At 30.6% G+C, this 72,089-nt stretch overlaps 6 protein-coding genes, 1 long non-coding RNA gene, 2 other non-coding genes and 1 pseudogene across 10 annotated transcripts in view; 8 read left to right on the top strand and 2 right to left on the bottom strand.

Annotated features, from left to right (window-relative positions):
- LOC101207594 (BON1-associated protein 2) overlaps positions 1-2,024 on the bottom strand; it is a 3,787-nt gene extending 1,763 nt beyond the window's left edge. The window contains exon 1 of the mRNA XM_004144315.3: positions 1,926-2,024. Within this exon, the coding sequence (XP_004144363.3) occupies positions 1,926-2,024 (99 nt within the window). The remainder of the gene's footprint in view (positions 1-1,925) is intronic.
- Positions 2,025-4,893: 2,869 nt separating this feature from the next.
- Positions 4,894-9,246, top strand: LOC101207345 (3-oxoacyl-[acyl-carrier-protein] reductase FabG). The gene is made up of 3 exons (XM_011655550.2): positions 4,894-5,332; positions 7,649-7,878; positions 8,844-9,246. Exons 1-3 carry the CDS (start codon positions 4,948-4,950, stop codon positions 9,120-9,122), a joined length of 894 nt encoding a protein of 297 aa, XP_011653852.2. The 5' UTR covers positions 4,894-4,947; the 3' UTR covers positions 9,123-9,246.
- Positions 9,247-17,302: 8,056 nt separating this feature from the next.
- Positions 17,303-19,395, top strand: LOC116403279. The gene is made up of 4 exons (XM_031883886.1): positions 17,303-17,412; positions 17,858-17,874; positions 17,968-17,997; positions 18,744-19,395. Exons 1-4 carry the CDS (start codon positions 17,379-17,381, stop codon positions 18,963-18,965), a joined length of 303 nt encoding a protein of 100 aa, XP_031739746.1. The 5' UTR covers positions 17,303-17,378; the 3' UTR covers positions 18,966-19,395.
- A 6,089-nt stretch (positions 19,396-25,484) lies between these two features.
- LOC101207105 (3-oxoacyl-[acyl-carrier-protein] reductase FabG) lies at positions 25,485-29,166 on the top strand. The gene is made up of 3 exons (XM_031884715.1): positions 25,485-25,914; positions 27,819-28,048; positions 28,774-29,166. The coding sequence occupies exons 1-3, from the start codon at positions 25,530-25,532 to the stop codon at positions 29,050-29,052; spliced, it is 894 nt and encodes a 297-aa protein (XP_031740575.1). The 5' UTR covers positions 25,485-25,529; the 3' UTR covers positions 29,053-29,166.
- A 6,307-nt stretch (positions 29,167-35,473) lies between these two features.
- On the top strand, positions 35,474-37,363 carry LOC101217913 (3-oxoacyl-[acyl-carrier-protein] reductase FabG). Its single transcript, XM_004144278.3, has 3 exons — positions 35,474-35,904; positions 36,156-36,385; positions 36,848-37,363. Exons 1-3 carry the CDS (start codon positions 35,553-35,555, stop codon positions 37,124-37,126), a joined length of 861 nt encoding a protein of 286 aa, XP_004144326.1. The 5' UTR covers positions 35,474-35,552; the 3' UTR covers positions 37,127-37,363.
- A 3,209-nt stretch (positions 37,364-40,572) lies between these two features.
- Positions 40,573-42,951, top strand: LOC101218150 (protein P21). Of its 2 annotated transcripts, XM_031883816.1 has the most exons (2): positions 40,573-41,742; positions 42,143-42,951. In XM_031883816.1, exons 1-2 carry the CDS (start codon positions 40,933-40,935, stop codon positions 42,206-42,208), a joined length of 876 nt encoding a protein of 291 aa, XP_031739676.1. In that variant the 5' UTR covers positions 40,573-40,932; the 3' UTR covers positions 42,209-42,951. The 2 variants fall into 2 exon arrangements, with proteins under 2 accessions (XP_031739676.1, XP_004144327.2); XM_004144279.3 differs by lacking the exon at positions 42,143-42,951 and having other exon boundaries at positions 40,576-42,117.
- LOC116403579 lies at positions 41,959-42,067 on the bottom strand (annotated as a pseudogene).
- On the top strand, positions 42,848-42,950 carry LOC116403576. The gene has a single exon (XR_004216382.1). It is a non-coding gene; the product is annotated as a U6 spliceosomal RNA (small nuclear RNA).
- A 5,956-nt stretch (positions 42,952-48,907) lies between the features above and the next one.
- Positions 48,908-49,010, top strand: LOC116403575. The gene has a single exon (XR_004216381.1). It is a non-coding gene; the product is annotated as a U6 spliceosomal RNA (small nuclear RNA).
- Positions 49,011-72,083: 23,073 nt separating this feature from the next.
- LOC116403242 overlaps positions 72,084-72,089 on the top strand; it is a 2,788-nt gene continuing 2,782 nt past the window's right edge. The window contains exon 1 of the long non-coding RNA XR_004215898.1: positions 72,084-72,089. This exon is cut by the window's right edge and continues 1,334 nt beyond it. This is a non-coding gene — a long non-coding RNA (uncharacterized LOC116403242).

Here is a 72,089-nt window from a genome sequence, read left to right as displayed (position 1 = left end):
ATCACATCTAATCTAATTAGAAATTACATGATTGAACTCTCTAATTTATAAAAAAAAATAGGGTTTATAGAATCATACCTTCGAAGCTCTAGATTGCTCATAGTAGTCCTCACACGAACTTGAATTGAACAACCACTAGTGTTAACCCGCTATTCTCTAGACTCAAAATCGGGTTGTGAAACTCGATGAAGGTAGGATTGAAAAGAGAGATATAAAAATGGAGAACTATGAAGCTTCTAAACAGGTTGGAAAAAATCTACCAAAAAATTAAATTGCCAAAAAGTTTTTTTTTTTTTTTTAATGATTAATATCAAAAGCATTTTATAATAATTTTAGTGTGTCTTTGCTTCACCATGGCTCGACACCTCACAAAACATTATCTCTAGTGGGCCTGGGGTCATCATCTCATGGAACTACATAGCTCACTAGAGTTAGTGGGATTATCCAACAAAATCTACTACTACAATTTTGGTTTTTTTATACACGCAAATTTTGATTTCTTGATGGTCATCAAGAAAAATATTTTTCTTGATACACTGTTTATCTTAACGGTCATGTACGTAAGAAAAGTCTCCTTATCTTGACGTTTGTGGACCATCAACAAAACTATTTCTCGATAGACAATAAACATCAATGATAATATATTAGTAGACTGACAATGCTCATCAAGTTAATTAGGTTTTCTTGATGGATGAAACTCACCAACGGACGAATTTTCTTGATTTGTAATGGGCATAATCGAAAAAAATTAATATATTTATTTTTTATTTCTTGATGGGTTTAGAATTTCATTGATGGATCGGGGTTTCTTGATGGACAAAGACATAAAAAAAAAATCATGAGCAAGGTCCATCAAGAAAAAAATTTACAATTTTGGGTTTATGCTAAGATCATGGGCAAGACTCATCAAGAAAAATGATATGCCCATCAAGAAAATACTATTTTTCACAAAACATGAAATTTGGACCCTCGTTAACGGGCTAAAAGAATGATTATTAATCAATAATATTCTTAAATCTATACTATTTTTTTTTTAATTTTTACTTTCTATTCATCAATAATATAATATTACTTTTTTAAAAGTTAACTGTTGTAGTTATAATTACATTGAAATAAGTGACTTTATCAAAATTAAATTAGTTAGTGTGTTCAACTTTAACGAGTTGAATTGAAAATTTGTAATTTAGAATTTTTAAAACTTGTAGAAGCTATAGAAGCTGGCCTATGGACAAGAGGTCTCGGGTTCAAATCCCCACCCCTATTTTGACCATCAAGAAATCTTGATGTTCTGCACATTAAAGAAGACCAAATTTGTAGCAGTGTTCTTGATTTTTTCCACTGACTCTTGTCAAAAGTCAACATTTTGTCCTCCTAGACTAATTTCGACCTCCTGAGCATGAAGTCATATTTATTTTTCTCGAAATTCAATCACGTTTGAATATAAAGACGATGTGACTTTTCAACATGTCGTCCAAATGGATATCGAACGTGTAACACTTCATCCAAAATACCGTAGAAATTTTTGTCGACATCGCTCTCCCCCCAATCTCAAGTTCAATAAACAAACACCCTAAATTCAATATAACCTCATGAATTTCAAGAACCATAAATTTAATAATATTCCAAAATACTTAACATCAATCTTAAACCCTCAAGTAAATTCAAATTTAATACTAAAATCTTAAATTGCTACAAAATTATATCATATACATTCATTATATTAATGCTTATTATATTCAAAATTTAAATACGTACATTATATCAAAACATAATATCAATACATACATACATTTTTCCAATATGTAATAAATATACATTTGAATCATTTTTCTAATATATTTAACAAACATACATTTGAATCTACATCTTAAAAACCAAAATTATATTATATACATTCAATTTTCTAATTTTTAAAAAGTAACAACCTTGATTAGAGCAGTGGTAGTGGTGGTGAATGACAATGGAGGATGGTGGACAGTGGAAATGACGATGACAGCGACAACAGACAGAGGGAACGACGACATCGACGATGGATGACAAGCTCTCTCTATAGTCTATTTTCGACCCTCTTTTCTTTTCTCTTTGTGTGTTCGGTTCTATGTTGATGAAGAAAGAAATAGACCTAACCTTCTCTGACTTTTTTGAAGACGTCGGGGTAACATACCATCTCCAACGTCGTACACGCAAATGTCGAGGAACCCTAAACCCTTCTCTGACATGGACAACACAACGTTAGTCAAAGGGGCTTGGATATCGAAGTGCCTCTACCACATGTCGAAAAAAGTTAATGTATTTAATAATTGTGTTCTACTTTCCCCGACGTGTGTCAGGTACACGTCTGGAAAAAGCAAAACAATTATTTATTGTTTCCATTTTACCCGACGTTTCTCTGTCATACGTAGGAAAAGTGGTCGTATTAAATAATTGTCCCCATCTTCTTCGACGTGTGTCTCTTGCATGCCAGAAAAAGTGGGCCAATAAAATAATGCTTCCCACTTTTCTCGATATTCCTCTCATACACTAGGGGAAAGTGGCCCAATAAAATAATTTTCCCACTTTCCTCGACGTGTATTTTTTGACATGTCGGGGAACATCCTCAAAGCCGACGCAAAATTGATGTGTAGTGATTCATGTTTATGTCTCTACATAAAATTCAAGTCCACATAAGATAGCTTCGAGACCTTACACTACAACAAGTCAGGGGTTTTTCGACGCATGATAGCATCGGGGAAGGTTACAAACAACGTTGGTAAATGGTCTCCCACCATCATTTCCCACGTCGAGATGAATGTCGAGGAACCCATGTCGAAAGACCCTTTTCCCAATGAAACATACAACACATGTTGGGTTTGCCGTTCTCCTGACCCTCATTGTGCCGACAACGTAATCGTGTCGAAAAACAAAGATGACTAGTCTAATATTGAATGCTACGTCGGATGAACAATTTTCTCGACCTTATGTCACAAAAAATTTCTCCGACGACATTATGTCTCTGTCGAAGAAGGCTTATTTCATGATGCTTTATTTGCATTAAGAATTGTTTAAGGTAGTATTTTTATTGTTATAAATTTCTTCTTTTCAATCGTGCACTATTCTACTGAATCTCAATTCAATTTAAATTTAATAAAATTTATAAAAACTAAAAAACCAAATTAGTAAATAATTATATAAAATGCCAAATCAAAATTATATTATAATTAAACAGATGTTACATTGTTTAACCCTTTCTAACTTGTTTTTAAAAAATTACATAGAAAAAATTAACATAATTTGGCCGCGAACGTCATAATTCCACAGGTCCATACCTACAATGACAAAAAATTAAATTTAGATATATATAATGCATTATATCACTAATAATGCAAAGTAAACGACGGTAAAGTTTAAAAATACGTACCACAAGTGCTCGATTCACGATCCTCTTTGTGCCCGAGTCACTTCTTTAAGCAACTTCTTCATTTCTTCCATTTCCTTGGCCTGTAGCTTGGATATCATTCCATGCTCTTTAATCATGCATTTAGCTTCTTTAAGCTCGAGTCTTTGCTCCTTAATCAAGACTACATTAGCTTGTTCGACCGTCGTACTATGCGAACATGTCGTCAAAAAAGTGCTAGCACAACTCTTGCGCGACTTGAGCATGGGTCCCCAACCAAAATCTTTTGAGTAGCCTGGACATCTACAAAAAATGATCTCGCAAATATTGTCCTCAGAGAGTGGTTGAGAACCCCCTAGAGTAGGTTGATACTGAAGTTCCAACATTTGACTCTATAGCAAATGAAAATTTATGTAATTAAGTTATGAATGTAGAAGTATAAGTACAAAACAAGACAAAATCAAGTTGAACTTACATGCGCATCTGCAGCCTATTATATTTTATGGGTATATTAAATTATATATTGTTAATTTAAAAAATATATAAAGTGATAATAAGTAGGTAAGAATTTTATAGTTTACTACTGTTTTAATGATATTTACTAAATAAACATATATTTAAAGTCAATTTCGAAAGAAATTAGTAGTTTATAAGAATGAAAAATAAAAAATCTTATTTTATACAATTATACCATTATAATTAATTAGTATATTATTCCAGAAAAAATCTTACTTTATACTTAATTAAAAAAATACTTTTAATTTATTTATATAATAAAGGTACACATGTAAATAAAGAAGTTAAAGAAAATCATAATAAATTGGATGTAATGTGAATAAGAAAATAATTTAAATTTAATTTAGAATATTATATATAATTAATAATGATGATAACGTTGTAATTGTCAAAAAAAAAAAATTCCGAATTTCTATTTAAAAAAATAAATTTTAGTTCAAGACATTTACAAAATTTCTTAGTTAATCAACGTGTTTGTCTAAATCTTTCTAAAATCAATTATGATTTCAAATATTGTAATCTAACCTTTAAAAAATTTCATTTCGAATTTGGAATACGTATTGAAATTTGAATTTGAAATACGTATTTAAAGTATGAGTTTTTTTTTTTTATTTTTTTTATTTTTTTTTATTTTGGAAGTTTTGTAATTTTGACTAAAATACTCATACATTTTTTCATCAACACCATTATGATATTTAAAAGAAAAAATTCTCAACTTAACTTAACCAAACAATAATTCAGTTGCTATATAATTAGTCCATTATTGTAGATTTATATTTGAAAATTTGCCAAAACTTTAAATAACCTGATGTCAATGCCATATATTTCAAATAACATAATAAATAAATAAAGAAATTATAATATACGTGTAAAATTGCTAAAAACATTTATAAAATATAACAAAATTTTAGATTTTATCAACATTAGTAGATATCCATAAATTTTTATCAACGTCTATTTATGGACATTGATCGATAGATAAATTTTAGATTTTCCATTTCCTTTTTCTCTCCCTAATTTAGGTTCAAAACTTAATTTCCCATAAACAAGTAAAGAAAATGGCAATCCAGGAACATTCACCTCTTAAGCTGGAACCATGGAATGACTTGAATGGCAAAGTGGTGATGGTCACCGGAGCATCCGCAGGGCTTGGTCGTGAGTTCTGTCTCGATCTCGCTAGAGCTGGATGCAAAATCATTGCTGCAGCACGCCGAACCAGTAGACTCCAATCTCTTTGCGATGAAATTAATGAACTTGACTTTTCAGTCTTGTCATCGGCACTCGCCTCCCCGATCTCCCCTACGGGTGCAGTAGAGAGCCGCCGAGCCGTGGCTGTGGAGCTTGATGTTTGTGGCAATGGAAAGAGTATTGAGGAGAGTGTAAGAAAAGCTTGGGATTATTTTGGATTCATTGACACGTTGGTTAACAATGCTGGTTTCAGAGGTAAGTGTGTTAATTATTGTTTTACCATGTTGAATTCTAATGCATTTATTTAGAGATGAAGAAGGGGACCTTAGAACTTTTCTTTTCCCTTTTAATTATAATATATCTGGGAGTAATACAAATTATTAGACACATATGTTACGGGTTTGAGTCTATTATTAAAAAAACCAATTTGCTTTAAACACATTTTTGGGTTAAACAATATTTTTTTATTTGAAAAGAATGTAAACAATTTAACTAATTAAATATATACCCTAAATTAGGAAACTAGTTAAAAATATTTGATAATATGCTCACTAATTAATTAGTTAAGTAAACAAGTTATTTGTATTTATAAAATAAAATAAAATTAATATTTTAATAAAAAAATGTTTTAAAGGGTAAAATTATTGAAAATGTTTTTAAATATATCAAAATATTATAGAATATCAAATGATACATATTTGATAGTAGGCTTTCCATATTTATCAATATATAGAGAAGCATCTTATTATATTTGCAAAATTTTAGTTCATATTGGTCTATTTAAAAACACCTCTAGTGTATTCTTAGGTAAAGTATTGAAAAAGTGTAATAAATATTTATACTTAAAGTAATATTGTCGATAATCGCAAATTATTTAAGTCTAAAATCAATCAAAGGAAAGTAATTTTGTTATAATTTCTCGTTTAAAAATAAATGAAAATCATTTTTTTTTATGAAATTTGAACAAAGATACTAATTTTAAATGATAAAGTTGTTAAAATTTCATATATAGCAAAAATGTCATTAATAGTTGTCGTCCAAGAATGATAGAAATGAATTTTTGTATTACTATTATATCAATCATATTTTACTATATTTAAAAATATTTTGGTTCCTTTTGTTACATTTGAAAACAACCTTTTAAACAACGTATCAATTTGGTTTTTAAATTTTAAAATCGTAATATTTCTCTCAAACCCACCCATTGCTCCTACGACAAGTGGGTAGACACGGGTGCCTCTCTTGTAAGCACACTAACAAGAAAGGACTCTATCCACGAGGATATTTAATATAAAAAATTAGATATTTCGTTCGACATAATTTTTAGTACACTAATTGTGAGTGGGGATCGAACCTCCCACCTACTCACTAGGATGGAAGATCATGCTAATGATCATTATGTTTAACCTTACTTTGGTGCTTTGTTAGAAATTTTGAGCCAATTGTTGGCCACTAATATGCATGCAATGTTTTAGTAGTTAATCTATGATTATTCTCTGATTTTAATCAAGAACATAACAACACTCTAAACTTAATTAGATAAGTATGTCAATCTTAACATGGGACAAACACTGCAATTTTAACCGTAAATAAGCATTCTCAGTTCAAATATCTTTGAAAAACGTTTCTAAATTACACCTTTAAGAATTTATAAAATATATAAAATATGCGTATAAGATATACGATTAATAAAATTTTAGGGAAAAGAAAATGACATGCACAATTATTCACTTGTTAACTTGTACTGCATCGGTCAAACTTATTTTATTGAAGGAAATAATTGTGAGTTTACACAAATTTGAGTTAAATCACTTATTGACCTCAAAACATAAGATAGATACATAGCAGTAAATTTAGTTATATAAATATTTCAACAATTTTTATCATTTGTGACAAAATTAATGAACAAATTAGTAAAATTACAACCTTAATTAAATTAAGCGTCCAATTTCACGAATAAAAGTTTAGGGTTAAAATTAAAACAACCTTCCAAAAACAATAATCGAATAATATACTTATTTGGATTTATTTTCTCTAAACCTTAGGTGGATTATAGATGACATGAGTTTTCAATGGAAGGGAAAGCTTCTTAATGTATGGCATATTTCATTAGCTTGTTGGATTTTTCATCCATCTTGGTGTTTGATTTTATATTATATTTGTTAGGAATGATTTGATCTGAGTTTTTTTTCTTTTTGAAAAATTAATTCTATTTTTATTATTATTTTAGTAGAACCACCCCAAAATGGAATCGATCATTTAATTTTCAAAGAGAAAGGTAATGATAAATATTTTTAAACTAAACTCACTCTGATAAAAAGAAAATCTACATTGAAACATTTGAAAGTTGGCTTACTACTTAGGTATTACACTTATTTCTTAGGGTAACATTGAATTATTTACATTGGTGTTAAAATAATCTGTGTGGATAGTCATTGTCCATCTAGTAGGTACAATTCAAACTATTTAACTTCGAGAACATGTCAAAAGTCAAAGTCAAAGTCACGTTCTCGACAAATAAAATTATATTATTCCGTTGACCATTTTGTTATATAACATTATTGGTTGCAGGGAGTGTAAAGTCTCCAGTTGAATTGAGTGAGGAAGAATGGGATTATACCATGGGAACAAATCTTAAAGGACAATGGTTGGTATCAAAATATGTATGCATACTCATGAACAAAGCCAATAGAGGTGGGTCTATTATCAATATTTCTTCCATTAGTGGTCTCAATAGAGCACTACAAAGGGGAGCACTTGCTTATATTACTTCCAAGGCTGCCTTAAACACTTTGACTAAGGTAAACTCATTTTCACAAATATGAACTTTCTTCATATGTAGATTTATCTTCTTTATTTTTTTGGTAATGACTGCAAGTGTATGTATCATTTATGGTTTTTTTTGAATGCTTAAGTATCTAGGCCAATTTACGTATGTCTAACTAATCTTACGGGACAATCTATTTAACCCTACAATATTTGAGTGTCAAGCAAATTTATCTCATATATAATGCAATCAAACGATGATCTAAGTTAAATTATATTTGACCTATGTTCTTTACTGCTCTAACCCTATGATCTAAGTAAGTTCGGTGCTATACAAGCTCTTTAACCTTAAAGATAATGTTGTTCTTTAAAGGAAGTAATTAACACGGTGTTATTGAACCATGTAAAAAATTCTACAATTATAGTAGTACTAATCTTTTTTCGATTATTATTTGTCGTGTTGTTAAATGATTTATTAGTTTACAATTATTTATCGCTACTATTGTGACAAGCAATAAACAGAGGAGTGTGAAAGTTTTCAATTCTTCTGTGATACTAGAATTTTCTCGAGTATGCGACCCCAAGAAGTTTGTGAGATAGGGAAAGACAAACACGAAGAAGAAAAAAAAGAGAAACAAAATTTCACACGAGAACTTGAGAGGAATTAAAAATGCAGTTTGAAATTTGAGGACGAAGATTTAGATTTTTTTTAGTTGAAAAAAGATAATTGGATCAATTTAGTTTTATATTGAAACATGTTAATACTTTTAATCATTATTTAGTCTAATTTCAATGTATATTTTTTATATTTTAAAATGTCACAATTTTATTCTTTGCAATTTAGTCCAGATTTATAGTTTTAATAACAAATGCTCATTTTCATTTTCTATTGTTGTTAATGTTAAACTCTATTAATTAATTAATTAAAAATAACGATTGATTGTAATTATGTTAAGCTTGAAATAATTATAATTATTTAAAATAATATATATTGTGACAGGTTATGGCGATGGAATTAGGAGCACACAAAATTAGAGTGAATAGTATATGTCCTGGACTATTTAAATCTGAAATTACAAAAGATCTTATGGAAAAAGATTGGATTAAGAATGTAGCAAAGAGAATGATCCCTTTGAGAACATTTGGAACTTCAAATCCAGCATTAACGACAACTGTTCGATACTTGGTGCACGAGTCTTCTAAATACGTTTCGGGTAACATTTTTATAGTCGATGCAGGCAACTCATTACTCGGTGTTCCAATCTTCTCATCCCTTTAATGAATTTATCTTTGCTTTCAGTTTGATAATTTGTGTATGACCATACTTACTTGAAATTATAATTTTAATGACCTTTAAATAATTTCATAATCTAAAGTGGAACTTTGATTTTGTTATTATTTTATTTATCTTTTAGCCTTTGAATCCACGGAAGAAGACAAGAGTATCAATGATTTTTTTGGTCCCTCAATTATGATAATATGTGTTTGGAGTTAGAGTTATTATTGATAGTGTTATGATAATATGTGCTTGGGGAAGAGTTATAAGTGTAGTATTATGATAAGATGAAGTAGAAAAACTTATAGGATTATGAGAAGATGAAGTAGGGAAATTTGTAGGACGATGAAAAGTTGAAGTATGATAGTTTTTAGGATTATTCTCCAGAATGAAAACTGTTGGCCAACCCTTTTCCAAATCCCCTAAATCCCCACCCCCCAAACACAAGTTTTCAAGCTGTGATTTTAGTTCTGATATGTCCTCTCTCTATCGGTTCTCTCTCTGTGTATTGTCTCTCATCCCATCTCTACAGATTAAATGAGATTAACAATTCGAACCCAATAGAACAAAATCAGTACTCTTCCGTTAGAAGATTTAATGAGATAATATATTCTTGAATGTAAGGTAAGGGAATTCGTTAGTGAAGAAAATGAGAGGGTGGGTGAATGAATTAGAAAACTTTGGAGAGAAAATAGGAGCCAAGTAATGGTCGAATGTCGGTCGAGGTGGTTGTCGGAAGTTGGCTAGTGAGAGATAGCTTAAGGTGGTGACCCGAATGTTTCATACAAATTAAAGAGATTAACCACTAAACACTCAAAATTCATTTTTCTAGAAGTTAGTTCTAAGTTGTGTTTAATCCTACGACACATTATTTATAAATTAATTTTTCTCAAAATCCATTTTAGGTAGTTGCCAAATTTTAAAAAATAGTTTTTAAAAAGGTTGTATCTAATAAAGATGGAAATCATGGTAAGACATGTTGAGAAAAAATGTTTAATTTTTTTTTTTTTAAAAAAAACAAAATGGTTACCAAACTAGAGTTAAGTATTTATTAACTTTTAATTTCTAGATATAAGGTTGGTAAACTTTTTTGCATATTAACTATATATATATACACACATCTAAATTAAAAATGATTGTTTAAACAAATGTATAGGATTACCAATGATAGACTATGTTACAAATATTAGTCTATCAATGATGTGTTTGGGGATAGGATTGAGACTAAACCACAAACCCTATTTGGGCCTAGGTGGGGATTAGGGTTATCCTAATCTCCAAAATCCTTCTCATTTTCCTATCTTCAGCCTGCACAACGCTTTGTACAATCCTACTCGGCAAAATAGGCACAAGGAAAGAGCAATAGACCGGACCAACCTACAAAAACGAAACGGTCCCTCCGTAACCAGTCATCCATAATATCGAATAAATCATTTTCGTCTTTGGTAAATTTACCAACGACTATAGTCATAGTGATCCTCCTATTCAACTAACTTCAACCATTTTCGAACACCTCATTGCATTTTCAGGGCCTTCAAATCTAGCATTTCTGTATGATTTCTACTGTCCCTTCTTTCTAATGGGTTTCGAATATAAAAATCATTTTTTGATTGATCCAATCCATAACCTGACCTAGATCAATATTATAAACCCTAGAGAAATCCAAACATAATCCTCCCATATTCCTTTGTAATATGTCCGATTTTCTTCCATTTTCTTCAATTTCCTCCTCATTTTCTGTTCTATTTTCCTTTTCTCCTCTATTGTCTATCGATTTTCTTCCTCATTCTTCGAATTCCTTCCCCATTCTTCGATTTCTTCCTTATTTCTTTCTCATCTTCAATTTTCTTTCGTTTTTTTCCTCTTCAATGGACACCCATATTGTACTATTTTCGTCTTCCTTTGTCAACATGTTTTTCGTTGCTGATTTACTTTTCCCACCATTTAAACCCTTTTGCGTTTTGAGGAGAGTTGCGTTTTAACGTTGCCTACAAAACGAATCTCTTCCTCTTCTCGATTGGTTTTGTTGACCAGTTGTCGCTTACACGCGTTACATCTTAAACTTCTCACCTTTCTCTCAATCTTTACATTCATGGCTTTGTTGTAACAATCGCTGCGTCGATATACCTTTGTCGCTCCCCCAAACCCTTGCCACTCCGAGTTGAGCTTTGTCACACTTTCATTTCTACTGAAAGGCCTTTTAAGTGACAGATGATACACGTAATTGAACGAAAGATTAGTAGGGGCCCGACGGTCAACATCGAAGGTTTGGGTAGTCGATGATGAGTCGTATGGTGGTCACTCTCTCTTATTCAGTTTGGTTTCCTTTTTTGTTTCAATATATTGCGTTCTTGTTTGAACCCCCAACCACTTTAACTTTTTTCTTTTCACATGTATGTTTTCGATGTTGGTATCAATTGGTTTCATTAAATTTTTTCCAATCACATTCCATACAATCGTCTTAGTGCCTATTTATTTTTTTCTTTATTCGTTTTTCATTACCTGATTATGGTTTGAAGATCTGTTTGTATTATGTTTTTATCAAGTTCTTTGGTTCTGCAATGATACCTGTAGCCACCTATTTTTATCCCACACATATATATTTTTTTAAAATACTAATATTAGTAATAATTGCTAAATTATTTATTTATTTATTTACTTTAAAAAAGTTAAAAAAATTAATAATAACATAATATCTTATAATATTTCATTTTTATCATTTTAGGAAACAAAAATAAATCAATTTATTTTTTAAAAAGTCTTTTAATATCATATTTGTACTATTTTAAGAGAAAAAAATAAATGAATTTGTTTTAAATAAAATCTTCTAATATCAATTTTGACTTACTTAAATCATTTTAGAAAAAAAGAAAATCAATTTTAAATAAATATATTTTAATATTCATTTGATGTATTAATTTATTTTTCACAAAATCTCAAAATATCTCATTTAATTTATTTTAGGAAAATGAAAATTTGTTTTATTAATATAATATCAAAATTTAATTTTATTCTTATTACTCTTTCCTAATCTGTGGTGCACTCCAGATCTATAAATATGAACCTTTGTCATTTGAAAAAGTGGGAAAAGAGTTTTTTGAAACAAAAAATTCTTTGGATAAAATTTTCTTACAAAAAGTCTCTAGAGAAAACGTTAGAAAATTTTCTAGAGAGAATCTCTTAAAAATGTAAGTTTTCTTATTAATTTCATTACGCTAGTGTTTTTTTTTTTTTTTTTTTGTTCCTCCTTAGCAAATTAAATTCCATTTTAAAATACACTTTGTTGGAGATTGCATGTGGTAGGGATTTACTCCCAAGGATCCGCACCTCGACGAGTAAATTTTATTTGGAATTTGAAAATCTATTTTTTTCTTTTCTTTTAAGAAAAAGAAACATATATGATTTTTTCTATTATGATTTTTTTTTTATTTTACTTTCCTGTTTTTTTATAAAAAAATTTAGTCATTTTTTCTTGAAAAAATAGGGAAAAGAAAACAGACATACAATTTTTTTTATTATTATTAATATTTTTTTTCAAATCTGGATCTTTATTTTCTTCTCTCTAAAAATATGGAGGGAAAGAACGAGCAATAGAGAAGATTATGTCATTATTATTAAACAATATATATTATTGTTATTTTACTTATATTTATATTTATTAGTGTTCTTTTATTATTATTACTATACTTTTATTTATTGATACTTTTTTATATTACTTTTTTTTCTCTTTTAATTTCTTCTCATTATTAATATTACTTGTATATATATACTTATTACGGTTAATTTTTTTTGTGTATTATTATTTTTATTATTATCATCATCATCATCATTATTATTATTATTTATTATATAAATGGGTGGCGGCAATGGTTTAAAAAAAAAACTTTCTTTTCTTTTCCTTTTATCTCTTTTTTTATTATTATTTATATATTTATTTAGCGTGGTTGTCTACCATTTGTATTTTCCTTTTCTATATTTATTTTTTTAACTTGCTTTTCTTGCATGCATAATAATTATTATCATGTAATATTAAATTTATGAATATTTTTTACACTTTGCAATATTACCATGGTATTTCATATCAATTATTTAACTTATTTTTTCCTTATATCATATTTATTTTTACATTTTTTTCATTCTAAAAACAAATCCAACGATGGAATTAGAAATATCTGGGAGTCCGTCAGGGAATCGGTTCTTTGGAAATCCAAGATTCGATTTCCAATATTTTTTTAAAAAAATAAAATCTTATCTTATTTCTTATTGACCTAATTTTGAAGATCTTTCTTAAATTTTCTTTTTTAGCTGTTTAGAAATTTTTACTTTACAACTATCCCTTTTATTTTTTTTTTAAAAAAAAGATTTAAAATATAAATCTATATTTTATATGTTTTCCTTAATCAACCTTTTTAATAACTCACTTCTATTTCGCTAAAAATATTCTTATGATGGAATCTAGAAAATTTGGGAGTCCGATTTCCTAGATATCTTAAGGTGAAGGATCACATCTTTGGAAGTCTAAGATTTGATCCCAAGAAAAAATGAATTTAATCAATGTTTTTAAAAAGATCTTTATTCAAAGACTAGCCTATGATAGATTTTGAGAAATTGTAATAACTTCTCATTTTCTTAGGTTGAGAAATTTTCCTTCAATATATAGTCTAATTAATGGAATATAATTCCACTTATTTTATGAGATCATTGTTTCAAATATTGAAGTAATGAGGGATGGAATAAAACAATAGTTTTATATAAATTTAAAAATATTTTCATTTCAAAATTTTAAATTTGGCCACCGTTTTTCTAAATGGGTGTTGTGGGGTGCTAATACCTTCCCCACACACAAATGACTCCCGAACTCAATTCTATTTTTCGCAGATCATTTTTTAAAAATTATTTATTTTATTTCGGTATCCAATCATATCGTAAAAATGATTGGTGACAACTCTTATTTTATTTTAAAACTTTCTCTTTTAAGGACGTCGACCGCTCCACGTTGTCTCGGGCATGAGGCGACAATACCTATTTCTAATTTGAGTATAAGATGTAAAATCTGGCTAAGTGTTTTGAAATTTGCGTTTTGGATAAGAGGAGGTGTTTTGAAATAAGACTTCGAATAAGAAGTTGGTGTTTGAATCAATCCGCGGAAAGAATTGAGTGATAAAAAATTATGTGGTTAGTATAAGTTGTGTGACGAAGAAGTTAGTTCGCGATGGGATTTTGAGAAAAGAAGGATTTGCGGTAGGACCTATATGTTTAAACGTTTCACGAGAAAAGGTTGGATAGTCCGCAAAAGAAGATTTTGTATTAAGACTTTTGAAAGTTGTGTTAAGTGGTTAAAGTTATTCGTGAAATGGAAAAGGTTGGGTAGTCCGCAAAAGAAGTTTTAGCAATAAGACTTTTGAAAGTTGTGTTAAGTGGTTAAAGTTATTCGTGAAATGGAGTTAGGTGAGAAAGAAGATTTGGCGAGACAATATCAAATCTGACTTGACAGAGGTTTGATAGAGGTTAACGTGTAAAATTAAAGATTAAGGATTTAACCATAACTAAAGTTAAATATTAATTTTACACGTGTAAAGTTTTAAGTAGGAGCTGGAAAATGGACAAGGATTTGAGAATGACTAATTTGGGTTAAGGAAAAATATAAATACAGAATTTGGTCATTAAGTAAGCACAAAGATTTTGTAGATGAGCTAAATTGCTGTCGTTTTGATCTTGCAAAAAGAAGAAGAAAAACTAGGTGTTAAGTGTTGTGGTTGTTCCGCGAGAAGGCTACGTGAGAAGGAGGAGAGAAGATTTTTTTAGTAAGGATTGGTGAGAATGCTTTCTTTCAAAGTGTTCTTTTAAACTATTTATATGATTTCAAACATGTTTTACAATGTTTAAGCTTGATTTGATGACTACGATATTGATTAAGAAAAATGGTTTTTAAACCATTAGCTGCTTCCTTAAATGAGCTAACTGTTATGTGCATATAAAGTTAAAGGCTGCCATATAGAAAAGACCTGCATGGTGGAGTGAAGTTGGCCAATGTAGAAAAGGACTGCATTGTGTTAGGCTAGCTACCTGAGTAACAAGGACGAATCTATATATTCTCATATGTTGTTGATACATTAGTTTAAATGCGAGGTCATGAGACTAAGTGTAGAGAATGATTTGGAATCCTTGACAAAAGAAATGGTTGTAACTAATGTGTGATGTTTTACAAAATGACGTGTTATTAATAAACTTATTTGTGTTAAAATGCATGATTTGATGAAATGATTTTTGGAAAGGCATTGCGAAATGGATTTCTAATTCCATCATCGAATTTTTTTAGAATGATAAAATGTAAAGATAAATATGATATAAAAAAAGTTGATATAAAGTACCATGGTAACATTGCAAAGTGTAAAAAAAATATTCATAAATTTAATACTACATGATAATAATTATTATGCAGCAAGGAAAATAAGTTAAAAAAAAATAGAAACAGTAGACAACGAAAATATATAAATAAATAATAATATAAAAAAGGAAAGAAGAAATAAAAGAAAAAAGAAAAAGATTTTTTTTTTTAAATAGAGGCACCCATAATAATAAAAATAAATAAATAAATAAAGTAATAATACATATAACAATAATAATTTTTATATATATAAGTAATAGTAATAATAATAAGAAATTAAAAGAGAATAACAAGTAATATAAAAAAAATATTAATAAAAGTATAGTAATAATAATAAAGAAGAGTAATAAATATAAATATAAGTAATGACATAATCTTATTCTCTTTATATTATTAGAAAGAAGAAAATAAAGATCAAGATAAAAATAACAAAAACAATCTTATGTCTCTTTGTTTTTTCCTATTTTTTGGAGAGAAGAAAAGAAGACTAAAGAGGTTTTTTAAAAAAATAACAAAGAAAGTAAAAGAAAACCAAAAAATAATAGGAAAATTCATATACATTTCTTTTCCTTAAAAGAAGAAAAAAAAAATTCAAATCTCAAATAAAATTATTCGTTTATGAGATGCGGATCCATGAGAGTAAGTCCCTACCAAATGCAACTTCTAACAAAGCCTATTTCAACCTATAATTTGATTTCCTAAAGAGAAACAAAAAAGAAAAAAAAAATAAAGATAATGAAATGAATTAGAAAACTCACCTTTGTAAGAGATTCTCACTAAAAAATTTCTTCAATTTCTCTAACTATTTTTTTTTCTAAGCCCAAAGAATTTTTTGTTTAAGAAACTCCTCCAAAGAATTCTTTATTTAAAAAAACTCTACCTTTTTTCAAATGACAAAGGTCCCTATTTATAGACCGGGTGTACCATAAATTAGGGAAAAAAATCAAAATTCGATATTATATTAATAAAGTAAATGTTATTTTCCTAAAATAAATTAATTAAATTAAATGAGATTTTGTAAAAAAATTAATAAATTAAATGGATATTAAAAGATTTTTTTTTGTTTAAAATTAATTTTTTTCTATTATGATATAAAATAAGTTAGAAGATTTTATTTAAAAAAATTAATTTATTTATTAGTAAAATAGTATTAAAATATTTTATTTAAAATAAATTGATTTATTTTTATTTCCTAAAATAATGGAAATGAGATATTATAAGATATTATGTTATTACTATTTTTTTATTTTTTTAAAAATAAATAAATAAAAGTTTAGCCATTATTACTCATACAAATAGGTGGCTACAAGTTTTGGTTATGTTACTTATTGTACTTTGGCGTTTAAAGTTGACTTCCGTTGTGTTTTGATTTTCGTTTGGTACAACAAAAGAAGTTGAAGATAAATTAAGCGATAAGACCAATTGTAAAGTTTCAAGCTAAATCACATCATATCCGTAATACTTCGTGTATTTTGGTTGATTTGCGGATCGAAGTGTGACAACACTCCCTCAAACGGCTATTTATATTTTAATGTGATATATGGTTTGGGATGGAATCAGTTGGTTTCACTTTTTTTTTTCGCTATTGTTCCAATTCGATCAAAACTATGTCAATTCCACTGCCCATCTCTACTTATGTCAACATTATTATGCCTATTGTGTACTTATGTTGCTGTAGTTATTCATACCTAATTGCCTAATTTTTGCATACTTAATACCTAATTGATTGTCATTTTCCATTGTTACGTTCAATTGACATTTTCTATTTTCTGAGATACTTGTTGGTGTTTAATGCTTGCTATCTTATTTATTACTATCTTTCCCTTTACAATATATATGGCCCTTGGTTCCTTGTTCCATTGCACATCCCTATGTTAGATATTTTCACTATCTTCTCCCTCTTTGGTATGTTTATCCACTCTATGCTTTCATTCTTTAGCACACACTGACTTCTCTGCTTTCTTCATCTTGGATTTTGAACTATGTTTACTTCCCCTTTTAATTTTATTCCTCTATTAAAATTGTTGTGTATGTTTACCATGCTTCATTATCATGCTAACTTCAATTATTAGTACTATTTTTCAATTACTTTATCTGTCTATGTAGTCCTATGGTTCATCCCTTTGTTGTGCAGGTGTGAAAGAAAATTTTTTCTATTCACACGCTACTTGTTATACTTTGCTTTGCATTTACTTGTGATGTCATTTTGTCCACTACACAAAATTCTACGACAAATAAATTCTTTTTTAATGACTTTACGTTAATTACTTAAGTCTGAGGCTACTTTCGTTCTCTTACATTATGTAATGATGCTTGTGTATTTTATTGCATGGTTCTATGGATTTGAAAGGTTCGATTTCGGTTAAGGTATGTTCTCACAACTTTTCTTTCTCTTACCATTATGTAATCTATAACGACCAGCGTAGATATGTTTTCTAATCTTTGGTTTCGTATTTTCAGGTTGTAGCAGTTAAACAATTCATAAAAGAGGTACTACGGTTATAACCATGTACTTTTTGAAGTTCCGTCTATTTATTGTTTTGTTCATGGAATGCTATAATAACTTCCTTTGTTCAATGTTTGGTTTCATCCTGTAAACAACCATTTGCTTATCGCCTTCATTTCGTAATATTATCTTAAGCAATATTTTGCTTCATTGCTTGATTTGCATATTGGCATAAATAAATTGTTTAAAGGTGATGGTCACTTGAGCATCAATTGTTTAAAGGTGATGTTGACCGAAGCATCAATGATCGAATCATAAACAAATCGTTTATTTAAAATTTTAAATTTTAAAGCAATCAATTCAACCCACTTAAATCAGGAAAATTTTAAAGAGAAATCTCTCTCAAAGTTTTTTGTTCCTCAATCTTACTCTTACCAAGATTACATTAAAGTTTGGTTTAGAGTATTCTAGTTTTCAAGTATGAACCCTTTGTGGTTCATTTGTTTTTGTCAAAATGTCTACAAAATTAATTTTCCGTTATGATTCATTCAATGGTGGAAGAATTTTGGTCTCACGTAGACAATATTCTATTAATACCAATTCAAGAATCCTACTTTCATTTTTCAAAAACAATTCAAAAAAATTCATTTCATAATTCAATGAGATTTTGTGTCTTTGCTTTCAAATTCCATGAATATTTTGTTGGAGTTTCAATACAACATCATATCCTCCGTACAAAATGTTAATTAAAAATCTCAAGATCAAATGGTGAGAAAAATACAATTTTCAGCATGCCACCATCAAACACATGAAAGAATGGTTCGCAGAGAACAATTATCTTCAAGACATTGATCAAAGAAAGAACATTGAGTTCCTGAATGATAAATCAAAACTTCTTGCTCTGCTAGCTCAGGCCACAACTGATACAAATTTCCAAAGATTATTGTCAACAGAGTGCATCATATATCGTCATCAAATCAACATCTTCTTCCATATAGGAGCCAGAGTATGATCTAGACGACCTGCGTTCCTCGACTTATGTGAGCTTCGAATCCAAGAACTTGTTTCATAAAGAAAATAGGATCAATATAGAGTCTTCTCGAAGAAGATTTATATTCAATAATAATAATAGTTTATTACTTTTAATTAGGAGAGAGAGAAAAAACATAATGTATATATTCGAATATCTAGTATGATCGATGATTAAACTCTGTAAATATTTTTCTGTCATCCAGAAATCCAAGTAAAAAATGAAAACAAGCGCAATTTATGTCAAAGTCCAAGAACCAAACTGAAATTGTGTGTATATTTCATGTAGTGTTTGACTACATTTGATGGTCCCTACTCTAAGTTGCAATTGAAAACCTGGTGAGTCTATTGGTCAGTCTGTAATCCATCGTAAGGAATACGATTAATGGTATACATAATTAATACTTGCAAAACAAGGACATCAATGATTCTTTAATAAATCCACTTTATTAAAGAACGAAGGAGGTTGCTTCCATTTTTTCCATTGGACAACAATTCTATGTTTTATTTTGAAAAGAAAATATTTGCAATCATAATGTGGCGCCCCACCTGACCAATTCACTATATGTGATGGAATGGAGATGTGATCGCCTAGACATCCTATGCGAGATTCTTCGCAAAGTTACGCGACGAACGTCTAGTAAGAAGAATTTAAAAGACAATCGCAAGAAAACTTAACGTGAAATGTAAACTTCGATGAACTTCGAGAATTTCATTGATAATTCGAATATAGGTACATCCAATACTTTTACAATATTCTTCATAAAACTAGTAAACACAACTCAACAAGACTTGGACTTCCCTCGTCCAGCTACTATATGGTATGTTAGTAGCAGTGACCACTACCAAAACGATGTGATTAAGGGGCACGATCGACGATCAAGATTGCAAGTTCAACGTCGGATGTCCTTTGCTACTTGGGGAGGGGGGAAATAAAACAAAACAATTGAAAGGTTGGACGAAAACGCCTAGTGAGTGAGATATTTTATCACTTGTCTTAAGTAAATCGAGTTTGCCTTATCGCAACATAATCATTTGCCAAATCAGATGTTATAGCAAAATGTAAATCAAATATCACAATATTTATTACATTGCACGCCTCTCGTAGATTCAATTTGCATATTCAGTTACGTCTTTGTACCCTCTGCTTGACTCAAGCGTTTACCACACTCTTTTGCCAAGGTACGGTCATGCGAAGAAAACTCAACGCATTTGACAAATACCATTAATTTTCTCACGCATAATGCGTCTTCTAATAACAAATCACATAGCAAGCAAAGAGCATCTCATTCAAGATCACACAATATGAATATGACATTCTATTCCAGATCACACCGTAAGATTAATGCATTATATTGCTTAGGGTACAAAAGTATTCTCATTTTATCTTTTTAACATCTCACAAGCCTTTTTCATTTTCTGAATAATACAGACCAACACCATCAATAATACATGTCACATCTCACACGTTTCAACATATTTACCATATAAGGTTTAAAGAATTTGGTTTAGGGTTTAAGGTTTCTTTTGGAAGTTCACACATCATACTGCATATGCATAAGTAGTTTATTACCTAACTATGGTCTTTCAATTCATTCACGTGTGTCACACGCATTTGAGGATTTAAAAGCAAGAGAAAATTTATATCATCATGGTTTCAATAGAAATACGTTTAAGAATTCAAATACATTTTTTAAATTCTTTTTATTTATGAAAAATATTTGTAAGAAGAACCACTCAAAGTAAACTAGTTTTTTAATCTAACTTCCTCAGCCAAGAGTTTTCCTTATACTTCTCTGAATCCTTGTTGAAAATGAGGTCGTTCTGCATCTTGAATCTTTGGAAACTTCCCCAATTCTTTCTTAACAAATTCAAGCTAAATGCACATTTAAAACGACCTGAGTTCCTCTATTTATAGATCTCTCCAATGACTTTTTTCATGCTGGAATGATTACTCTTGCCAGCAGATAGCTAAAGTGGTCCAATCTTAAAATGTCATATGTCTCCCCTTATTCTGAATTCGGATTGGGCAGCAGGGTCCAATCAATCATTGACCTACTGACATCGAGGTCACATCGTTGTTACTAGGTGAAGTAGCTTAACCCCATTTGCCCGTCGAGTAACTCTCTTCGCCTAGAGGCCTTCCATTGCTTAATCTCTTCACATAATGCATTCTACTACTAGAAATCTCTTTGCACTACATCCTTATTGTAGAGTCTTTATCGCTTTAGTGGTACGTGATCAGGGTCTTACAGATAAGGTTTGCAAAATTATTTTATGATAATATTAATAGTTGTAATAGTCTCTAGGTATAAACATTATGTAACATAATGAAATATAGGTAGTGGAATTTTTCACCAATTTTTGCTTTGATATGTTTAGGTACAATTTTTACCACTTTATGTTTTGTATAAAAAAACTTTAAATATTAGGTTTCCTAGATCAACAAAAATCTTATTAAATAAGGGGTCTTGTCCTATCTAATTCGATCTTATCTACTTTTTCAAAATCTTATCAGATAGGGATCCTGTCCTGTTTGATTTGATCTTATCTTTTAATTTTCTCTCGCTATTTCAATTGTGTTTGAAATTCGGGGTTTATAAATAGACTTTCAAGTTGTAATCCAAAGGCACATCGCACAATATTATCGAGCTACTAACAATAAACTCCTAATAGGGGTCCTATCCTATTTGATTCAATTGTGTTTGAAATTTAGGGTCTATAAATAGACTTCCAAGTTGTAATACAAAGGTGGGTCGCAGAATATATATTATATATCCATCTATTAACAATAAGCTCCTAATATTCCGACTGTTTTTCTCTTGTAAACCATCGAGCATAATTCTTTTTGCGGTTAGCATTGAACAATTGCTATCACAACCTTCAATAACGTTCAAATTCATTTCAATTTATTTCAAATTTCATTTTCGGGGGAGAAGGGACTGAGTTGATTTTGGTTCTCTTCCAATAAATCTTTTTATTAAAAGATAGTGTAAATACTTTGTGTGGTTGTTGTACTAAAATAATAATAATAAATGGTAGAATTTTTCAAAAGATAAAAAACTCATATCAAGCCATTCTTATCAAATACAAAGATCTTTTTTAAAAATAATGTAAAATTTGAAACATATGTCAAAAATAGGTTGAGTGCAAAGCTATTTTTAAAATACAAATACACGACTTCCATACCGTGGACGCCACATTTTCTATTTTTTCCTTATTTATATATATATATATTACATTGGGGCCTACATTTTTTTATTTTCTCATTATTCATATATATGGGTCCCACACATTCCACTTTTTCTCATTATTTATATATACATACCTACATATAATATAATATATATATTAAACATTCAAAATCTACAAATATCTTTCTTTCTTTATTAAATTAATTTATTATTTTTTCTTTATATATATTTAAATATCTCAATCTTCAACTTTTCTTATTAAATTCATTTTTTCTAATTTAATTTAATTATTATTTAGTCTAAATTATACATTTTTTATTTCAATTTTCAATATTTTAAAAAAAAATCCAAATATTAACCAAATATGTTATTAAAAAATATATTAAACAAATAAAAATAGTAATAATAATAATTAAAGAAGTTGAAGTTACTCACAAGAATAATAATAATAATAAATCAATCCACAATACTAATTGATTAAAAAAATAATATATATATATATATATATATATATATATATATATATATATATTAAATATCTCAATCTTCAATTTTTCTTATTAATTTATATTTTCTAATTTAATTTAGTTATATCTTAACAAAAATTATATATATATTTTTCTAATTTTCTGTTTAAAGAAACACATATATTAACAAAATATGTTATTAAAAAATATATTAAACAAAACAAAATAATAATAGTAATCGAAAGAAGTTGAAGCTTACTCTAAAAATAATAATAATAACAAATTTGCAGTCGAAAATTATCCGTTAAGTTTTTTAAATTTAATTTGTAATCGAACTAATTTTTGTTTTTTACCTTTTGCCATAAACATGATTTTTTTTATTCAATTACCAATATGCATTGGTGGCTACAAGTGTTATTATTATTATTATTATTTTTGAGTAATTTCAACTTCTCTCCATTATTATTATTACTATTTTTATTTGTTTAATAAATTTTTAAAAACATATTTTGTTAATATATGAGTTTTTTTAAAAAAAATTGAAAATTGGAAAAGAAAGATATGTATAATTTTGATTAAGAAATAATTAAATTAAACTAGAAAAATGAATTTAATAAGAAAAGTTGAAGATCGAACATTGCGATATTTAAATATATATAAAGAAAGAATTAAAAAATAAATTAATTTAATAAAGAAATATATTTTTAGAATTTGAATGTTTAATATATATATTATTATATGTGGGTATATATATATATCAATAATGAGAAAAAAGTGAAATGTGTGAGACCCACGTATATAAATAATGAGAAGATAAAAAAAATGTGGGATCGAGTGTAGTATATACATAAACTCATTTATATTTTGACGTATGTTTCAAATTTTACATTATTTTTAAAAAATATCCCAAATATAGTATAATATTTTATAAAAAGTATATATATATATATATATATATATATATATATTTGTATTAAATCAATCACCAAGATGAGAAATCCGAAGAAGCTAATGAAATATCCCATAGTTAAGAAGTTTTCCCTTCTAAATAATGTACCAACAGTTTAGAGAGAATAATTCCAAATAAATATATTATTGGAAATTTTAGTCGAACATTGTTTTAGGAAGGTTGTTCATCAAAATAAATAAGGCAAAAGGAGAAAAAATTATTTAGTCTATTTTTTATTTGATATGATTCAATCTTTTTATACTAATCATCTTCCATAATTATGTCATTTAGATGGTGTTTGACGTGTGGAAAATATATAATAAAACAGTATGTTGTAAACCAAGGATATAGTGCTAACAAATATGTAAATATACGACACTATTCATATTGATATTGACAAAGATAGAACAGTAAGACAAATATAAACAAAGATAGAGGACTATACAATCAGACATTGTCGTTTTATTTGGTTCCTTCACTTCTTTTTCTTTCTTAATTTGTTTTTCTTATGCCTTTCCTTTAGATTTTTTTGTCTGGCTAGTTGATGTGTTTGATTCTTACTCACCATCTATTTATAAAGAAAAAAAAAAGAAAGTTAGGGTTATTAAATTAAATTAAACTAATATACATTCAAACCTGTTTGTATGGGAGATAGATAGAGATAGATGATGGAGATAGATTGAGTTGTGGAACCAAAATATTGAGCAACGATGAGAACGCCTTAAACAAATTTTCGAAGATTGATGGAGAACAAGATGAAGAAAAATTTCGAAAAATTTTGTTGCAGAAGGTAGGTGGAAATGAACGATTGAAGAAAAACATGTACAATGAAAGTCAAAGGAGTGTAAAGAAGAGGAAAAGTTTGAACAATGGCCTTCTTTTGATAGCGTGTTGATTTTGATGGTATATTTTTTTATAATTATGGGTGATTGAACTTTAGTTTTTCTAAACGATCATTTATACTCACATAAACGATTGTGCATACATATACGACGATCATTCAACGCACACTTTTTTTCGCAAAATTGTTATATACAATGTAAATATTTTGTCAATTTATTATATTTTTTTTAAAAGAGCCCGACCTTAGTAAAATTGTAACATAATTAATTAAATTAAGGGTCCAATTTGATGAATTAAAATGTTTAGGGTTAAAATTAAAATAACCTTCCAAAAACAATGTTGAGTAAAATTTCCAATAATATATTAAAGGTACCTTTGGTGGAGTATTGATGATGAGTTTTCAATAGAAGGGAAAACTTCTTAACGTATGGGATATTTCATTAGCTTCTTCGACATTTCATCCTTATACTATATTTGTTAAGAAATATATTTTCTTATTTTCATCCTTATACTTTTCATCATCGCTAAAATCAAAAAGAAATATATTTTATAAAATATTATACTATATTTGTTAAGAATGACTTGATATGAGTTTTTTATCTTTTGAAAAATTCTACCTTCTTTGTTATTATTATTATTTATTACAACAACAACCAACTATTTACATTATTTTAGATTCATATTTCAAAATTTGCCGTTTCCCGTATATTTCAAATAATATAATAAATAGAGAAACAATTGTAATTGTATTTGATAAAATTACTTAAAACAACGTAATTTTAGATTTTATCGATTATAGACATCTGCTAGACTTTTATCAATGTACGAGCTAGTGGACATTAATAAATGTCTATTAGTGTCTATCATGAATATAATTTGAAGTTTTGCTATATTTTATAAATATTTTGGTTTGGTTCGATATTCTTCATTTGAAAATATCCCAAGATAAATACTAATGCATAATTTACCGATAGTTATAATAAATAAATAACTAGTTGTGCATAAAATACTAAAAAAATTCCCATCTCCTTTTTTCTCCCCTTCCTATATATATTTAGGTTCACAACTTAAGTTCCCAAAAACAAGTAAATAGTATGGCAATCCAGCAACATTCGCCTCTTAAGCTGGAACCATGGAATGACTTGAATGGCAAAGTGGTGATGGTCACCGGAGCATCCTCGGGGCTTGGTCGTGAGTTCTGTCTCGATCTTGCTAGAGCTGGATGCAAAATCATTGCTGCAGCACGCCGAACCAGTAGACTCCAATCTCTTTGCGACGAAATTAATGAACTTGACTTTTCAGTCTCGTCATCGGCACTCGCCTCCCCTATCTCCCCTACGGGTGCAGTCGAGAGCCGTCCAGCGGTGGCTGTGGAGCTTGATGTTTGTGGCAATGGAAAGAGTATTGAGGAGAGCGTAACAAAAGCTTGGGATTATTTTGGATTCATTGACACATTGGTTAACAATGCTGGTTTAAGAGGTAAGTGCATTTATTTAGAGATGAAGAAGAGGACCTTACAAACTTTCCTTTTTTTTTTTTTTTATTTGTTTAATTATAATATTTAATTAGGTGTGAGAATTGAATATTTGAGTTTGAGGCAAGTAATACAAATTATTGCTATGAGGTAGATATATATGTTACGATTTGAGTCTATTGTTGTAAAAGCCAATTTATGTTGCTTTCAATTGAACAACTTTTTTGGTTCGAAAGGTAAGAGTAAACAATTTTATCCTTAAAACATCATACTTTACTCTCTCAACTTTCATAAATCAACCAAATAAAAATAATTGTGTTTTTATTTCTCGTTTTATTTTCAATTGAGCTCTTCCTCGCTAAGTAAAAAATAAAGGGAAATCATATATATATATATATTATGAAATTTTAAGAATAGAAAAAAATAGTTGAACTTTTTTTTAAATATAGCAAATATGTCATTGATAGATGTACATCAATCCATTTATAAAAATAAATTTTTGTACTATATTTAAAAATATTTTGATTAATTTTTGTTACATTTGACAACATCCTTTTAAACAATGTACCAATTTTGATCTTTAGATTTTAAAATTATAACATTACAAGAAGTGTGTAGGTGTCTTAGTTTTCTGGTAAGCAGTACACCAAAAAGAAACTCAAACCCCGTTAATCTATCTAAAGATTCATCTTATTTTTTGATATATTAATTACAAAAAAAATCACGTTTTGTTAGGGATATTTTGTAATGATCACTATGCTAAGCTTACTTGGGTTGCTTGGCTAGGAATTTTCAATCAACTCTTGGCCACTAATATACAATGTTTGGTAGTTAAGCTATATGATCAATTTATTATCTAACATTGGCTTTAATCAAAGACATAGTAGCACTTCAAAAGTATGTCAAATCTTAACTTCCTAAACATATGTTGCAATTTTAACCCTAAATAAGCATTTCCCACTTCAAATATCTTTGAAAAAAGTTTCTAAATTACACATTCAATAGTTTATAAAATATGCATATAAGATACCAATTAATACAATTTTAAAGAAAAAAATGACATTAGAGAGCACAGTTATTTAGTTGTCCACTTGTACTGCATCAGTCAAACTTATTTTATGCAAAAGAAAAAATTATTTTATTGAAGGAAATAATTGTGAGTTTACAATTTTTTTTTTTTGTCAAATCACTTATTGACCTAAAAATGAACGTAAGAGAAGAAGAGATACATTGTAGTAAATTTAGTTAGTAAAATTGTAACATTAATTAAATTAAGGGTCGAATTTATAAAAGTTTAATTAGGGTTAAAATTAAAACAACTTAAAATTTGTAATAATATATTTATTTGGATTTGTTTTTCTCTAAACGTTTGGTGTGGATTATTGATGATGAATTTTCAATAAAAGGGAAAGCTTCTTAATGTATGGCATATTTCATTAGCTTGTTGGATTTTTCAACCTTGGTGTTTGATTTAATACAAAAGAAAAATATTTTATGAAAAATCACACACATGTATATATATATTTGTTAGAATAAGTTGATGTGAGGTTTTTATCTTTTGAAAAACTCTAACTTTATTATTATCTTAAATCAATCATTCAACCACAAACATGGCTAAAAAATTGCTATGCTAAACTCACTTTGATAAAAAGAAAATCAACATTGAGAATTTGAAAGTTGGTTTACTATTTATGTATTACGCTCATTTGTTAGGGTAACATAAAAGTAGTTACACTTGTGTTAAAATAATACTTTCACACATGTGCGCGGGTAGTTGTCGCTCATCTAATATGTAAAACTCAAACTATTTAACACCAAAGACATGTCGAAAATCAAAGTCAATTTTCCCTACAAATAAAATGATATTCTTTCAATTGACAATTTTATTATATAATGTTATTGCTTATAGGGAGTGTAAAGTCTCCACTTGAATTGAGTGAGAAAGAATGGGATGATACTATGGACACAAATCTTAAAGGACAATGGTTGGTATCAAAATATGTGTGCATACTCATGAACAAAGCCAATAGAGGTGGGTCTATTATCAATATTTCTTCCATTAGTGGTCTCAATAGACCACTAGAAATGGGAGCAGTTGCTTATATTACTTCAAAGGCTGCCTTAAACACTTTCACTAAGGTAAGCTCATTTTCACATATATATAAACTCTGTTCGAATGTAGATTTTCATTTTTAGTTTGTACTTTAATTAATTATGAGATCAATCTCACTTTGTACATATCTGCGTATGCATGTATCATTGATAGTTTGTTATTATCCTTAAGTATCTACACCAGCTTATCCGTATATCTTCACTAATCTTATGAGACAATCTGTCTAACCCTACGATTTTTGAATGTCAAACAAACTTGTCTCATATATAGTGCAACCAAACAATAACCTAAGATAAATTTGTATTTGACATATTTAATGTTATTTACAGCTTTGACCCTATGATTTAAAGAAGTAACGTGCTTTATACAAACTCTAACCTTAAAGGTAATGTTGCTCTTTAGAGAATGTAATTAACACATTGTTATTGAACCACGTGAAAAAATGTAGTTCTAAATTTCTTTCGTTAATTATTTGTGATGACATTAAGTGATTTATTAATTTACAATTATTTATTTATTTTGTGGATACTATGATGGCAAGCAATGAACAACAAAAGTTTTCAATTCTATTTAGTACAAAAAAAAAAAATTGTTGAGTATACCATAGTTTTAGTTTCAATTTAGTGCAGATTTATAGTTTTATTAACAAAAACTCACATTGTATTGTTAAGGTTAAACTGTATTAATTAATTAATTGAAAATAATGATGAGATTGTAATGATGTGAAACTTGAAATTATTTACTGTGACAGGTTATGGCGATGGAATTAGGAGCACACAAAATTAGAGTGAATAGTATATGTCCTGGACTATTTAAATCTGAAATTACAAAAGATCTTATGAAAAAAGATTGGATTAAGAATGTAGCAAGGAGAATGGTGCCTTTAAGAACATTTGGAACTTCAAATCCAGCATTAACGACAATAGTTCGATACTTGGTGCACGATTCTTCTAAATACGTCTCGGGTAACATTTTTATAGTTGATGCAGGCAGCACATTACCTGGTGTTCCAATCTTCTCATCCCTTTGATGAATTTATGTTTGCTTGTTGTTGATAATTTGTGTAAGACCCTACTTACCTGAAACGGTAATATCCTTGACCTTTAATAATGAAATAATAATGCAAAATGAAACTTTGATTGAATAGGTGCATTTAGTCACTTCTTTCACTAAATTAGATATAGAAAATTGTGAAGATTGACGTGGCAAAATGGCATGGAAAAAAAATATATTATTTGATCTCTCTCCCCATCTATTGGTCTCTTGTCTATGTATAGTCTTAGGGGTGTACAAATATGGGTTGAACCCGAATAACCCGGACTACCCAACCCATATTATAAGGGTTGGGTTGGGTTAGGTTAAAAATATGGGTTGAGTTTGGTTAAAAAAATTTGATTTTTTCGGGTTGGGTTGAGTCTCGGATTGGAGGGTTGAAAAATTCAGTTCAACCCAACCCAACCTGAATTAATGTAATATATAAATAAATAAATAAATTATTTTAATAAAAAAACAAATTAAAGGTATATAAATCTTGAATTTGTTGTATGAAAGTTTGAATTATATATGTTTGAAATTTAAATGTAACAATTTCAAACTTTTATAATCATTAGAAATTAGAAATTAGGAAACGGGAAAAGAAAAATTAAAAAAATAATTATATATACAACCCGACAACCCAACCAAATCCAACCCATATTTTACGGGTTGGGTTAGAAACTAAATTCGGGTTATTCGGGTTGCCAACCCAAATAACTCGAAAATATGGGTTGGGTTGAGAATGTCTTCCAATCCAACCCAACTTGATTTCACCCCAATATAGTCTCTCCTCCATCTCTACAAATAAGGGGGTGTTTTAGGAGAGCCAAACGAAAATGGAGGTGACGAATAACAAAAAGATGAATTATGAAAGGAAAGGGTTATTTATAATCATTCAAAGTTGTATTTTTTTTTTATGTAAAAAATAAATTTGTCTGTCAATCTCATTATGAGAAAAAAAACTAAATTATTTTTTTAAAGGTATCAAATTCTTGTTTTTTTTACGAATCCAATACAAAATAAAAAGTGTGTTAATGTTGTTTATATTTGTATAAATTTTTGTCTGTTGTTCGTACCATAAATCTTTGTAACAAAAAATTATATTTAAATTTACTTTTTTGTCTGTAACTTAAAATACACCAAAAATTTGTATTAATTATTTTATTTGTTGATTTTGTATAATTTTTTTTACTTAAAGGGTACACTCAATAGACCTTCAAAAGTGAAGTTTTTTTACATTTGTAGAGTAGTTCTTTTTTTATTTTTTTACATTAAATCAAATACACAAAAAGAATTGTATTAATTCTTTTTTGTTGCTTTGTGTAAAATATGTTTTTGAAAATTTTATCATAAATTCAATTCACACCGAAATTATATTATTTATATTTTCAACTGTTTTTAATTTGTAGTTCAATTTGATATGTAAATTCAATACATTAAAAAGTGTGCTCCATTTTTTCTTTCTTTTTTGTTGCAGTTTCAAAGGTTTGGAGAAAGAAATAAGTGAGAAGGATTATATGAGAAAGATTATGATAAAAAAATTTTTTTGTTTTTTTGGTTTAATTTTTACTCTTATATTTTGTTTATAAAAAATTTGTACAGTAAATCCAATACATGTATTGTATTTTTAATTTACCAAAATTTAGATTTTTTATTAGAAAACATGTTTTCTTAATTTTCATAAATACAATGTCACACTACAAGAAAATGGTGTTATTTCGACCATCTTTTATCGAAGGCTATCAAAAACCTTCGAGAAAGATACACATTTATATGAGGCTTATGATAAACTTTTGAGAAATATATGATTTTTATTGAAAAATAATAAAAACTTTTGAAAAAGATATACATTTTAGCAAAGGTGTTGAAAAAACCTTTGATAATATCTATTTTCTTTTTAATCTAAGGACTATTAATAACCTTTGAAAAAACTATACATTTATGGAAGGACTATTGTTACATTCCCCAACTTATCCTTCTCCTTCCCAAATTGCTCCACGTCCTTTGCTGCATACAATAGTCGAAGCTCAATCACACTTTCGAGTCCTATAGACCATCTCCTCGTTCCAATCTCTCTGGTTAACTTTCTATTCAAGCTCGTTGTTATTCACATCGCTTCCTCCTCCGTCAGTCTCAACGGATCTGGTAATTGGTTTCATTTTCTACTTGTTTTGAAAAAACTGATTTATGTTAATCCTATTGAATTAATTAATAAGTTGATTTGAAATAAAAACCTAATTGCTAATTTGCACCTCAAGAATTGAAAATCCCTTAATCATCTTGAGCAAAAGCAATTTGCACTTAATCATCTTTTGCTATTGTTGTGCCCTAAATCGTCTCGATCAAAAGAGCAAAAGAAAAAAAAGAGCAAAAGACGAAATAAACAAATTTTATAGTAATTGCTAATGTTGTTGTTGTTGTTGGTGTCGTCGTCGTCGTCGTCGTTGTCGTTGTCATCGTCGTCGTCGTCAACGAGAATTTTCAAGTAAAAAAAAATGGTAAACAGCCTACCAAATATATACCATCTCTGTTAGTCAATAAAAATATATACCCTATTTTGTTAAACTATCTAATATATATTATTTTTACTTAGGTTCAGGATACTAACAAAAAACCTAGTCGAATTAGAATTTGGGAGCTAACTCACTTGAGCAATAATGGCTTGCCTGAACGAAGCTACACAAGAGAAACTTGTAAGTACGCAAGAGAAGCAATAATGGGTATATATGATATATATAGCTAAGTTGTGTTATGTTTACTTTTCAAGTTATGCTTGGATGTAGATTGTCATTATTCTCGAATCAATGGTTTATTGTGACTCTAGATCCAATTTTTTCAAGCATTTAATTCCACATTCTACTTTATGTGAATTGCAGCAACATATCACTACTAGCTTCTTTTTTATTTTGTATGTGTTTGTTTATTTACCTCTTTTTCTTTTTGAGTCTTAGGTTGATCTTCTTGAACATGTATCACATTACCATATTGTTTTTCACTTTTTTCTTTTGTTTTTGGGCTATTCTCGGGTTGGATTTTGTTTTTTTTTATCTTATCTTTGTTTAAGACGCATTTTTGTTGATTGTTTGTGAGAATGAAACTTAGGCATGCTGTCCCTTTTAGGCATATGTTTCATTTTTTTAATTATTGGTTGTATTTTGGGATTTGGCATTTTTGTTGTTGGCTTTTGTTTTAGAATTACTGTTTGAAGTCATTGGGTTGGCTTGGTGAGTATTTTGAAAGGTTTCTCTACAAGCTAAGCCTCATGATGGTTCTGCTTTTTGTTTATGTTTGTATTAATGTTTGTTCTGATTTATGTTTATGTTTCTATTAAGGTTTCTCTACACAAATTTCTATTAAGGTTTCTCTACAATCAAATGTATGTTTCTTTAGTATAAATGAAACAAAAAAACTTGTCCATCTTCCCTACATAAACTAGTTAAGGTAAAGATATAATTAGAAAAATTGTTATGACTTTAGGAAAATCAATCAACTTTCAATTGAGTTTGTTTTCATGGCTTCTCTTTGTAGTATTTGAACCATTCCTTTCTTTAACATAATTATTAAATATGAATTTGTGTTTTGTAGTCGAAACTTAAATCGTATACTTCTCAAGTGATCGATGGCACTCTTGACATGAACGAGGATGGTATTTTTGTACAAATATTTGGACCGGAGAAACCATGAACGTCTTCGTGGTTATTGGGGTACGTGTTACCCTTTCTGAGTTGTTTGGATCATCGTCTAAGGTACACTATCTTGAGCGTTGCCTTAACGAGTCTAAAAATGTTTTCATGAATCTGAACGACGAAAAAAAGCTGAGGTACAAAAACTCCAGGATAGAATTAGTGAATTAGAAAACCGTTTTGAGGATAAATTCCAAACTATGATGGCAGAGATGTCCAAACATGTCTCTAGTTGATGAAGTATCATAGTGTCGTAGTTTGATGTTATAGAACATTTTGAGATTATAATTTTGATGTTGTAGATTGTCATTCATATACATTGTAATTCAATGTTTCATCATTAGGTGGATGTATTAGTAAAAACATTTTGAGATTTGTATAAATGTTTTAAAAGGTTTTGTGAGAGAATTTTTGAAGGATTTATACATTTGTTGAAAAAGTTATTTTATGAAAACCTTCGAAAAAAATCATTTGATAATAGACATTTTTCAATGAATAATTTAACTGTTATCGAAGGTACTCGTGGCCTTTGAAAATTATTGATTTTCAAAGGTTAGTAAAATCTTCAATAACTACTAATTTTCAAAGGTTAGTAAACCTTCGAGAATTACTAATTTTCAAAGGTTAGTAAACCTTTGAAAATTTTAAGCTTTTTCGACGGGATCTATTTCGACACATTTCAAAGGTTGAAATAACCTTCGAAAAAACATATATCGAAGGACTATTAAATGTTTTTTTCGAAGGTTCTGACCTTCGAAAGTTGTCAAAATTCTTGTATTGTCAATTTTGAACGTTTTGTACACAAGCTTTATGTGCTAATAAATTAATTTATGTGTTACATGCGAAAGAAATTATATCTATTTTTTAAAATTGATGTTGTAAGTCTAATATTGAGAAATTGCATATTATTAATAATCGATTTAAACAAACGAGAATGAACATAATTAAATGGGGATGTCAATTACGTCATACATTGGAATGCAATTAAACGGGTATGTCAATTACGTCATACATCAATATAATACAAAATAATAATAAATAAAAAACAATGAAAACCAAAATAAAAATGGGTCATGGTTTAAGCGGACAAACCATCGTTAGATTGAATATTTATGGTTTTATGAAATGAAAATTAATTAAATATTTGTGGGACAAACCATCGTTAGATTGAATATTTATGGTTTTATGAAATGAAAATTAATTAAATATTTGTGGGTTGAATATTTAATTAATCTTTGTATTTGGATTTGTAGTGTGGTTGAATTTGAATTTAATTAAATATTTTTAGGTGTTTTTTTAATTAAATTAAATAGTGGAATTTTGTTAGAAATTTGATAATTATACGTATACGTGTATATATATAAAATTGTTACGAAAAAATGTATTTATTAAGAAAAATATATTTATATTTTGGAAAAAAGAGAAAAGTTTTATGTGATTGTTATCGAGGAAAGAGAATGATTAAGAGGAGGAAAGAGGGAGATTGAGAGAAAGAAAGAGAAGGATTAAGGAGAGAATAAATTTATTCCTTACTCCCTTAATCTTTTAAATATTTTATACATGATAAATTTAGATTGTACCATTGAAAAAAAAATTATCAATTTCTGTACTCCAAACACAGACATTTGTATTTTTTAGGCATCAGAATTCCATCAAATAAACTCACGGTCATTTGATTTCGAAACTGCGTGTCAAAAACCCCTTAGACTTCCTATGTGAACCCAATAGAAGAAAATGAATGAATATATTGATGTTGAATGTATGGTAAGGGAACTTGGGGGAGGGTATTAGGTATATGGCATATGGGGTCATAGGTGACCACTCATCTAGGTTAACCAAACAATATTTATTGAATCGTTAAATGATGGTATGTGTATCTTAAAAATTAGCATTTAATAATAATTGCTTTTTCATGTATGACTACATGTGGAAACAAAATAACCTCACATTTCACCCCCACAAAATAAATGAAAAAAAAAGGGAGAAATTTGCACACATGATCTCCAATTTTATGTGTTTCTAGTTTTTTCTCAAGGAATAGTGTAGATAGTTTTGAGAGACGAATTTAAATTCACTAAATGCTGATACACATACAAAAACACTTTCCATTGATTTTAATCTCGATCATACATACACTCAAACTCAATTGAATTTTTTTTACACAAACAATATTGTTAAAATGAGCGTGATAAAATGATAGTTAATAAAGTGGGTCTTTTAAAAAGTAAAGCAAAGTGACAAAATATTTACACTGTACAGAACAATTTCGAAAACGAAAAAAGTTCACATGTCTGCAATAGAAAATTTTAAAAATGTTTCGTGATTAATTAACATTCAGCGCATGTAATATATATGGGAAACGATCGTTTAGATTTAGTTATTCTTACTAGACAATTGTTTAGATTTGGTATTTTTCAATTAACTCTGTATTTCAATGACGATTTGTAAGGCATAAGGTGTTTGTTTGGTGTGATTCAGCTTCATCTTTCATTTGTATTTTTAAAATTAAATAATTTTCCACTAATGGAGTTTAGTGCGTTATTAAATAATAAAAATGATTTATTTATTTTTGAAAAAGCAGCCAAGGTTTGGCCTTTCTCAAAGAAAAATAATAACGATGAAGAGTTCAATTTTTATTTGAATATTAAAGAACATGTGGAAAAATCTTTTTTCTTTTTTTATTTAAAGGAAAAACGACAATATTCAATATTTCAATATTCTTATTTATTACCTCTGAAATCGGCAAACTCTTCCGCGGAATCAATCCTTCATTTCTTCTTCTTCTTCCTCTCTGTTTCCATCACCAAAAGTTATGGGGGAACGCCAATCTTCACCTACTCATCTCGAGCCTTGGAACTCCCTTCACGGCAAGGTGGTCATGGTCACCGGAGCCTCCTCCGGCCTTGGCCGTGAGTTCTGTCTCGATCTTGCTAAAGCCGGTTGTAAAGTCATCGCCGCCGCTCGCCGAATCGATAGGCTCCAATCTCTTTGCGACGAAATCAATCGCCTTAATCTCTCTTCTTCTTCCTCCCTCCCTACTCCTACAGCCATAGCTGTAGAGCTCGATATTAGCGCCGATGGAAAAAGCATTGAGAAATCAGTCAAAAATGCTTGGGAATCCTTCGGCTTCATCGATGCCTTAGTGAATAATGCAGGTTTTAGAGGTAATATCTTCATTCCAACTTGAAATTCATTTCTCTTTCTCTCTGGAGGAAAAGTTTTGGTCGGATAACCAAATTTACGGTAGGTTTTGATTGAAATCTCTACTTTAATGTCCTACGGACCTCGATTTTAGTAGTTGACATTCACTTTGATTGCAACATAATCTGTACTATGACTTTATATTGAACAAAAGTTGAAGAAGGCTGTTTCATTAACTCTGTATTTCAATGACGTTTTGATTATGAAATTATAGGTAATGTGAAGACTTGTCTAGAATTGTCTGAAGAGGAATGGGATCAAGTTATGGGAACAAATCTTAAAGGTTCTTGGTTGGTATCAAAGTATGTGTGTAGTCATATGCGTGACTCCAAAAGAGGTGGTTCTGTTATCAGCATTTCTTCCATTTCTGGTATTGAAAGAGGCCAACTACCTGGTGGTCTTGCCTATGCTGCTTCAAAGGCAGGCATAAACATTTTGACAAAGGTATATGTTTATTTGTATGAACTAGTTTTCTCTCTGGGTATTGAAGGATTTTGTGTTAATGCAGTGTGGATAAAGATGAAGATGAGTTTGTGTTTAATTTGTAGATCCATGGAGCTCATGAGGGTGAGAGTTTCCGAAATTGGATTAGCAAACTGCATTAAGATTAACAGAATCTTTGTACCAAACATAAGCACAGTTTCACAAATCTCATACCATTCAAGTCTAACTTACAAGCTAAAACAGATTGATATAATTGAAATTAACACAGTATACAGTAGGTCATGTGTTTAAGCCCACAGGGGAGGGAGGTTATAATGTGTACTTTTGCGTCAATGGGTGATTTAATACAATGATATTTTCACTGTTCATAGTTAGTATGAATCATGGCTGGTTTGATTTTGAGTTTTTGTATTGTACTTGCTTGTAGAGTTCATGTTATATATAATTTGTTTGAATATGCAGGTTATGGCTCTTGAATTAGGGCCATACAATATCAGAGCAAATTCCATAGCCCCTGGGCTTTTTAAATCTGAGATTACAGAGGGTCTGATGCAAAAAGATTGGCTAAATACTGTAGCCTACAAAACTAGCCCTTTAAGGACATTTGGTACTTCAGATCCAGCATTAACAACACTCATTCGATATCTGATTGACGATTCTTCTCGATATGTCTCGGGCAACATTTACATAGTTGATACTGGAGCTACATTACCTGGTTTCCCAATTTTCTCATCTCTTTGAATATGTATGCTGCAGTTGATGATTTGCTTAGAATTTGCAGATCATCGACTTCATGAAAATTTGAAAGGTAATTTCTTTGAACTTATATTTTTTCTTACACCAATTTTGCACCCTCAGGATTCTCAATTACTTTACAGCTACTTTGAACAATGTTCACTTCATTAAAAATAAATCAAAGTTGTTTGTTAGGTGAATGAATTAGGTATCTTAAAAGTTGGTGACATTATTTAATTGAAATTTCATTGTCTTTCTTCCCTCAAATTTTTTGTTTGGACTCTTTTACTTATCCCATGTGAAGAATCATAGAAACAGAGAAAGAAAATATTTTAAAACAATAAGAACATAACTCTGTGAACTTTGTTTATATTCTCTTTGGTGGTATTTCTCTCTTTAGCTATCAATTACCTTTTAAAAATAAATAAATCAAAAGTTGAATATGATTGTTGGTTTGATTCTCATTTTGTTGTTGGGTTTGCAATTTTTAATTGGGATATTGACCATTTATTAGCATCCAAATTTGCCATTCCTACATATTTCTCTTTTGTTAAAGATAGTGCCACTGAGATTTGTTATTTGTTCACTTTCATTTAACTTTTTAAAACAATCTTAAATTTAGTGCATATTGTTATTATTATTATTTTTAGTTTTTCAAAATTTCTAATTATCTGTTTGCATTTTTACTATCGTTTTTGGAAATTTATTTAACATATTTTTGTTGCATGACAATTATCTCTATCACACAACCAATTTGAATAAAGTATGTCTTCTGACATACCTTATTTAATTAAGATTTATTACATGTTGAATGAACATAATTAAAAAATTTCAAAGTTGAGTATCACTTATATGAATAATAATTAAATGTATTGTAGTATATTTAAAGAATTACAAATATAATAAAACGAAGGCTTTCAAATAGATTTTCATCAGTTTTGTGATAGTCTCGATAAACTTGGACAATATGATGAATCATGCATGAATTGTTATTGAGAGTTAGAGATTGAAATTTTGTTATATCTGTGGTCAATCTACTATTATTTTGGATCAAATTACTAATTCCTGGTCTTCAATTCCCTAAATTCTTGGCCAAACTTACATCTTCTCATCTCCATGTCCATCTTAGACTTTTCATCTCAATAAAATTGTAGTCCAAAAAATTAAGATAACTTTTAGACATCATTATCTTATTCTTCTTTATTTATGCTTCTTTATTTATGGCAAATTATCGAGCTTTTATCTTGAAAATGATTTGACTGACAATTTTGTCAATCTTGGAATTAATTAGATAGTTGTTGGTTGATATTTAATTAATTAGAAGATCTGAACTATAGTGTTTGTTGAGAATTTGATTTAACTTTATGATATGAGATTTAAGTAAAGTTGTAGAAATTATTTGTTTTTATGGAAATTGAAATTTATTTGAATAATTTGGATGTTATTTAATTAAAATTTATTTGAATAATTTGGATGTTATTTAATTAAAGAGAAATTGCAATTGATAACCATTTCAACGAAAATAGTTAATGATATAGTAAAATTTTAAAAAATTTGCAAATATAGCAAAACTATCACTGATAGATCTGTATCGTTGATAGACTTCGTATGGTCTATCAGTTATAGACTTAATATTTGCAACATGGTCTATCGGTGATAGAATTATATCATTGATAGAATTTGACAAGTTTTGTTATATTTGCAAATTTTTTAAAATGTTGTTATATACTTAATTATTTTGAATCTAATTGCTAAATTTACAACTATCCCTATATTAAATTGAAGGGTGAGAATTTGATTTTATGGAAATTGAAATTTATTTAAATAATTTGGATGTGATTTAATTAAATTGAAGGGTGAAAATTTTTGTTAGAGATTTGATAATTATACGTATATGTGGTTGTATATTATATATATATAATTATTATGAAAAATAGTAAAGATAATTTTATATGTGAAAAATTAATTATACAATAGATAATGAATTATTTGGAGAGAAGATATTTGAATTGGTTTCAACCTCTTTCGTTGGTAAGTTTGAAAGCCTAAGTAATTAATGGTTTGAAAGCCTAAGTAATTAATGGTTTGATGTTGGTTTTAAACTATTAATTTAAATTTTACTTATGTTTAGGACCTACTCATTGGAAAACATTGATCGTGACTCTTAGTAAAGACTTGTTAGCTAATCTCTTAGATAAGAGATTCTACTACTAAACTTTCGAAACAAAATTAAGAGATTCTACCATTAAACCTTCGTAAAAACATAAAAATCCAGAAATTTTCATAAAGTTTAAAAAAGATCTTCTTAAATCATGATACAACAATAACTAGTCAAATAAAAAAAATCTCACACCCAAGGATTTATCAAACTTTCATTATGAGTTAATAATCAAATACATTTTTTATGACAATTAATTACATGTTAATTACAACAATAACTATTAAGATTAACTGTGTTCTTGATCTATTATCGTGGGTTAATAGTCAAATAATTTAAAAATGATTGTTTTAAGGAGATTTTTCAAAAATATAACAAACCAATCAAATATTTATAATGTATAGAACAATTTCAAAAACAGAAAAAAGTCTGTAGACCCACGATAAAAAATACAAAAAATGTCCAGTCAACATGCGATTAATTGGTCATTCGCATGCGTAATATATTTGGTCTATGATTATTTAGATTTGGCTATCCAAATCTTATCCAGCAAGTTTTTTTAAAAAAATTTTGGTACACGATTGTTTGGATTTAATGTTTTTAGATTTGGACCCAAATCTAGATGATTTTTTTTTAAGATTTTAGATATCGCTAGACGATAGATTTGGTTACCCAAATCTAGATGATTTTTTTTTACGGTAGATTTGGCTACCCAAATCATTCTTTAGTACACGATCGTTGATTACTCAAATCTAAACGATTTTTTTTTCAAATTACTGAGTACATGAGATATCTAAACGATTTTTTTCAATATTTTTTAGTAGACGATTGTTTAAATTTAGCTATTCAAATTAAACGATATTTTTGTCAAAGTTTTTTTATACACAATCGTTTAGATTTGGCCATACCTAAATATGAATATCCCAACGGTTTTTTTTCAAGATCTCTTATAATGAGTGCACGTTTCTAAACCAAATAACATTTAAAAAAAGTAATACAAAATTTAGGATCGATTAAAAACAAAGATCATGATTTTATAAAAGTATATAAGAAAAATTGCAAAAAAAAATAGAAGATAACGAAAAGGACAAAAAAATTACATAAGAAGAAAAATAATATAGAAAGAAATGACAGACCTTTAAAATAAATCAATTTTACGTGTTTTTTATTTTTTTAAACCGGTATAAATATTTGAATGTTTTATTATATTTATAAAAATTAACTTTGTTTTAATTTAAAACTTAAATTGAATTTTATTTTAATTGACGAGAAAATAAATGTAAATTGGTGAGTATTTTTTAATTTTTTTTTTAAGCTCTCTAAACTTTTCAATATACATTTTAATTTTTTTTTTAAAGTTTGGGAGTATTTTTGGCATAAACTAGAAAGATGATGAGCTTTTTTTGTTATAAAAATGTGTAAAACAAAAGATAGCATAAGATAGAAGTGAATTAGAAATTAAAAAAAAAAAGTAGGATTTTCATTGTATAATAGGTAATGATTAGATAGTTACATTCATCCAATGAATTATTTTTATTTTTTCGTTGTAAAAGATACTATTTTTCTTTTTTAATTAAAGTTGTTTAAAAACACAAATCCAATTATTAGTAATTATTGGGTCAATTCAGATAAAGATATCCACCAAATTCCAGCCATGTTCTTGTTTTGCTCCAAACATCACATTATCATTTCCATTTCCATTTCCATTTCCATTTCTATTTCTGTTATGATAAGAAATAACTTAATTGAAGCTCAAGTAATGGAAATGGATCCTAATTTCGACCAATCCCTTCTCCCCTTCGGCTCAGTGGCGAATACCGGTGTTGGTTTCATCAAAAGCTGTGGTTCAATTCCACAAGACAGTTTCTTAACTTTCACTGTGCTCAATAACTGCCCCTACACAGTATGGGCTGCAGCTAACCCCGGCGGTGGACGACGTCTTGACACAAACCACACTTGGCTCTTAAAATTACCCTCCCGCACAACAGGAAGAATCTGGGGCAGAAACAATTGCAAGTTTGACAATTCAGGGCATGGAATTTGCGAAACTGGCGATTGCGGCGGCAAACTTGAATGCCAAACCTACGGCTCACCACCCAATACTTTGGCTGAATTTTCGTTAAACCAAATCAACAACTTGGATCTCTTTGACATATCTCTAGTGGACGGGTTCAATATAGCAATGGAATTCAAACCCATGTCTAAGGGATGCAGCAAGGTCGTAGGTTGCACCGCTGACATCAATGGGCAGTGCCCGCAGGCCTTGAAGGCTGCCGGTGGATGCAACAACCCCTGCCAAGTCTTCAAAACGGATAAGTATTGTTGCTTTGCTGATAGGGACAATTGCGGGCCTACAGATTATTCCAAGTTTTTCAAAGATAGGTGTCCTCATGCTTATAGTTACCCAACGGATGACGCAACCAGCACATATACCTGTCCCTCCACTGCTGCCACTGGCTACCAGGTCCTTTTCTGCCCTACTTAGTTATGGTTTTGGATCTTTTTTAGTTTTTCTTAGTAGTTTGTAATATTATGTAATGGATGATGATGATTACATAGAATATATATCTATCTCATGTTCTTTCCACACACAAATAAATTTTCTTAAAACTAATAGGTCTAAAGACCCAGTTAGGAAACAATAGAAAGGGAGAGTTGTGGTTTTTGGGGCTAAAGGGAGAAAAATTTAGACCACTTTTTAGATTTGTGCATGTCATCTTTGAGCAGGTGCCATGCTAATCTTTTCTGTATTGTTCAAATATCCCCAGAAGGAACAGTCACCTTGTTCCATTAAGTTATATATATATATATATAGAGGATATTCCAGTCTTGTTACTAAGCAAAGTGGGACATTTCTCTACCAGGCAACCAAGTTTTGCAAGCGATTTGGGATTTCCATTTCCTACTATAGGTTTCATCTAAGGCTGTAACTAAAGAGATGAAAGCAGATTATCTACAAAGCAAAACTCAATGAAGCCTCTCTCTTCCCATATGTATATCTATCAATTAGGCTCAAATCATAGGCCATGAACAAGCTCATCTTCAATCTAAAGTCTATAGAGTATATCTAAAGGTTATGAGAACAAAATATGCATAATTCAACTATAATATAGTGTTTATACACCTCGAGGTTATAGGATTGATTTTCCAACCACACATATGTTTTATAACAAAATAGAAATAAGAAATTTATGGAAAACCCATACAATTTATGGTCGTCAACAATTTGCTTTGTTTATATTTCTAAATGATTATTTTGTTAAAGATTAGCATATAAAGTCATCGTTGTCAGAATAATGGTATGAAAATATTTGGGTAGGGTTAGAATGGCCTGTTGTGTTATTTTCTTTTTAGTTCTCAGATACTTTTTATATAGACTTTAGCTTATAGATTATTATAAAGTGAAAATTTGTTTATTGTTAACTCTATTTTCTATAGTCAGTTCCAGCTGTAAAGGCTTTGGCCTGGGATACAAAATAGGAATCTCTTATAAACTATAACGAATCCCACACCGTTAAGGATCAACATTATGATATCCTATATATACAACTTAACGCAATCTATAAACCGTCCCTTCGGGGACATCCGATAAAATTGGAACGATACAGAGAAGATTAGCATGGCCCCTGCGCAAGGATGACACGCACAAATCGAGAAATGGTCCAAATTTTTTTCCTTTCTTTTGTTATATTTATGGTTTTTCTATATTTTACAAATATTTAAATTTTTGAAATATTTGTAAGAAGAATATAACAAAACCTTTTATTACATTTATGATTTTTTTTATATTTTATAAATAATAGAACTAGGAATGACCCACAGTGTGAGAAGTGTCATATAGCTTTGTAGTAATGACTGATTACTAAACCAATTATTCACATATTTCATATTACCTTTTTCTTTTAAAGGAACTTAGTTCCTTTTTCAAATCAGTTTTACAATAATAATAAGTAATAACATCAATTTTAATTTGACTTTTTATATGTTATAAATATTCTATATAAGTAGTAAATATAGCAAAATTTTATTTTATAATGGAGGGTATTCTTTTAGTTATATATATAATTATATTAAATCTGCATATGAATAGACAATGATATTTTGTTATATTTGTAAATATTTTGATTTTCTTTTACTATATTTGAAACTGAAAACAATCTTAAAAAAACCTTGACTAGAAGTTTTCATGATAAGCTATTTGTAATCAATATTATCATCACAACAAGAAGAAAATCATATACGTATGATAGGTCTGAGATCAACAAACTCACGTGATCTTCTTAAAACAAATGTACTCACATTAGTGCTTGAGTTTTGAGAATAATTATCTTCCAAGATAGAATATATCACATTTCTTCTAAGAGTAGCACCATGTTTAGAAGATCAACGAACAAAACTTTTTGGATCTACCAAATGTCAAAATTTTGAAATGGAAAGATTCTTTTTGAAGAAGATAAAGGATTATGGAAAAGATTTTTTCTCCTCAAACAAATAGAAAATGACATTATTTATAAACTTATTCGTGGTCATTCGAAAAATTATGTTTTTTTTTCTATAATTTAGTTATTAGTATTTTCATGAAGTGTATATCCACTCATGACGCATCCATTCATGAAGAAACGCAACAATTAACCATTTTCAGCAGATAAACATAACAATATCTTGTGCAATCATCTATAAAAGTAACAAAATACTTTTTTGCAATCATCTATAAAAGTAATAAAATACTTTTACCCACCTCTAGTTTGCACAAATTTCAAGTCACAAATATCATTGTGGATTGACTGTAAAAGGTCAGGTAAGTTTCTCAGTTGAATGAAAAGATGTTTGTCATTTTTTTTATTCCACACACCTCACATTTATAATTTGTGTCAAAAGTAAATTTTGGTATCAAGTGCATATTAATTAACCTACACAAAGAATTGAAATTGACACGTCATAGTCTGTCATGCCAAACAAATGACTCAACAATATAAGCAAAAGTAGATACTTTATTATTAATAATACTTTTTTATACAACCGTGAGTACATTTAATTTAAACAAACCATCATTCAAATAACCCTTTCCAACATACATCTCAATCTTAGAAAGTACAAATTTATCATATACAAATGTTGGAAAAGACTGTAGGCCTTTGGTCCATGCAAAGTTACCTTTATTACTGTCTCACGTTGATAAAAGTGGAGGAAGCAAATGGGCATAAATAGCTAAGTGCCATTAGGGGATTACAAATTGTGTTGATGGTGATAGTATGACCCAGTCACCATGCGCGCTGCCGTCTGATCAGGTGGGCGTTTGGGCTTGGGCAACCGCACTTGCGCGAATAATGATGTAATTTTTTATACTCGTCCGAATAGTTTTTCTTTGGTTCCCCTAAGTGTCCCGCCATGTGTAACGAACATACTTGTCCAAGGTGTGTTTACCTATGGTCGTATGCTCCGATTAGCCCCAATTTATCTTATATTTATGTCTTGTACGTAGTTTAGGTAGTTGCTTTCAATTTCAAGTCGATATGCTTGGGTGTGACGTTTCGGCATTTTCATATGCAAGCCTGCCAAAGAGGAAAATGTTCAAAATGTACTATAAGGGAGGCATACATGTTGAATCCCCGCCCAAGCCTTGTCGTACTCTTTGCAATCTATGCTTTCTTATTGCAATTGACAGTCTTCAATGCTTGTTTTAATAATGTTTTCAATCAAATTAATCTTCTTTCACGTTTTCTAAAAATATTTTTCCAAGAACGTGAGGGGAGGTTGAAGCGTGTGTTAAAGTTGTCCGCAACTTACTGATTTTGAACGGCTGACTTGTTCGTCGAGTTAGAACAAGTGTCGCACAATCGTTCACATCGTGTTTAAAGGGTTACGATTGTGACACCATGCGTCACTCACTTAGTGACGCAGTCACTTGCATTTTGCCACGCGTCACAATTCAGGTTAGTTCTCCCAGTCGTCCCGAATTGTCCTTCTTCTATGTTCAACGCCCCTGTTCGTCCGCTACCGATCTTTCCTCCATTCCTTCCTCTTATCGAAACTTCATATGGTAGTTCAGTAGGACTCCATTATAAATAGAGCCCTCCTCCAGTTCATTTTCATTCATTCCTCATCAACTCTCATCCTCTTTACCTTTCTCTCTACCAATACAAATAGTTCTGAGCCAGTTCCTTCATCGTTTCTATTCCTATTTCCTGCAAGTGCACGTCAGAAGTAGATAGATGTGTTAACCTTGAGGAGCAACTAACATGAAGATTAGCACCACGGTATGGCCGAATTTACTTTCAGGGCAGTGATCCGTCACGACACAATAAGTTATTTTGATCGTCATCTACGTTAACTCTACAACAATCTGAAAGCAAATTACAATGTCGATTAAAACCAACAAAAGTCCTACCAAACTTGTCCAAATTGGAGCCACTCGACGGAACGAACTACCGCCGCTGATCCTAAAAATTGTTGATCTTCTTTTCACAGCTCGAAGTTGACTACATCCTCACTGTCAACTCACCAATCGATCCTCCAACACCTTCTGATCCAGAATCATTCATGGGACCCCTTGCTGTCACTACCAACTAGGTAAAGAAAGCGTCTACAATTGATCATGAAAGTACGAGAAGGACAACAAGACAGTTCATGGGCATCTATTGAACCATATGCCGTATCCGATGTTTGACTCGTTTGTAACCCAAAAATCTGCCTAGGACATCTGGTGCATTATGCAGTCTCGCTACAGTGGAGACAACGCTGGGCGGAAGAAGTACGTGGTGGGAAAATGACTACAATTCCAGATGACAGATGATAAGCCAGTTGTGGAACAAATACATGAGTATGAAAATCTGGTGGCAAATGTCCTATCGAAAGGTATGAAGATGTGTGAGATACTTCAAGCTAAGGTTCTGCTGGAAACATTCCTCCCTTTTGGAGCGACTATCCAAATCACCTGAAACATAAGAAGAAAGATCTAAAACTCCAAGATCTGATCAGCCACATGCATACAGAAGAAGCCAACAGATTAAAAGATAAGTTAGATTCCAAAAATGTAAATTCAATTAATGCTAACTTCGTTGAGTCTTCCTTTGTAAACAAAGACAGGTCAAAATAGAATAAAAGGTAGAATGGGAAAACCTCAGAAAAGATACAGTTTAAGGCTCTTAGAGGAAAAATCAAGAAAAGGAAACTCATATGCTGCGTCTGTGGAGAGGAAGGACACAAATCCTATCAATCAAAGGAAAGAGAAACCAAACAACCAAAAACCAGCACCTCAAGTCAACCTTGCTGAACAAGATGATGAAGCCACAGCTGCAGTTGTGGAAGTGAACCTAGTTGAAAACAAGACGGAATGAATCCTGGATACTAGAGCCTCTAGACACTTCTACACCAATCAAGAACTTTTCCATGACTACGAGGACGTTGTTGATGGAGAATACGTGTCGTGGAAAATTTAGTCACCGTAGGAGTCATCAGAAAAGGGAAGGTTATTTTGAACTTAACTTCTAGAAAAACTTTATCCCTTAGTAATGTTTTGTATGTCCCTTCCGTACGTAGGAACTTGGTGTCTGGGAGTCTGTTGAATCAGACGGGTCTTAAAGTTATATTGGAAGGTGACAAAGTAGTCCTCACCAAAAACGGAGAATTTGTTGGTAAGGGGTATATGTATAATGACTTTTTTGTACTTAATACTGTTTTTATGAATGCAAATACTTCTAGTTCCGCCTACATAATTGAATCTATTGATATGTGGCATGGTAGACTAGGACACGTGAATTTTGCATCAATTAAGAAGCTTAAGGATGTAAAGATAATTAATGCATGTGAATCGCATGAAACTGGTAAATGTCTTGTATGCGTAGAAAGTAAGTACTTTAAGAAACCTTACAAACCTGTTATGACGAGAAGTATTGAATTATTAGAATTGATTCACTCTGATCTAGCTGATTTCATAAACACCTCTAATAGAGAAGGAAAAAATTATTGTAACTTTTGTTGATGATTTCTCTAGATTTACTATAAGGTTTACTTGATAAAATCAAAGGAGGAAGCTAGTAGCATGTTTTTGAAATTTAAGGCAGAGTCTGAAAATCAATTAGGCAAAAGGATAAAAAAATTAAGATTAAGTAGAGCTGGTGAGTATTCTGATAGGACTCTCAAAGAACATTGTGAATTAAATGATATTATTCATGAACTCACTACCCCTTACTCACCACAACAAAATGGCATTGCAAAACATAAAAATAGAAATCTTAAAGAAATAATGAATGTTATGTTATTAAGTTTTGGTCTATTCTAACAATATGTGGGGGGAAGCTGTGTTGTCTGCCTGTTTTGTTCTTAACAGGGTTCTCCACAGAAAACTGTACAAAAATCCCTACGAACTCTAGAAAGGATATGGACTGAATCTCAACTACTTGAAAGTGTGGGGATGCTTGGCTAAGGTACCATTTTCTACACTAAAAAAATCCACAATAGGGTCTAAAACCTTTGACGGTGTATTGATTGGTTATGCTCAAAATAGTGATACATATAGCTTTATGTGTTTGAATGATAAGAGAATAAATGAATCTAGGGATGCAGAATTCTTTGAGCATGTATTTCCTTTAAAGAGGTCTCTGTATGTTCCCTGCCCATCGAGAAATTTGCATGATCTAGAGAACCCCTAGTCACCACACACGTCGTTTGTCTAGGTGGGCGGGTGGGTGGGCGTGGGGGCCTTGGACAGCCATCCCGAAATGTCGTTCTTTCAAAATTTTGAAATGATGAGAAATTCTTTTTTAGAAAAATGATTATGGAAAAAAAAAATCTCAAACAAATAGAAAAGAAGCTTATTATAGACTTATCCGGGACATCATTCATTTCTCCCAGCATGGTTAGTTTTTAAAACAATATTGAACTATTCAATGTTGCTTTTATAAATTCAATGGTTAAAAGTTAGAAAGTTGAGAACCCAAAAATAATATTCCAAGTTTCTAACCTCTGTATTCTCTGTTGGTGTTGGAGAGTAATGGCGATGCCACGTAGCTGCCACTCTCATGGCCGTCGTCTTCTCCACGTCGCCCACTCCCAGTTTTGTCTCAATGTTTACTCTTGTTTATTTTTCTCTCACATGGGGATTTCGTTATTAGTTGCTTCATTTGCTCTCGTTTAATTTCTTCCCCTTTCTGCCCTGTTAATTACATACATATCCCTTTCTTCTTCAACTAAACTTTGTTTGCTGCAATCACACCCAACGGAATGTTCCTTTTTGTATGGACGTTTTGGTAACGCTTAGGAAGTTGATTGGAGTCCTAGGTGTTGGTTCATTGCATCAAGTCGATTCCCATTCCATCTCTCTCATTGAATTGATTCACCTTTGATAATACTTACAAAATAAATCAAGTGGAGAGGTTTATTTGACGGATTTCTAAACCCCCTTTTTCCATAACTTCAAGTTTTGAGAGTTTTGTGTAATTATTATTGGAACGATTTTGTTTGACCATTTTTTTTATAACTTTATTGCTCTTTCTTTCTTGTGTGAGTAGGTAGGCGGTATCTTTATTTTAATAGTTTATATTCATGTGGGGCTTTGAAGAGAATTCCCACATCGCTTAGGAAAAGCACTGGAATACCCTATATATCTAACTCAGAAGAACCAGGATATTGTCCCTTCGGGGACATCCGATAAAATTGGAACGATACAGAGAAGATTAGCATGGCCCCTGCGCAAGGATGACACGCACAAATCGAGAAATGGTCCAAATTTTTTTTTCTCCCTTGCTCAGAGTAATTTGAGTGTTTCTTCTTCGTGGACATCCGATAAAATTGCCCTTTCTATCTTTTTCTAACTCTGTCTTCAAGATCATAATGAGAAGGCAGCTACAAAAACAGAAGAGGGTAGAATTTTAAATTTACAGCAGTTTTTCAGATCCATTAGATCCATTTCCTCCATTTTTAGTTGTCTGGGTTTTTTTTTTCTTTTGCTTTGCTTTTGTGCTGTGGACGTTGTTATTAGAGACGAATCTGCGTGGACGTCTCTCGTAAAAGGTCAGAATAAAGCGAGCAAAAAAAGAAAAAAAATCGATATTTTCTCTGTATTAATTCTACCGGGAAGAGTAATGTATTTTGGTGTAGAGAGGAAAGTTGAGAGAGTGAAATAAAAATGGAGAACAAAAGGAAATGAGACGCACCTGAACAGTGATGAGAAAGAGGAGATTGTACTCTGTAATTGTTTTCTTTTCTCTCGATAAAATAGTATTATAAGTATTTCTCAAATTAATAAAGAAATTAAAAATCGTCAAATTAATAAAGGTATTAAAATTTTCCAAATTCAAATTGAAGACATAACATTACATGTGATCAGCACAAAGTTCATCCTGCACACAATACTCTGGTTGTTATTTCTTTGATCTGATTTTTAAAAAAGCTAAAATTTTCCTTGTTTATATAGAACCATGCGATTGAGATGTTCATCTAAATTGCTGTTTTGCAGTTCCCAAAACTTATACAACCCATTGAGGAAAGAATGCAAAATGTCGTAAATTATATTAAGGTGCTTAATTTAAGAACCTATTTCTCTGTCACTTTGTGTATGCATGCCGATTTTCTTTAAATACCTAATAATGGAGAATTGGTAAAGTTGCCTCTTGTAGTTCAATTTAGTAAGAAGATCATTCATTACTGTTCTTCTGAATCTTTGGATGATCCTTGAGGAAATAATGTAATTTATAAAACTATAAGCTTGTCAGAGTTTGTTTCGATTGTAACTTAGTTGCATGAAACAGTCCTCCTGAATTTCATGGTCCATCAAGTTGACTTAGGGCGGTTTGGTTGTCAACTATTTTTGTTCGAGTTTGAATTCAAATATGGATGAATTTGAAACTTTTATCTCATTAAAATTGATTTTAAATGATTAAAGACATGATTTATAATGGTTTTAGAAACGACAAAATTGATTCTAACAATTTCAAGTTCCTCTCAAATATGCTCTTAATGGTAGAAAGCTAAGCCATTGACATTGTTAATATATGCACATAGTTAAGGAAAAATATTAACTAGACTCAATGAGCTGTTTTCCTAATATTTTCATGGCTCGGCATGTTCTTGATTGACTACCTTAATTGCAAAAATGACATTGTTTATTTAGTTGCTATTTAGTATTGAGACATTGATTTGGTTTTACATATAATAGAAAGTTGAGTAAATTTTTACCCTTGGAAATCGATGAAAGATTCTGGAATGTATATGGTTTTACTTATAGACTGATATGACAATTATTTTTCTTTGCAATTTAGTACTGTGATTTCTTGTTTGTCTTTTATAATGTAACTAATAATAATTACTATTTCAACAGATTACTTCTAAAGGGCTTAAACATAAAGTGTTTGAGAGGTATCTTTAGGCGAATCTAATCTTCAAGAAGATGAAGAGCATGGGTACAGGAAAATTGGATTGAGAATTGAAGATAGATGTTCAAGGAAGAAACGTTCTGACTAATTGTGATTTTTATTATATATACCACACAACATTGAAAATCAGTGTGGTATATGCCCTTTGTTATCTCTTAGTAACAGAAGAAGCAGAATATGGGAGAAAAGATTTACTGACTGCAGTAAATTCTTTATTTCTGTATGTCAAGGATATTTACATCAACCAAGCTTGGTATTTATAGATGCTTGGCAGCAACTGATAACTGTCTAACAGACTAACTAATACAACTAATACAACAGAAAATAACAGATTAACTAATACAACTAATACAACAGAAAATAACAGTCTAACTACTTTTATTGTTAATACTCCCCCTCAAGTTGGACGATGAATGTCTTTCATTCCCAACTTGGATATATGTCTGTTTAAGGTAGATGAAGGTAGTGCTTTAGTGAACATATCAGCTAGTTGTAGGCTAGTGTTGATAGGTAAAACCTTTAGAAATCCTTCAACTATTTTGTCTCGAACAAAATGACAATCAATTTCTATGTGTTTTGTCCGTTCATGAAATGTCGGATTCGAAGCAATAGCAATGGCTGCTTGGTTATCACAGAAAACAGTGGTTGGCATCAAGGTCTTTATTTTAAAGTCAGTAAGGAGCTGTGTGATCCATACTAGCTCACTGGTGACTGATGCTAAGGCTCTATATTCAGCTTCTGCAGAGGACCTTGAGACGGTTGGTTGTTTCTTAGATTTCCAGGAGATAATGGAATCCCCTAGGAAGATGCAGAACCCTGTGACCGATCTTCTAGTGTCAAGGCACGATCCCCAATCAGCATCAACGAAGGCTTTTAAGTGAAACGAATCAATAGGTTTTATTAAAACACCTTGTCCTGGGGAACCTTTGAGGTACTTCAATAGGTGATGAGCAGCATCTAGGTGATGTTTAGTAGGTTTATGCAGAAATTGGCTTAAGCGGTGAACAGAGAAGCAAATATCAGGTCTGGATATTTGTAAGTATATCAGTCTGCCAATTAATCTTCTATAGCAAGTGGCGTCTTCCTCAGTCAGTTGTTCTCCTTCAGATTTACATAGCTTCAGATTAGGATCCATAGGTGCTACAACTGGTTTAGAATCAAGAAAACCAGTATCTTCTAGGATTTGAAGACAATATTTTCTTTGGGAGAGCATAAGTCCTCGTTCAGATCTTGATAATTCTAGACCCAAGAAGTATCTTGCTTGTCCTAGGTCCTTTAATTTGAAGTGTGCCTTCAAAGAATCTTTGACTGAGTTGATATTCGAAGGAGATGGTCCTGTTAGTAATATGTCATCAACATATACTAATAATGCTACAAAGGTGCTTCCATTCCCCTTAGTAAATAAGGAGTAATCAGCCTTGGATTGGATGAAACCATGTGAGGATATTGCTGCTGCAAATTTTAGGAACCATTGCCTTGATGCTTGTTTAAGACCGTAAATGGACTTATTTAGTTTACAAGCCAATTTCTCTCCTTTGTCTGGTACTTGAGAGACTTGATAACCCAATGGTAGGGTCATGTGCACTTCTTCAAATAAGTCTCCATTGAGGAAGGCATTATTTATGTCCATTTGGCTAATGGACCAATTATAGGATGTGGCAAGAGCTAAGAATATCTTCACAGTGCTTATTTTCGCCACTGGTGAAAAGGTATCCAAAAAATCAATTCCCTCTTGTTGGTTATAGCCCTTTGCTACAAGTCTTGCCTTGTATCTATCAATGGTACCATCCGGTTTGCACTTTACTTTGTACACCCATTTGCTGCCAACGGTGTGATGATCCTTTGGAATGGATACAATTGTCCATGTATTGGTTCTTTCCATGGCTTCTATTTCCTCAGCCATAGCTTTTCTCCAAGTCTGATGTTTCACGGCTTGGTGATAATATGTGGGTTCATAGATGGAGGTAACATTGAACATATAGTTCTTATGGTGTTGGGAATAGGCATTATAGGAGAGGTATTGGTTAAGGGGAAAGGGAGTTGAATTTTGGGAGGTGAGGTTGCAATAGAAGTCTTTTAGGTAAGATGGTGGGTGGTGTGGTCGGGAGGATTTTCTGGTCATGATGGGAATTGGTTCTTGGTCAGTGTTACTGGTTTCTTCTGAGTTACTGATATGTGGATTTTGATCATCAACACCGTGGCTGTCTTCAGGGCTATCCTCTGTCGTAGGTCTTGCATCAATACTATCTTCCTTTTCTAGGCAATCAAATAGAGGGCATGGTATGACGAATTGCTCAAGGAAGTCATGGGAGATCGGAATGTCCTTTTCTTTGATAGAATGAAAGGGAAATAGTTCTTCAAAGAATAGGACATCCCTAGATATAAAGAACTTTCTCTTGGCTATGTCATATAATCTGTATCCTTTGATGCCTGGTGGGAACCCCATAAAAACACAAGGTTGTGCTCTAGGATCAAACTTAGATCTGTTTACTGAGGGGGTAGAGGCATAGGCAAGACACCCGAAGGTCTTAATGATGTTGTAATCTGCTTTCTTCTTGAATAGAGCAGCAAAGGGAGTGTTATTTGATAGTAATACCATAGGCGTTCTGTTGATCAAGTATGCAGCACTCAGAACACATTCTCCCCAAAAGATAAGAGGAACCTTTGATTGGAACATCAATGCTCTTGCTACGTTAAGAAGGTGTTGGTGTTTTCTTTCCACTACTGAATTTTGTTGAGGAGTGTAAGCACACGAGAATTGATGAGTTGTTCCAGTTTTGGCAAAAAGATCCCTGAAATTCAACTCAGGAGCATTGTCAGATCGAAAGACCTTGATGACTTTTGAAAATTGGGTTTCAATTAACTTGAAAAATCTAGGAATAACTTGTAGGATATCACTCTTATGTTTCAAAAGATATACCCAAGTGTATCTAGATTTATCATCTACAATGGTGGCAAAATATGAATGACCAGCATGTGTTGGGGTTTTGAAAGGACCCCATATGTCACAATGTATAAGATCAAATATATTTTCAGCAATGTTATTCAATATAGGAAAAGAGAGACGTCTTTGTTTAGCTAAGGGACAAATATGGCAGACTTCTTTACAATTTGGAAAGTCAGAAATTTCTATCATCTTAGCTAACTCCTTTATTCTGCTGATAGAGGGATGTCCCATCCGTTTATGCCACATCGAGGCCGAGACTTTACACATTAGTGCAGTGTGCTGAATGCAATTAACTTTTTCATTTTTCATTCTGAGTAGGTAGAGCCCATTAGTTAATTCAGCCTTCCCAATCGTTTTCAAAAGCCACTTGTCCTGAATAAGACAATTAGAATCAGCAAATGATATGGCAAATTTGTCATCCTTGAGGAGAGTACTTACTGACAGCAGGTTATACTTGAAGTCAGGAATATAAAGTACATCTTTCAGGACTAGATCATTTGATATGAAAACATCTCCTATATGCTCAACCTTTAGACGAGTCTTAGTGGGCAAAATAACAAACATATTCTGGGCGCTATAGAGATTTGTAAACATAAACTTGTCATGGCAAATATGTGAGGAAGCACCAGAGTCAATGATCCATGTTAAGGGATCATTGAGTGAGTTAGAGAGGCAAGTACCTGCTATGTGTGTAGTCTCATTTTTGAAATTCTCACCATTTTGAGGTGTGTTGAGATGAGTTTGAAGCATGCCCAGAAGCTGTGTATATTGATCACTGTTGAGACTAGCAAAAAAGGCAGATTGATTCCTCTTAGAAACTTCTGTCACTTTGTCATTTCCATCTTGGATTGTGTTGTCCTGTCTTTGATGGACAGAATTATTGTTATTGGCAAGTCTATGTCCGGGTGGGTAGCCATGTAACTTGTAGCATTTGTCAGCAGTGTGTCCTTTATAGCCACAATTGGAGCATATAGGTCTTGTATCTTTCTTCTTGGATTTATCAGAAGAAAATCTTCTTTCAGAGTTAGCCATCAATGTGATGCTCTCAATGGAGGGTGAAGATCCAATGGATCTTTGTCTTTCTTCTTGGATGATTAGAGAAAAGACTCTATTTATGGGAGGTAAAGGATCAATCAACAAAATTTGGGCTCTAATTTGCGAATAGGATTCATTTAATCCCATGAGAAAGATCATTACGAATTCTGCATTCAAGAAATCGATCATTTTCTTTGATCCTTCACAAGTGCATTCATCCATGGGACGATATTCCACAAGTTCCTGCCATATAGTGGTGATTTTTGCATAGTATATTTCAACTGATAAACTTCCTTGTGTAGTGGTTACTAGGTCCTTTCGTAACTGGTATATGTGAGGTCCATTGGACTGTTTGTACCTTTCTTTCAATTCATCCCATATTTCCTTTACGTTTCCATTATAAACGAGGCTTGCTGCTATCTCTTTTGAAATAGAGTTGATAATCCAAGAAGCTATCACATCATTGTTGCATTTCCAAGCGGATAATAGATTACCTTCTGAAGGTTTCTTGATCAGGCCGGTGATGAACCCAACTTTGTTCTTTCCAGATAAGGCCAGCATCATTGCTCTACTCCATGATGAGTAGTTGTTCGATCCTGCCAATGGTGTAGAAACAAGGTTGGTGGTTGGAGTGATGGAATGATGAAGCATGAAGGGATTTAGTTGGGCGTCAAGATCAGAAGAGGTAATCGGAACTGAGTAGTTGGAGCTGCCGGACGTCGAACTCTCAGGTGTCGTCATTACTGTAGACTGCACGAGGGTAAAGGACGTTCGGGTTTTATTCTGCAACTTTTCTTTGTGGAAATCGCTCTGATACCATAACAGAAGAAGCAGAATATGGGAGAAAAGATTTACTGACTGCAGTAAATTCTTTATTTCTGTATGTCAAGGATATTTACATCAACCAAGCTTGGTATTTATAGATGCTTGGCAGCAACTGATAACTGTCTAATAGACTAACTAATACAACTAATACAACAGAAAATAACAGATTAACTAATACAACTAATACAACAGAAAATAACAGTCTAACTACTTTTATTGTTAATACTTAGTATTATGACTTTTGCAGCTATTGAATTTCTACGGCGTGCACCAAGAGAAAAATATAATGCAATCATAGTTGATTCTTCAGACTCTATTGGTATGTTTGTACTTCATTTGATATTGAACTTGTACAACTCATTTATTACAAGACATTTTAGTATATTATTTAATACGAAAACTATAGACAAACTACACAGATTATATATTTATCAATGAAATAGATGGATATGGGCGTAGTAGGGAGTAACCATACCTTTAATCCGATTAAATTGTAAGTAAATAGAGATCCTACGTTTTATTCTTATTGCATGGACATGGTTTTGTTATCAAAGTTCTTAGAATTAGAAGTTAAAGTCCTTAGCTTTAATGTTATTCTTATTTCGTTTGTAGATTTCAAGGAGTTGAGGATAACAATCGGTGAGACTTTGATTAGTTTGGAGTTATCTAAGAGTGTTGTGGTGTTTAGAGGAGGATGGTGTCTTTGTTTCTTATTATTACATATACTTTGTGTTTTAAGATTAAGAACGATGTTCATAACTCGTTTTGTAATATGAAAAAGAACAATATGTTTTTATGTTGTAATATGAAAAAGAACAATATGTTTTTATGTTGTAAGTATGTAATGACCAACTATATGTATATGTTCAATGATATATATGTAATTTGTTAATTATTTGATTGAAAGTTTGGGTTGATTCCAAAAATGTAAATAGTTCAATTGATCATGTTGTATACCATTGTTGGAGTTCAAAACAGGTGCAATATAACTATATGAGTATTTCAAATTGTACAATTTTTCATTTGAAAGAAAAAAAAAAAGTCTTGACATGCAAAATGTGTCAAAAAATAAACAAATTCTTGACATTTAAAAATTGTCAAACAAATACCCTCTTATTCTTGCTTGATACGTAAAAAACGTCAAATAATCTCATATATTTGACACCTTTTACCTGTTAAGTATAATTTTACTTGACGCTTAAAATTTGCCAAGTAAACTTTCCTTATTCTTGACACTGGATTACTTGACTGATTCAAAAGTGTCAAGCAAACAAATATTTGACACATAAAAAGTGTCAAGTATTGTCAGTTTTGTAGTAATGATTATACAACTGGATGATAATAAAAGAATTATAACTAAGAAGTCAATTTCACATGTCTTTTCGATGATTCATAAAAAAATGCATAGTTTAAATAATTGTTCCAAACATAAGGTGTGAACCTAATTCATAAATTTCATTTAACTAAACTAACCTCCCAAAACAGAAGTTTATAAAAGTATAAATAAGAGAAGTTAAAATGTAAACTAACTAGTCCGTTAAAGCAGTTACAAGCTTGACACAGATGCGGGTTAAACAATGACATGTTCGAAGGTGAATTTTCATTGGGTTTGTTTTGTGGACGTATATTTCTCTTATTGCATCTATCCATATACCAGATGTCACTGGCTCTTCTATGTTAGGTTTCTCCACTCTATAGGTTTTATCCTTTGGTCAAGTCATTCGATCTTTCGTATCTTTGGTCATCTTTATCAACTATTCCTTGGTTGTGTTCAAATAATAACAAAAAGTAAAGAACCATTAATATTTAGCATTTAGATACGATAATTAATCTTTTTAAGGATGGGGATAGGCTTAACGTATTTTAGTATAACTCTTGTCGGGGGATTATTCTCATCAATATTGATAGTTTATCCTCAATTTGCAACCTTCTTTTAACCTATAAGTTTTAAATAAAAAAATGTCATTGTAATCTTGGGGAAAGCACGAATACTACATTATATTAGTTACACGAGTATCACTTCTTAGATCTTTTGCGTGTGCTATTTTTAACATATTTTTGAGTAGTTGTATCAAGTTTGGTAGATTATTGAATTTAGTAGATTTGTGGCATAAGGTAAATAAAATTGTACTATATTTGATTTGGTAGATTAGTAAAGAAGGTAGCTTTTAATAGATTGGAGAAGAAGATATATATTTTTTGCAAAGGTATTATAATAAATGCTGGGGTGAAAATTTGAACTCGAGACCTCTTGTCCACAGGAACATACATGTGCCAGTTGAGCTAAGCTCATGTTGACGGAAGATATATATTTGTATAGTTAATTTTCTCTAACTCTCTTTGATTTAGTAGAATGAGAAAAAAGTTAAATCAAAACTTGTTAATAATGAACTAAATTGGAACACTCTATTATTGATTTTTTAATTATTTTCCCCATATTTATGGATTAGTTATGTTCCTATATTTATAGATTAGTTAGATTTACGGTCATTTTCGTCTTTCACTACTTAGTATTGTAGGGCTTGTAGGATATTTTCGTTTTTTTGCGAATTAATGTTTTCTATTTATAAAATTGAATTTGCTATTTTCACTATTTTGAAACCTTTTTGTATTTTTCACAAGAAGAGGAACACCACGGCAATGAAGGTGACAGATGAAAGCAGTGGTGGAGAGGTCGACGACGAGTTGGTCGATTCGTTGAAGGCGATAGTGAAGAGAAAAGTTGGATTGGCGTTGGAGATTAAGGTGGACACAAAAGTGCAGGTGAACATGAGATGGTTGAAGATGTCGAAGGTTGGACTTAGGAAGCATTGCGACGAAATTATGATGGTTGTTTCGACAAGAGTAAGAAGAAGACAAGGGTTGTTGCACGGTCCGAGAATGCAAAGGGGTGGATTTTAGAGTGAAGACTTGGAAATGGATTGTTTGAATTTTTAGAAAATGACGATGTAAGAGAGGGAAGGTACCCAACCTTATCCTTACCCTTTAAGCTGATCTTGAACATTGATCCATGTATGTCTCTACATACTGTTCAAGACTCATTAAACAGCTTAGGATGTTAGTTTATTGGATTTGGGTTATTAAGACAAAACTAATAATTTAATCAATAACAATTATTACAATAATAACACTTTACGTCAATAGAGATGAAGATGAATGAGACGAACGAATGAAAATTTTGAAATTGACTTCAATGGAGATGATGAAGATGAATAAGTTTGGGGGAATTGGGGATTTGATGGTTTGACTTTTAATTGCTTTATTGTTTTGGTAGGGTAAAATTAGGACAAGAGCTGAAAAGCTTGTTGTTGAAGCTCATGATTTACAGGTCTATTAAGTTCCCTTGCTAACTCATATGGAATAAACTTAGAATAGTTTGATGGAAAAATAATAATTCAAATTGTTTGGATTATGTAAAGAAAGAGAAATCGATAAATATATATGATATAGTCGTTAGTTATTAGTTAGAGATAGCTCTTTAATGTTTCAATGTTATTTAAATATAAAAAATATGAACGTGGATTCATACTTAAAAGCTCGAAAATGATGGAAATAGTCAAAGTTGTAAAAAGTCAAAGAGTTGAATTTTGTCTTTGAAAAGTCAAACTTTGACCAACAATATATTCAAATGTAATTATTTTAGAAAATGAATGCGAATTCATGTTTGGGAGGTCGAAATTAGTTAAGACAGTCATAATGGTAAAGAGTCAAAATGTTTACTTTTGGTTTGAAGAGTCAATCAGAATTTCGAGTATATGGAAGTATGAAGATAGGATTTAGAGTTTGATGTTAATTAACAGCAATTAGGATAATATATATATATGTAGATTTGGTTTCGAGTGTGCATGTCCAAAATATAGCATGTGAACTTTGGATGATTAAAGAAAAGAAGACCCAAATCACTTGAAGGTTAAAGTGAAATGTGTGGAAACCGAATGAAAGAAGTTGGAATGAGGTTGAAAGTAAATATACATTCTTTTTTGTGGGTTTTTGAAATTCAGTTTGTTTAGGAATAAAACTTTCAAATTAAGAATGGTGAAATTTAGAAAGAGTAAGACGTTGAAAAAGCTTAATCCATTAACAGGTTAGATATCGTTTGGAATTAGAACCACAAGAATGGAGAATTTGATAAACTAAGAAAGCGTGGATAATTTTTAAGAAAAAGAGAGAAAAACTCCAAATTTGTCTCAAAATCCCAAAATTTCTTCTCTTTCTGAACGAAGAAAAAACAAAAAATGTAGAGGCCATCAAGTTGTAGAAATTGAGTAGAACCTTTAATGAACTCTAAAAATTAAATAAAACTTAAATGATTCAATTATGCATTCATAGGATAAAAGATGAAAAGAAATGAAGAATGAGAAAGAAATAAACCAAAAATATTTGAAGAGTTAAAATAAAATGAAGATGAAAATAGAAAAGCAAAATAAAATGAGATTTAAAGGTGAATATGGCATTGGGTGTAGAGAGTTGTGAATTGGAAAGGACAAGGGTGTGGTCACCATCACCTGCAATCCCTATTTACGAAGCAATTATGTGAAAACCAAATATCACACTATTGTTTTTTCTTTTATTCTTTCAACCTTCAGCATATTTGAATTTTGTGTATCTAATTTCTTACTTCATAAAATATATTTTCAACTCTTTCAATTCACTTAACTTAAGCCTAACATAGAGAAAACAAATTGATAAGAATTAAAAATATTTTTTTTTCAAATTCATATCTTCCAAAACTTAAAAATTTATAATTAAATTATTTGAAGATTGGATGTGTTTTTATTAGTTTATATTTTTTTTATATATGAGTAACACGTTATTACCTTTTTAGAGATATCTTTTAATTTCCAACCTACTCTTTTTATTATTCATTTTTAGTAGACATCTTTCTTTGTATTGATGTGTTACACGATCGGGTTAAGTTTGACACTAACGTGCCTTTTTTAACATCAAATCTCACAATCTATGGGAATTACGAAACATGTATGTACCTTTTCATACCTAGTTTGGATTAACGTTTTTTATAAAAACATAAAAATATTTGCTTATAAATACTTATTTAAATACCAAGATTATCAATCCAAACACCACTTTGGACTTCTTTTCTATATTTGAATGAAGCTCCCATGCTATTTCTTTTGTCAATGTTATTTATATTTTGTCTCTTTCTACCCATTTTCAAAACTTTCACATCGTCTTGTTGTTTTCAAGATGAATTTTGAATCTAATTTTGTATGTTTTAGATACTAAATGTTAAAAATAAATGAAAATTTTAAATCACAAGTATGTAACCACACTCAATGTTCAAAATCTATATTTTGTACATAGGTTTTTGGTATGTTTCGTTGTCGAACAAAGACAAATATTATATTGTCAATATCGGTAGTACCTATTCCCTTCTTGAAATTCTTTCAATCTTAATGACTAATGATCACTTTCATCCAGATGTGATCTAGTTAGTTTGTGTAATTTTCCTATGCTCAAGTGTTACATATTAAATAGGTAATTAAATAAAGAAAAAAAAAATTTATGTGTTGTTTCTCTTTCAAATGTTTATGAAAATTTGACATCAAGAGTTAAAATATTTGTAGGTATGATAAATTAAACCTAGTTTAATTAAATAATATAGAATTATATAATGCTAAATTGCAAAAACCATCCCTAAAATATGGTTTTTGCAATTATATCCTTAAAGTTCTAATAGCAACAATTGGACCAAAAAACTTCTAAAAGTGTTAAAATTGTACCCTCGAGTTTACAATAATTGTAAAAATTAAATCCACATATGATAAAGAGAATTGAATTCTCAAACTTATATAATCAATATTATTTATACAATTACAAGTTTGATGATCCAATTTTAAAATTTTGGACAAATTTGGGAACTGAATTTTTCAATTTTGAAAGGTTAAAGGTATAATGGCAGCTATCACCATATTTTAGCATGCTTTTTGCAATTTACCCATTATATTATACATTGTTTTAAAATTGAAAAGTTGATAATTTAATTTCCCATCTTATAATATAGTTGAACTCATTATGTATATTTAGGGATTACAATTATATATATATATATATATACAAACTAGAAACAAAAGTTAAGAAAAGTGTGTTAGATATAGACCAATGTCATAATATAAATATAGTTATCGATCCAAATTTAAAGGTAATTACAATAGGTAACAATTTTAGGAATAATAATCAAGTGTATAACATCATTTAAAAAAACTACAAAGATAGCAAAGTTAGAAGTGATAGCGTCGTATGTTCTATCAGTGACAGACCAACACTACTAGACCATAAAAGTCTATTAACAATGGCAGAAGTCTATGGTTGATACACTTTGTTATGTTTATAAATTTTAAACTTTTGCTATATATATATTCTTTTCTTGAATTTGATTGTTATATTTGCAATTGTTCCCTCAATATCAATTCTTTTATTCAAAGCACTAAATTGTTTAAGGTTTATTTTAGGATATAACAAGAATTATTTATAGAAATATTATTGTTATTTTGATTGGTAGTTTTCCTAAATACGTGTAAGTTCATTAGGTATTTATATTGTCCATTCTTATCAATAAATGTTTGAGAAAGTCATTTACCTCTATTATTTTAATATGATATCAAATGATGTTCATTAAAAACTACTAAGAGTTGTTTCCTCTCCGATGCATAACAAAGACGAACAACTGCTTTCGTTCAATCCTATAACAAAGACGAACAACTGCTTTCGCCTCAACCACTGATGAGCTCACCATCAACTTCATTGTCTTCTCTTCGATATGCTATTGAACACTATACAAATCCGTACTTTCTTCACCACTCTCACAACACAAGCCTCATTCTTATGTTGAATCCTTTCACCAAGATAAATTACACATATCCGAGCCAAACAAATATTATTGGTCTCACAATGAAGAATAAGCTTGGATTTGTTGACAAAACAATCACTCAACCCTACAGAGAACTACACCACTCCTAGATCATCTACAACGGTGTCATAACCTCATGGATCTTAAACACACTTTCGAAAGAAATTGCAACGTATGTAAATTTCTTAGATTCTCCTAGAGAAATTTGGCTCGATTTACAAGAACACTACAAGTGTAAGAATCATCTACGAGTTTATCAGATTCAACGAGAATTAACCACAGTTGTTCAAGATCATGATTAAGTCACTACCTACTATGCCAAAATCAAGGCTCTATGGAATGAACTTGAATCCTATTGCCCCACTTGCTCTTGTGGAAAATGTACCCGTGATGGAGTCAAAGATCTTGTGAAACACTTTCAAATTGGGTATGTGATAGAACACTGATATAGTGTTCCTATATATTAATATTTTGCAATAGAAATTATAATAAAAGCTAGTCTATTGACCCTCAAGATAAGAATCAATACGACCCAAACTGGAAATTCAAAAACAAATGCAAAACAACTACACCTATCCGAATTCAAATAAACTTCAAACAACCCCGAAACTAACCAAAAACTCACAACAAAGAAAATATAAACAAACAAGAAAAACAAAGAATGATAGAACCTGACCCTCTACTTCCACTCTCTCTGAAGGAGTAGTGCAATCCACTTTCTTTCTTACTAACCACCCTTTTCTCCTCTTCCAAAATGTCTTTTAACTTTCCTTGTCAAAATAACTTTTGCTGGGCCCACTCAAATGATTTTTCTCTCTCTCATTTATGTTTTCTATCTTCTGGTCTTCAATCTCACGTGGCCTATTATCCTTCTTTCTTTTATTATAAGTAAATAGCAATGGGGTCTGACACTACTCTCCTCCAAATCCACCTTGTTCTTAAGATGAAAAACTGGAAATTGATGCTGAAAATCATTGTAATCCACCCGTGTTGTTTCGTGCGGAGGTAAACCCTTCCAACTGATCAATACCACCCATTCCTTGGTTGCAAAATTCTTTCTATAACCAAACACTTCTTCTGGTTGCGTCAACCATTCATGGTTTTCATTCATAAATGGTGCAATCTGTTGGACTTGCATATGGTCACCTACTACCTTCTTCAACTGTGAAACATGAAAAACCAGATGTATAACAACCATACTTGGTAAATCTAACTTATAGGCGATAAAACCAATTTTCTCAAGAACTTTATAAGGCCCGAAATATTTTGGAGGAAGCTTTTCATTATGATTCTTCCTCAAAGAATTCTGTCTGTATGGTTTAAGCTTTAGAAAAACCATTTGACCCACTTGAAACTCCACTTCCCTTCGCTTCAAATCAGCTTCTGTCTTCATCTTTTCTTGTGCTATTCGAAGGTGTTCCTTCAAGGCCCCTAAAGCAATGTATTCATCTTTAAGTTGTTGATTCAATGTAGAAATCAATGTGCCCATATCACCATAATGAATCAACGGGAGAGGTAACCTTTCATATACAACTTGGAATGGTGTCACCCCAATCGAACTGTGGTATACGGTGTTATACCAATACTTTGCCTAATGCAACCAGTGAATCCACTCCCTTGGCCGCTCTCCACAAAAACACCTGAGATATGCTTCCAACCTTCTATTTACTACTTCGATTTGGCCATTTGTTTGCAGGTGATAAGCAAAACTTCGAAGTAATTTGGTGCAAGCCAATCTGAGTAACTCATTCCAGAAGTTACTAACAAAGACTCTATCTCGATTAGATACAATCAATCTATGATATCCATGTAGTCTCACCACCTCCTTCACAAAAACTTCAACTACTGATTTGGCAGTATAAGGATGCTTCGATGCTAAGAAATGAGCATATTTACTCAACCTATCCACAACTACAAATATAACATCATATCAGGCAGCTTTAGGTAATATATCTATGAAGTTCATAAATATATCATTCCATATTGTATAAGGTATTTCCAAAGGCATTAACAGCCCTACTGGGGACAAGGCTAAAGTTTTTTTGTTTTGACAAATCAAACATTCTTCACAATACTTTTTTATATCATTCTTCATTCCATCCCAATATTATTCTTCTATGATTCTTTTATAGGTCTTTAAGAAGCCAGAATACCCTCCAAAAACCAAATCATGATAAGTGTGCAAAATTGTTGGTAATAAAGAGAAAGTCTTTGAAATTACTAACCTGCCTTTAAATTGCAAAACACCATGGTGCATTATAAAATAGGGAATTTCATTTGTATGCTACTCAACAATCTTTTTAATTTCCTTAAATTTAGGATTTTTCTCAACCTCTTCTTGTATAACGATCAAATCAATCAATGTTGGTGCTGAAATATGGTTGCAATGTGAACTATAGGAGGTAGCAGAGATAGAGCATCAACTGTCTTACTTTCCAACCCTGGCTTTTATACCACATCGAAAGAATACCCTAAAAGTTTAGCTATCCATTTATGATACTGTGACTGTATGATCCATTGTTCAAGTAAAATTTTTAAGGACCTTTGATCAGTTTTCACTAAGAACTTCCTTCCCAACAAATACAAGGCGTCATCTTTGGACAACAAAGACAAAAACTATTAACTCCCTCTCATAAATTGGTCATGCATGATCTCTCATACACAATGTTCTACTGAAATAAGCTACTGGTTTCTTAGCTTGATTTAGCACTACTCTCACACATACCCATATGCATTTGTCTCTATCTCAAAAGACAAATTAAAATCAGGCATAACAAGTACCGATAAAGTCATCATTGATAGTTTCAATTTCTCAAAAGATGCATGCGCTTCCTTCATTCCATCTAAACCCTCCAGCTTTCAATAACTGAGTTAAAGGTCCTAAATGCTCCCATATCCCTGCACGAACCTTCGACAATAACACGTTAACCCCAAAAACCCTCTTACTTCTCGAACACAAGTTGGAGTTGGCCATTCTCTAATAGTTCTTATCTTTTTTGGATCAACTTCTACACCTTTGTCTGAAATAATATGTCTCAAATAGCCTATTCTTGCCTTAGCAAAGTTGCATTTTCCCAAATTCACATACAATGCATTTTCTCTAAGAATTTTCAACACCAATTCCAAGTGTTGTAAATGTTCCTCAAGACTTTTGCTGTAAACTAGTATGTCATTGAAGAAAACAAGCACAAATCTTCTTATATAAGGTATGAAAATGTTATTCATCAATGCCTGAAAAGTAGACGGGACATTAGTCAACCCAAATGGATGACTAAAAACTCATAATATCCTTCATGAGTTCGAAAAGCTATTTTTTCCACATTTGAATCTGATGGTATTTGGATTTGATATCTATCTTAGTGAAAACATTGGCTCCATTCAACTTTTCAATTACTGGTTTGAGAAATTTATCATGAATACTCACATTATTCAGCGCTTGATAATCTACACAGAATCTCCAGTTTTCATCCTTCTTTCTAACCAATAACATCAAACTGAAATAAGAGCTGGTACTCGGTCTAATAATTCCTAATCCTAACATTTCATTAACTAGACGTTCTATCTCCTCCTTCTGTAGATGTGTATAATGGTAAGGTCATACATTAAGTGGATTTGTTCCCTTCTTTAAATGGATATGATCCCTATTTTTTGTGGTAATGTTTCTGGCACTCGAAAACAACAGAGAACCTTTCCAACAAGGGTGGAATGCAATTATCAATAATAAGTTGAACTTCATCATCATATATTTCTTCTATAGTCAAACCACACTCCAAGGGCCAACACTCTACCAAAAATCCCTATTCATCTGCTCCTCAAGATATTATCATACTCTTCAAACTAGCTCTTGTTTTTGTGAGGCTTGGATCTCCTTTAATAATGACTTTCTTAACCTCATGCTGAAATGTCAAAATCAAGTTGTTCCAATCCACCTCAGTTACTCCTAGAGAATGTAACCACTGTATTATGAGGATAACAACCATACCTCCAAGTTCCAATGGTAAGAAACTATCAACTAGCTTTCATTCCCCAATTAGTACTTCAATCTTCCCACATACACCTTTTCCTTTAATAGCTATTCCAAATCTCAAAATAACTACATAATTAATAGTTGCTTTTATGGGAAAATTCAAATCTGTTACCAACTTCTCAGAAATAAAATTTTGAGTAGCTCCATAATCTATCAATACCAATACGTCTTCCTCCTTCACTTTCCCTTTTACCTTCATAGTCCCTAGATTTGTCAATCCTACAAATGAATTGATGGAAAGTTCAATATTCAGATTCTCCACAGCTTCTACTTCAATAATTTGTTCTTCGCATTCCGCTTCTACTTTACATCTATGCCCAACATAATACTTCTCCTCACGTCGAAAACATAGTCCATTTTTTCTTCTAGATTGAAATTCTACATCTGATAAATGCTTTGTAAGACCCTCCCTTCGATTATCACCAGTTATCAAGTTGTCCCCTTTAAAGAATGGTGAGATCGATGTGTGACAGATGAATTAAAGCCTTGCAAACAAATGAGACTTGGGTTGTTGTTCCCTTTCCCCTTACTCAAAATTCCATAGGGTGCAAATGGGTGTACAAAATCAAGCACAAAGCTAATGGTTCCATTGAAAGATACAAAGCAAGACTTGTGGCCAAAGGATACCCTCAACAAGAAGGGCTTGATTATGTAGAGACCTTTTCTCCCTATAGCCAAATCTGTGACAATGAAAGTCCTACTAACATTGGCTATATCAATGAAATGGGAGCCGATACAACTCGATGTCAACAACGCATTCCTACATGGTGATCTTGTTGAAGAAGTTTGTATGGATCTACCATATTGAGATACAAACATGGAAAAGTTGCTAATAAGGAAGAATGTTTGGTTTGTTGATTTCACAAGTCAATATATAGACTTAAACAAGCTTATTGGTAATGGTTCAATAAGTTTTTACATGCTCTTTTTTCTCTTGGTTTCTCATGGTCCAAATTTAACTAATAACACTACTAGTATATGTTAATGACATAGTAATAACCGGTGCTTCTTCTATTGTCATCTCCAACCTAAAACAACACTTGAACTCTTTGTTCAAACTAAAAGATATTGTCTGTTTAAAATACTTTTTAGTTATAAAATTGGCTCGTTCATCTGATGGACTTTTTATTACACACTTCAATTACTTGAAGATAGTGGTTTTTTGGCCTATAAACCAACAACTTTACTCATGGATCCTTCACTAAAGATAATATATGAAGATGGAAATTACTTGATGATCCATTTGCTTATCAAAGAATTGTTGGAAGACTACTATATCTAATTGTTAGTCGACCAGACATCAAGTTTGTTGTCCACAAACTCAGCCAGTATGTAGCTTATTCAAGGCAATCACATTTAACAGCAGCCCAAACCTTTCTCGAATACCTTAAAGGAACACTGGAACAAGATCTTTTCTTAAAGACCTCTAAATCTTTTCAATTACGTGCTTTCAATGATGCAAATTGGGCTTTCTGCCTTGACACTCGCAAATCTACTGTTGGTTTCTATATATTTCTTGGCGATTCCTTAGTCTAATGGAAATCAAAGAAGCAAACAATCATGTTAAAATCCTCAGCTGAAGCCGATTATAGAGCGTTAGCAGCCACTGTTGGTGAAGTTTTATGGTTCATTCAATTGCTTAAAGACTTACACATCACTGTCCATCGACCTCTTTCGTACTTTGTGATAGTACTGTTGCCATTCATATTGCCTCTAATACAACCTTTCACGAAAGAATGAAACACATAGAGTTGGAATGTTTTTTCGTAAGGGATCATGTAACAAAAGGCAACGTATATCAAGTTGATGTCCATTCTCACTCATTCGAAATTGGTAAGGCACTATCATCTTCCTCATTTACACTGTTATCATCTGATTGACAGTTCTCCTGAACTTTTCCCCACTTATGTGTAAGCTCCTTGGGTATTTATATTGCCTATTGTTATCAATAAAAGTTTGAGCTTGGTATTGGTTTAATAGTTTGATTTTCAAACTTCTAGTGATCTTCACATATTTTAGTTTCTACGAAAAATTATTTTTATCTAACATGTTGATAACAAAAAATACTTTTGATTTGCACGACAAGTTATTATTTTCATTATTTTTTAGTACATTGTAAGAAACTTGAGCAATTGGTTAGCTTATACTTAGTTCTGTGACCCCAACCAATGTTAACGTTGTTTGAACATCTTATATATATATAAGTAAATTTTGTTCAAATTAAACTTTGCTCTTTATTTCGATTAATTTAATTTAGATACGATGACTTTTTTCAATCGATCTTGGTACCTTTTTTTTCAAGGCAGGGATATTCATTTAGAAGAAAAAACAATTCAATCTTTATTTTCGTTTAAGGAAACCAATTGGTAATTGAGTCGAATCAATTTCTTAATACACCCTTATAGCTAGAGACCCAAATCATATTTAAACATAAATTGTCTCATTTTAATTCGTTCTCAGTGAGAATGTGATACTGAAACCTGAAGATGAAGGCATGGTGAGATATGCAAAGGAAAGAGACAAAAAAAAAAAAAGAGAAAAAAACCCATCAAATGGTCAAATAGCAAAAGGAAAAGTTGAAAAAGATGAAAAAATAGAACAAAAACAAAGTAATTTCCCATTCTCACTCTTTAGCTAACTTTCCAATTTATCATCATTGTTTTTTCCTACTCATTTATTTCAAATAAAAAATAATTATAGTAAAAGAGATAAGAAAAAAGAAAAAGAAAAACCCATTCAAATTTCAATCACCACCTCCAACACACAATGCCTTGAGCACCCTTCTTATTTTCTTTGTGTACACAATTAATCATTTCAATGAAAAACACTTTCTATTCTTTCTTCTTCTTTTTAATATCATTTTCAATATTTTGTATTATTAGGTATATTACCCTAAAATTATTGTTTGGGTTAATTTAATATTTTCAATCCAATGATGATTTATATACATATAAAAAGAGAACAATTATATATCTAATAATTAAATTAATCATTTTAAAAAATATCCAAGTTTATCGGTCGCCGTTTCAATAATGATAAAATCTAAAATTTTACTATATTTAAATATTCTCAAACATTTTTCCATTTCTAATATTTTCTCTAATTAAACTATAGATCTAATATAGATATAGTACTAATATTTCTACTCTTGATTTGTATTTTCCCTCCAAAGAAGAAAGAACAGAGATTTAGGCATAGGATTAATAAAGAGTGTTATTATATTACAAGTTAATTATATATTCATTTCAAATCATTTGGTTATAATTAAATTCATAAAAAAACTTACTTTTATTTGGAAAGAAATTTTATTTTAAATGAAAAATCCTGTTCGAACTATTATTCAGTATCTATTAATACTAATAGACTGTGATTTATTTCACTTTATTTAAAAACAAGAAAACAAATAAATGAAATTAATTTGATAACTATGAGATTTTGCATAAATCACTAAATATATCTATATATATGTGTGTGGTTTAGTTTTTGTTTTCTGAGAGAGGTGGACATGAGATGGTGGAGGGTGAAAAAATATTATAAGATAGAAGAAGTGGGTCCTTTAGCAATTATTCTTTACAAAGAAATTAACAAAGATGGGGAAAATGGTCTTTTAGGAATTCTCAAAATTAAACTACTCTTACATTTTCAAAAAAAAAAAAAAAAAGTGTAGCATTGTTTTATAATTAATCCCCTAACCAAAAAAGAAAAAATTCATATTTATAATGCACTCAGTTAATCAAATTTTCTCAGTTGGAAAAAAAGAAATAAATAAAAAAATCTAAATTTCCAGGAGAATTTCTCTTGGAAAATTAAAACCCTAATGAGAGAAGAAGAATCAACATTTCATCTGTCTATGTAAACCCCCAAAGGAGGAACAATTTTAAAAATAAAATAAAGAAAAAAAAACCAAACCAAACCAATTCATTGATTTCAATCTTTTTATTTACAAACAGAAAACTATATATATATATATACTTTTTGCTAAACAAAATCTCATTTACATATATATATATAGGGAGGATTATAACTTCAACATATAATAATTAACAATAGTCCTTCTCTTTTCTATCAGAGAATACAACCAAGAAGAACAAGAAGAAGAAAAATATTTCACTTTCAACCCAAAAAAATATATATATATTGCTAGAAAAATAAAAAAAGAATATATGAAGAAGGAAGAAATTTTAATTATTTTTCTTTTTTTTCCTCTTCTTCAATTACTTATCTGTTATGAAGAGGATTTGGGCCAGTGTAGACTCTTCTCTTCTGAGCACCAAACACGGCGGCGCGACCGTCATGGTGGTGGTCTTTGGGGCGGAAGACGGTGGTAGTGGTGGGGACATTGGAATCGGCATCCGCGTCGGCAGCGATAGCGGAGGTGGGTATTATTCTTTCAATATTTAAGGGAAGAAGGAAAAGAATAAGAAGAAGAAACAAACTTATGAGCTCTGAAATGTTCTTCAATTTCATTTTTTTTTTCTTTGCAACAAAGAAAAAGAAGAAGTTTTTGGGTTAATGGGATTTCTGTTTTCACTCCAACGTTTGCATCTTTCTTTCTCTCTCACTCAAAAAAAAAAAAAAAAAAAAGAATTTATTTTTCACTTGTTGTGTAAAATCAATGAAGAGTGAGTCCAAAATGCATAGGATTTGGTGAAGGAGAAAAAAAAAAATACAAAAATGGGTTACTGGGTGTGTTGTTGGAAAGTTCTTTGGTTACTGATTTCAGAGCCCTTTTATGTTCCTAACTTTGGAAAAACCCTTAAAACAACTCAAAGACAGATTAAAAGAAGAAAACGAAAGAAAAAGATAATTACTGTTTAGAAAAATAAATATAATAAATATGTCTTTATTTCTTTTTTAGGACAAAATTTAGAAGTAGTCTAAATATATACTTTCGTGGACCCTAAGGCAAAGAGGAAGGAAAAAAAAAAGCAAAAAGTTAGAAAGCTTTATTAATTTTTATTTTTCCTAGAAATGCAAAATTATATGGTCGGTGGGTGTGGGAATGTGGTGAGTTTAATTGAGTATTCTTAGATCTTACGATTTGATTTTGTATCTCTCACTATGTTTCTTTCTTTTCTTTTCTTTTCTTTTCTTTTTTAATTTTATTCTACTAAACTTTCAAATTTCTCTAATTTAATGTCAAATTATAGCATAACTTTGGTTTGCCCAAACCAATGAAGTCCAACCTAAATAAAACTCCATTTAGTTTTGTTCAATAAATGTATCCCATCTTGTGAAAACCTTTTTCAATCTCAAAAGTTTCTAGGGTACGTGTATTTAGTGGTTCCAGTTTTCAAAACGCAGTTTTTTTTAATAATATGTTTAAATACACAAGTAAAGATGGTTAAAAGTTTTCTTTTCTGAAGGATTAACTTTAAAACTTTTAGTTTCCTAAAGGAAAAGGAGATCACAAACCTTTACTCTGTGGTTTAGTTGCACATACAGTGTGTTGGATTTTTGGTTTAGGTTTAGCCATAATCAACTTCTCTAGCTTGTTGACTAAGCAAACAACTTTCAACCTAAAAGGTTATTGAAAGAATACTATGATCAACTACACACTACATGCATACATCAAGTTTATCATTAAAAAACAAAAAAAGAAAAAGAAACAAAACGTTTCTAAGGTATATTTGAAGAATAATATTATACTTTTTCTTCGTTTCTTGTATAATTTAAATTAAATTGGTAAAGACAATTTCTTTTAGAAATAGAAAAAGTAATAGAAACAATATATATA

This window comes from Cucumis sativus, chromosome 4, assembly GCF_000004075.3.
Source record: "Cucumis sativus cultivar 9930 chromosome 4, Cucumber_9930_V3, whole genome shotgun sequence".
Classification (NCBI taxonomy): Eukaryota; Viridiplantae; Streptophyta; class Magnoliopsida; order Cucurbitales; family Cucurbitaceae; genus Cucumis; species Cucumis sativus.
The sequence above is the reverse complement of the archived record's forward strand: the minus strand, read 5'-3'. Positions and strand labels throughout refer to the sequence as shown.

Bases quoted from the DNA above. Each gene is read 5' to 3' on its own strand.
- LOC101207345 (XM_011655550.2), top strand. From the start codon at position 4,948: ATGGCAATCCAGGAACATTCACCTCTTAAGCTGGAACCATGGAATGAC. The intron at 5,333-7,648 runs GTAAGTGTGTTA...TATTGGTTGCAG, and splicing joins TAACAATGCTGGTTTCAGAG to GGAGTGTAAAGTCTCCAGTT. The intron at 7,879-8,843 runs GTAAACTCATTT...ATATTGTGACAG, and splicing joins CCTTAAACACTTTGACTAAG to GTTATGGCGATGGAATTAGG.
- LOC116403279 (XM_031883886.1), top strand. From the start codon at position 17,379: ATGTTAGATATTTTCACTATCTTCTCCCTCTTTG. The intron at 17,998-18,743 runs GTACTACGGTTA...TACAATTTTCAG, and splicing joins TTAAACAATTCATAAAAGAG to CATGCCACCATCAAACACAT.
- LOC101207105 (XM_031884715.1), top strand. From the start codon at position 25,530: ATGGCAATCCAGCAACATTCGCCTCTTAAGCTGGAACCATGGAATGAC. The intron at 25,915-27,818 runs GTAAGTGCATTT...TATTGCTTATAG, and splicing joins TAACAATGCTGGTTTAAGAG to GGAGTGTAAAGTCTCCACTT. The intron at 28,049-28,773 runs GTAAGCTCATTT...TTACTGTGACAG, and splicing joins CCTTAAACACTTTCACTAAG to GTTATGGCGATGGAATTAGG.
- LOC101217913 (XM_004144278.3), top strand. From the start codon at position 35,553: ATGGGGGAACGCCAATCTTCACCTACTCATCTCGAGCCTTGGAACTCC. The intron at 35,905-36,155 runs GTAATATCTTCA...ATGAAATTATAG, and splicing joins GAATAATGCAGGTTTTAGAG to GTAATGTGAAGACTTGTCTA. The intron at 36,386-36,847 runs GTATATGTTTAT...TTGAATATGCAG, and splicing joins GCATAAACATTTTGACAAAG to GTTATGGCTCTTGAATTAGG.
- LOC101218150 (XM_031883816.1), top strand. From the start codon at position 40,933: ATGTTCTTGTTTTGCTCCAAACATCACATTATCATTTCCATTTCCATT. The intron at 41,743-42,142 runs GTCCTTTTCTGC...TTTCTCTACCAG, and splicing joins CTGCTGCCACTGGCTACCAG to GCAACCAAGTTTTGCAAGCG.